Source organism: Schistocerca piceifrons, chromosome 8 (genome assembly GCF_021461385.2).
Source record: "Schistocerca piceifrons isolate TAMUIC-IGC-003096 chromosome 8, iqSchPice1.1, whole genome shotgun sequence".
Classification (NCBI taxonomy): Eukaryota; Metazoa; Arthropoda; class Insecta; order Orthoptera; family Acrididae; genus Schistocerca; species Schistocerca piceifrons.
Window position 1 is genome coordinate 335,415,076 of NC_060145.1, and position 72,089 is coordinate 335,487,164.

General features: G+C 43.3%; 1 protein-coding gene across 1 annotated transcript; it reads left to right on the forward strand.

Annotated features, from left to right (window-relative positions):
• The first annotated feature begins 2,266 nt into the window (after positions 1–2,266).
• Positions 2,267–36,618, forward strand: LOC124711938 (protein takeout-like). Its single transcript, XM_047242197.1, has 6 exons — positions 2,267–2,389; positions 12,793–12,885; positions 20,476–20,623; positions 24,470–24,606; positions 33,703–33,852; positions 36,252–36,618. Exons 1-6 carry the CDS (start codon positions 2,305–2,307, stop codon positions 36,401–36,403), a joined length of 765 nt encoding a protein of 254 aa, XP_047098153.1. The 5' UTR covers positions 2,267–2,304; the 3' UTR covers positions 36,404–36,618.
• The last annotated feature ends 35,471 nt before the right edge of the window (positions 36,619–72,089 follow it).

Here is a 72,089-nt window from a genome sequence, read left to right on the forward strand (position 1 = left end):
TGGAGCTTCTTTAGAGTTGCACAGTAGGCATCTGAGTTGACTGTCGTTCCTCGTGGCATAAAGTCCACTAGCAAATCGTAAACATTATGAAGTAGCACAGCTACAACTTGCATCAGTGTGAACGGGAAGGATGCCGGCAAGTGGCGCGGTGGCGTGTTGCGACGTCCGCACGAACTACGGGACTATACGCGCGAACGGCCTTTACTTAAAAAACAACCCTCGTATCTGTATGTGGACATATCGCTAACCCATAACTTCTGACTACCCATATTTTCGTGCGGATCCGACCGTTCGAAGTCACGCATTTCCCTTTCCGCGAAATTTTGAAGACAATTATGCTATCTCGGTTATGTCCGCACTTACACGACACTGTTTGAGTGTGGAAGTTGGATTTCCACCGATAATTTACATACACTCATAAACGCGGCTTGGAGGCGCAGCCTAAGCGTTGGTTCAACGTTTTACAATAGACCGTAGTGAGCCGTGCCGGCTCTTATCGATTGATCCACCGGGTCGGCATGGTGTGATCTTTGGGCTCGGCCGGTTGACGTGGCTTTTGGCCGCGACGGGTAGGGGGCTAGAGAGGGGACAGCCGGAGAACCGCGCGGGCTGGGGAACCAGGGGGAGCGTGGTTGAGCAGGCCGGGGCAAGACGCAAAGGTTGTGGTATGTTTGACACGTTTGCAAGACCGAACCTGGCTTGTAGTCTGGGAACTGAACTCGGCCACATTACCCGAATCGAGTCGTGCGGCCCTGATTTGGATCTGTAAAGGATCTCCTAAAAGATTTGGTGAGAATTGCTTGTCATGTTTTTGGTGCGCATATTATACTGATCCTTGCTTCCCAAGTATCGGCACCATGACTGGAAACTGTTGTCTTGCCAACCAAAAGGTCCCCTCTATTTAGTGCTGTTTAAGTAAACACATGTTATTGTGTTTGATTAAAGGTCTATCTGGATTTTGTGATGTGATACAGTCCGAGTGTATTAATTGGTACTATTGCTGTTCGGAGTGACGGACGGCATAAGCCAGTATGGTGAAACTACAATATTTTTGGTTCAAATGGCTCTGAGCACTATGCGACTTAACTTCTGAGGTCATCAGTCGCCTAGAACTTACAATTACTTAAACCTAACTAACCTAAGGACATCATACACATCCATTCCCGAGGCAGGATTCGAACCTGCAACCGTAGCGGCTGCTCGGCTCCAGACTGCAGCGCCTAGAACCGCACGGCCACTCCGGCCGGCTGTAATATTTTTCCTGGTACACTGAGCTGTGTGGACGTTGTTATAGTTGGTTCAAAGCACAGGATTAACATTGAATCTGTACGTTCTGTGTTATCTAATTGCGTTACTTGTTCACTCGTAAACAGTGAAATGGTAGTCTTACTTCACTGTTTAAGTTTATCAGCATCCTGTTAAGGGGTAATTTAAATGAGCTCCCCAGTTTCAGTGAGCATATGTTAACCTACTAGGCCGGCCGGTGTGACTGTGCGGTTCTAGGTTCTATAGTCTGGAGCCGAGCGACCGCTACGGTCGCAGGTTCGAATCCTGCCTCGGGCATGGATGTGTGTGATGCCCTTAGGTTAGTTAAGTTTAATTAGTTCTAAGTTCTAGGTGACTGATGACCTCAGAAGTTAAGTCGCATAGTGCTCAGAGCCATTTGAACCATAACCTACTAGTGTAGTTTAAATTTCTAAGCAGACTTGGTATTATGCTATTCGCCCTCGTCCTTTAAGGTTACGTCAAGGGCATTAGTTATTGATTCACCCTTGACTTTTATTTCAATGTTCGTGAATAGGCTATTATTTTGTACATGGTAGTTATTTTACGTTTGAGGAATTAATGTTTGCCGTCTCCCCCCCCCCCCCCCTCCTTTCTCTGAAATTGTGTAGTAGCACGGGCTGTAAGACCTTTTTTTTCAGTGTGTTATAGTGTACTGTGTGCGGCACCCTGGCAAGCCCATATGAGTTTTACGGAAACTGACTACGGTCGCGAAAGCCAGTGCACACGTGAGAGCTCCGTTGCCTCACGAAGTTTCCCAATGACCCCTGTTGATGCAGAAGGGAAGGCTGTTTACTCGGGAGTCGCCTTCCGTCCTCGCGGGCGGCCTCTGGCCGGCTGACGCTTGTGGCGACCGCGCCGCTAATGACGGCGAAGGAACCGGACCGCCGCGAAGGCCGTGGCCAGCGGCCGCGGGCGCCCTCGCCCTTCCTTCCGGCCTATAAGTGCGGCTGCGCGGGCCCGGGCGCCACAGTCCGCGGCAGCGCCTGCAGAGCCACCCATTACACCACAGCCGTCGACATGGCCTGCAGACTTCGCTCCGCCGCCGCTGCAATCCTCGCCGCCGTGGCGCTGCTGTCGCACCTCGCGACCGCAGCCAAGCTGCGTGAGTATAATGTCGCCAGTCGTTCTACATCTACATCCATACTCCGGAAGCCACCTGACGGTGTGTGGCGAAGGGTACCTTGTGTACCTCTATCGGTTTCCCTTCTATTCTAGTCCCGTATTCTTCGCGGAAAGGATTGTCGGTATGCCTCTGCGTGGGCTCTAATCTCTCTGATTTTATCCTCACGGTCTCTTCGCGAGATATACGTAGGAGGGACCAATATACCGCTTGACTCCTCGATGAAGGTATGTTCTCGAAACTTCAACAAAAGCCCGTACCGAGCTACTGAGCGTCTCTCCTGCAGAGTCTTCCACTGGAGTTTATCTATCATCTCCGTAACGCTTTCGCGGTTACTAAATGATCCTGTAACGAAGCGCGCTGCTCTCCGTTGGATCTTCTCTATCTCTTCTATCAACCCTACCCGGCACGGATCCCACACTGCTGAGCAGCACTCAAGCAGTGGGCGAACAAGCGTATTGTATCCTACTTCCTTTGTTTTCGGATTGCAATTCCTTAGGATTCTTCCAATGAATCTGTCTGGCATCTGCTTTACCGACGATCAACTTTATATGATCATTCCATTTTAAATCACTCCTAATGCGTACTCCCAGATAATTTATGGAATTAACTGCTTCCAGTTTCTGACCTGCTATATTGTAGCTAAATGATAAGGGATCTTTCTTTCTATGTATTCGCAGCACATTACACTTGTCTACATTGAGATTCAATTGCCATTCCCTGCAACATGCGTCAATTCGCTGCAGATCCTCCTGCATTTCAGTACAATTTTCCATTGTTACAAAGTCTGGATATACCACAGTATCATCCGCAAAAAGCCTCAGTGAACTTCCGATGTCATCCACAAGGTCATTTATGTATATTGTGAATAGCAACGGTCCTACGACACTCCCCTGCGGCACACCTGAAATCACTCTTACTTCGGAAGACTTCTCTCGATTGAGAATGACATGCTGCGTTCTGTTATCTAGGAACTCTTCAATCCAATCACATAATTGGTCTGATAATCCATATGCTCTTCCTTTGTTCATTAAACGACTGCGAAGAACTATATCAAACACCTTGCGGAAGTCAAGAAACATGGCATTTACCTGCGAACCCTTGTCTATGGCCGCTCTGCGAACAGAAAACCGCACCGTAGCGGTCTGTGTGCGTACAGGTCGTGCTCTTTCACACATACGATTACGTTAGACAGCTACTGTGGCTTCGCTCCTTTCAAAGATATACTTTGGCTGAAGAACTTGATAGACATCTTATTGCATTTAGTCGTTTTAGTTGAAACTGTAATTTGATGGATTTTATATACTATAGCTAAAGTCCTTCGAATATATGGTGTCTAAAAACCCCAGCAATTGAGAAACTCTAGAAAATGCGTCGATATTGATACAATAAGTTTCTTTAATTTACGTCTATGGTGACAATCTTTTTTGTTTAACAGATTACCGTTTTCGGTCTTTAATGACCATCAGATCCGCAGCAAAAATGGGAAAAAACATAAATACACTCGCAAATTGTATACAGCTTAAGAACAATACAGAGATCATATTGAAAAGTAGTACTGACGAAATTTACATTTGTGCGGTTTAAATATGAAGAGGCATACCTGTTTCATAAAAACACTGTCCTAATGTACTGCAGCGATAGTGGCATCGTCAAATGTTAAATGCGGAATCAGCACCAGCATCGTCAAATACATATAAATAACATCACATCACATGCACGAGTCGTGTTGTCAGTAAAACTACTGTTTAAAACAAGCTGCCGTACAGTAGCCACAAGATGTTTGTGTTTAAGTTGCCCAGATGTCGCTAATGTCGGCATACACTAGTTTTCAATAATTAATTGAAACAGCGAAAATAAAAAGGGATACAATAGATAAAGTCTGTAATAAGCTTATAAAGTAAAAAAGTTTTTACAGTAATAAAAAGCAATAAAAAGAACACGACAAAAGTAATATTGTTAAAAAGACGAAGAGTTAAAAACCAGTGGTTGACATATGCTCTAGTACCAACATTCTAGACAACGACATAAACATTAAACACCATTGATATTGCACCGGGTAATATTAAACAACATAAATCGCTAAAGGAGTCACAAATGAAATTTCCTTTTTATTACTGTAACACCTTTTGTACCTTATAAGCTTATTACGCCTTCTGTTTTAATGATTGCCACTCCAATTCACGTATCATGTCTGTGACACTATCTCCCCTATTTCGCGATAATACAAAACGAGCTGCCCTTCTTTGTACTTTTTCGATGTCATTCGTCAGTCCCACCTGATGCAGATCCCACACCGCCCAGCAATACTCCAGAATAGGGCGGACAAGCGTGATGTAAGCAGTCTCTTTAGAAGACCTGCTGCACCTTCTAAATGTTCTGACAATGAATCGCAGTCTTTGGTTTGCTCTACTCATAGTATCATCTACGTGATCGTTCCAATTCAGGTTATTTGTAATTGTAATCCCAAAGTATTTGGTTGAATTTACAGCCTCCAGATTTGTGTGACTTATCGAGTAATCGAAATTTAGCTGACTTCTTTTAGTAATCATGAAAATAACTTCACACTTTTCCTTATTCAGGGTCAATTGCCACTTTTCGCACCATACAAATATCTTATCTAAATCATTTTGCAAGTCGTTTTGATCATCTGATGACTTTACAAGGCGGTAAATGACAGCATCATCTGCAAACAGTCTAAGGCAGCTACCCAGATTGTCTCCTATGTCGTTAATATAGATCAGGAACAATAGAGGGCCTATAACACTTCTGTTTTACTCGATGACTTTCCGTCTATTACTATGAACTGTGACCTTTCTGACAGGAAACCACGAATCCAGTCGCACAACTGAGGCGATACTCCGTAGGCACGCAGTTTGGTTAGAAGACGCTTGTGAGGAACGGTGTCGAAAGCCTTCTGGAAATCTAAAAATATGGAATCAATTTGACATCCCTTCTCAATAGCACTTATTATTTCATGAGTATAAAGAGCTCTTCGAGGTACTTCATAATGTTCGAATACAGTATATGTTCCAAAACCCTACTGCAAATCGACGTACACTGCGAGCTGTGTGACATATGGGACTGTCCTGCTAGTAGGTGCCACCGTACCAAGCAAAAGCAAACTGCCTATATGGGTGAACATGGTCCCCAAGGATAGGTGCGTACTTGTATTTATCCACTGTGCTCTCCAGAATGAGGAGATCACCCAGGGAATGCCACGAAAATTTACCCAGCTCATAACGCTGCTGCTACGATCGGGTTTGGATATATGTGATGTCCTTAGATTAATTAGGTTTAAGTAGTTCTAAGTCTAGGGAGCTGATGACCTCAGATGTTAAGTCCCATAGTGCTCAGAGCCATTTCAACCAACACGCCTTATATACCCTCCACTGCTAGTGCTGCCACCTGACGTCTGTGAATAGTTATTGCACATTGACGTCGAACGTAGGCGGTGGTCACATTAATGTGGCTGGGCCGTGTATTTCCGATTAGGTGTCCAGATCTCTACTGTATACAAGACTGTACTCTCTAACATCGAGTTGAATATGATTCTTGCTGTACAGGGTGGTCCATGGATAGTGATCAAGCCAAATATCTCACGAAAAAAGCATCAAACGAAAAAACTACAAAGAACGAAACTGGTATAGCTTGAAGGGGGAAACCAGATGGCGGTATCGTTGGCCCGCTAGGTGCCGCTGCCATAGGTCAAACGGTATCAACTGCGTTTTTTTTAAAATAGGAACCCCCATTTTTATTACATATTCGTGTAGTACGTAAAGAAATATGAATGTTTTACTTGGACCACTTTTTTCGGTTTGATAGATGGCGCTGTAATAGTCACAAACATATGGCCCACAAAATACCAATGGTCCTCCGCTCTTTACTAATACTTTTATTGATTTCAACATTTGAATTTCCCTCTTAAAAAGTAGATCCCATGCTTAAAAAATTTTCGACTATTCTGATCCTTTCTCTTCTGTATAGGGTTCATTTTGATTCTAGATCATTAGTAAGGTATTCCACTTATTGATAATTAATCTTCATATCTGAAATCTATATTGTACTGATAATCTATATGCATATGTAATTCGTGCCTACCTCATCTTTTACTATGACTCACGTAGAAAAAAATAAAGTGCTAAAAAGCCTAGCAACTTGCCACGAAACAAGAAACAACTGTTGGAGTCTCGCTACAGTTTCCTCCATGCACTTCCACTACCAAACTGTCGATTCCTTGATGCCTCGGCAAGTATCCTATCAAGCGATCTTAAAATTTCTTTTCTCGTCTGTTCGAATCAGTGCTTCTTTATTTTATGCCCGATTGACACATATTCAGCATTCTCCTGTAGCAGACTTTCATTCCATAAGCGAAGATACCGAAAATTAGTAACAATAGGTTATTCGTAGACTATGAAAAGGACACAGAATTTCTCAAATCAGAAAATTTACGAGAGGTGTCGAAGGTAAGAACCCACTTACGCTTCTGAAAGAAGCCTTCTGGACACAATATTCACTTTCCGCTGCTTTTCACTTCGAAATGGTCTCGTCACAGCCACCTGGGCTCTGGACTTAAACAGTTAAAGGGCTGACGGGCATTCTGCGTCGAGGCAGTCCTTCGCAAGACGTCAAAGAGGCATCTCATTGTCGCCTCCCAGCCTTGGTGTGTAACAATTTACGTATTTTGGGTGGAAAACCTCTAATTTGAGAACTAGGAAAAATGAAATCGAAAACAAAAAGAATGAAGAAATTCCAGTGGGGAAAAGAGACTAGATATCACAGACCTTTGGTTCATGTCGTGCACTGTTTCTTCTTTTTCTCTGGTACACATACCATAATGACGAAATAATTTGCAGGTATTATCCTGCGGAGGTGAATCATAGGCTACGACGAAACCGGTAAAGAAAAAATTGAAGCATTTGAAATGCGATATTACAAAAGAATGCCGAAATTTCGTGGACTGATAAGCTAAGGAATGTCGGCAGAACTGCTGAGGAATATCTGTATCATTGGAAGAATCCTAAGGAAATGCAATCCGAAAACAAAGGAAGTAGGTTACAGTACGCTTGTTCGCCCACTGCTTGAATACTGCTCAGCAGTGTGGGATCCGTACCAGATAGGGTTGATAGAAGAGACAGAGAAAATCCAACGGAGAGCAACGCGCTTCGTTACAGGATCGTTTAGTAATTGCGAAAGCGTTACGGAGATGATAAACTCCAGTGGAAGACTCTGCAGGAGAGACGCTCAGTAGCTCGGTACGGGCTTTTGTTGAAGTTTCGAGAACTCACCTTCACCAAGGAGTGAAGCAGTATATTGCTCCCTCCTACGTATATCTCGCGAAGAGACCATGAGGATAAAATCAGAGAGATTAGAGCCCACACAGAGGCATACCTACAATCCTTCTTTCCACGAACAATACGAGAGTGGAATAGAAGGGAGAACCGATAGAGGTACTCAAGGTACCCTCCGCCACACACCGTCAGGTGGCTTGCGGAGTATGGATGTAGATGTAGATGAAGGAGAAAGATGACAGAACGTGTGTTAAGAGGTCAGAGAATAAGTTCAATGGTACCGGGGAAAGCTACAATGAGTAAAAGCTCTGAACAAGGATAGAGATTGGAATATTTGTTTAAAATAACTGAGGCCGCTGTGTGTAAGAGCTCTTCTTCGTTTTCTTTCTTTAATTTTTTTATTTGGGCCTCCATCTCCCCTTATGGCCCATCCTTTCACCCAAAGTGCCTTGATCTTCCAGGCTTCATTGCCTTTGTCGTGTGCGTGCGTATCCTGATAGTAAGATAATAATATGGAAATGAAGAAATAAAATAATAGAAATTGGAAATTTGTGGTAAGGTCTTATGGGACCAAACTGCTGAGGTTATCGGTCCCTAAGCTTACGCACTTCTTAAACTAACTTACGCTAAGGACAACACTCACACCTATGCCCGAGGGAGGACTCGAACCTCCGACGGGGAGGGCGGGAGGGGGGGGGGGGGGAGGGGGAGCCGCGCAGACCGTGACAAGGCGCTTCAGATCAAGCGGCTATTCCGCACGGCCTAAAATAATAGCATTTCATTGTTCTTCCGACTTCATAATGTAACAAAATTCCTTTATCAAAGATAAACTGCGAATAAATTTAAGCACGTGCTCCTCTTGGTTGAATAAAATATATTTCTTTGAAGGTGACAAGAAACGTGATCCTTTCTCCTGGGCATTACGGAGAAAATTAATTACGTCTGCATGAAAAGAATTTTTTTTGTAGTCCAAAAGAAGCAACCTTTTGTTGCTATAGATTCATCCTCCAAATGACTAAAAGTCAATCGTAGTACTTGGTCTTCATGTGTTGTCGACTTCTACTGGTAGTCTCACACCTTTATCACTTAGGTGAAGCAACTATAGCGTTGTAAGAGAGTCTTCTATAGCGTTAGCTTTCGTATTGCGTCGATTATCTATTAACTGCCGTAATGGGGAGCACTTGCGGGGTTTCCCTGATCGTGATAAGCAGCATGTTGCCAAATGTTTTCCAGTGATTGTCATCCTGCACAATCCGAAAATATTCCACTAAATGTAGGACAAAATTTAGGGAAATATTGCATCGCGGTTCTCAGTAATGTAGGTGGCTGTATGTCCGAGCATCCATAGTGCTGCATTTTGTTTGACAACTGGGTATCGAATGCGGTCAGTTCACATGAGTTCACGAACGTTCAGGTAGCTCCCGTTCGTCCTATCAATGGCTGCTAGGCGGTGGCGGGGAAAGTTCCACACTCAAGCGCTACTCCGCAAACAAACTTGTGCGCCAGCGAGTCGAAGCTCCCGCGTTTGTGGCAGGGCGCAGCTGCACTGACGTGGTTTCGGTGCAGTTTGTCGGTCTTGGGTATTTTGTCACTGACAATCAGATACCGCCGCGAGCGAATCCGTGAAGGCCGGAACGGTTGGGGAATGTTTCGCCACACTACTGTCCAGTTCATCTGTGCCTCCTTGGGGTTTCCACGTGCGGTCTTTATCATGATTATGTATATTGTCTTGTTTAGGAGCTGTGAGGTGCTTGGAACGCCGGCATGCACATAACTAAATTCTAGAAAGTATTTCCGGATTGTTGGAGGATTCCGGAGGAACAGTCGCGAGTTGTATCGGTGGCGCTACGCTTGTTGATCTTATGCTGGTTAAATGACTGCGGAGGAGACATTCGCCCTGACGCTCTATTTCTTTTCTCATTCAGTCGATGAGGACTGTCGCACATTTGTGTCGGACGCTGATTAGCCCAAGACAGTCCCGTGAGAGAGGCAGGCTGAGTGCCGCGAACTGTACTTTAAAGACGTTGCCAAGTAGAAGAAACCAGCTGAATGCCCGCTGCATTTTCGACGCCATAGCTACAGAGAGCGGTAGTACTTGGGTCACGTAGTACATTTTGCTTCCGTTGTATACATGAATTATCTGCACCTTTTGCAGGAGGTTCTGGTGTCTATCGAAGTGCAATTTCAGTGTGGTCCTGAAGCGGTTCAGGAGATCCGCCTCCCAGTAGATGCCCAGAGAACGATGCGAGGTTGTTGCTCGGACTGTGCCACTTCAGAAATTTCGTCAAAGCCTCCACTAAGGGGAAGTATCAGGTACTCATCTGTGCGCCACCCGCCTTCATATAGATATTAAGCACGTCTTCCGGGAGGCCTGGTCTTGTTGAAAAGACACAACAACAATACGTCGTATGCGTATGCTGTGTAGCAGATCCACGTGTTCTGAACCACTATTCTTCTAATTCTGTTTTCAGTGAGACTTAGGTTCAGCGGCTATAGCATATAGAGCCATCGACTGGGGCATGCTTGGTGAAGATCGATAAACGCGAAGAGATTTTGTGAGGTGACCGTCGATTAAAACGCGAGAGGAGGCATTTGATAAACGCGGAGAACGATTGTAGTACGAGTCTGAGATTACAAATGACGACAAGATATCCCAACCAGACTTTAAATCCCGCTTAATTGCCCTACTTTGGCACAAACATATGGACTGTCCACACACAAGTGCAGAAAATTTTGCCGTCTTACCGTCCATTTCTATTTGAATTGTCCCTCGTCCTTTTGCATCGCTTTCAGCAACCGCTGACAGAACCGCTTTATCCAATCAAATTCTTTGTTTAACCCATGGAAAAGTCTCTAAATTTCAATCCTCACTGTTCTGATAACACCAATTCCACGTACACATTGCTTATTTACGTCGAGTGCAAAGAAAAAAGAACAGCCAAAAGAACTGGGTTTCTTGCAGTGGTGGGTCCTGACATGACTGCTGAAAAGTAATGCCTCCTAATTTTTTATGCGAGAAGTCTTAAAGCTTTTTAAATAAAACAGACGTTACTAACATTCTACATCTTTATTCTTCGCGTCTGCTCACGAGTATTTATTTCTCGACAGTCACCCTGGCGACGAAAGCATTTCTCCTTCCGACAGACCAGTTTGTTGATACCGTCACTGTAGAATGTTTGACTTTTATGACCGAGCCACAACCTCACCTATGCTTGCACCGCTTCATCACTATCAAAGTGAAGTCCTTGAAGGAGATCTTTACGTTTCGAAAACAGATGAAAATCTAATTGGGGCAAGTCGGTAATATATTGAGAACGATTTGGGGGGGGGGGGGGGGGGGTGACCCCAAGGCGTCGGATTGTTGCAGATGTCACAACTCTGGTGTGCAGTCTGACAGTGTCATGGTGAAGGAGGAGGTGCCCCTGTGTGGACGAACTCTTTTAATTCGTAAGTCGATTACAGTATGCTGTCTCTCACATGCCGTTACACACCACCATGTTACACATTACAATCCGGACCCCATTGCCTCATTGTCAACTTGGGTCCACAGCTTCGTGAGGTCTGCGCCACATTCTATCCCTACAATCAGCGGCAAAGAGCTGCAAATATGTAGACAGGAAGAATAAAGATGTAGAATGTGAATTACGTTTTTTTGTTTGAAAAGCTTAAAGAGTTTTCACATAAAAATTCAGAGGCGTTACGTTTCAGTACGCCATCGTATATTCAAGCCACGGTCCGTCTCTACAATTTTCACACAATGTTCTTCCATTCATTAACCAAGTTGATGGTTCCCTGTTGCTTTTGATTGTGTCCTACCAACCATTCCCTTCTTTTAGTCAATTTGCGCCATAATTTCTTATTTTCCGAACTGTATTCAGTAGCTCCTCATTAGTTATTCGGTCTAACCACATAATCTTGAACATTCCTTTTGACGGTAATAGTAGTGGTATTTCCAAGTTTCGGGCTGCCATTTTTCACTATGTATTTCTCTCCAAGGATAACAGAGGGGGGGTAACACAGTGGTAAGACAATGGAATCACATTCGGGAGGGAAGAGGTTCAAATCGCCGTCTAGCCATCGGGATTTAGTTATTCATTGGTTGTCTAAATCTCACAAGGCAAATTGTGCAACCAGTTACGCAGGTTCCTATTCTTTATCTACCCCTACTATTTTTCCCTCTACTCCTCCTGGTCAACTACTCCTGGATGCCGTAGCAGATATCACACTATGCTGTTCCTTCTTATCGTAAGACTCTTTGAAAAGGAAAGGACAAAATTCCTTCCCCAGTCCGTGCATGTACATCAGCTGCAATGACGTCATCGGCTTCTTTCCTTCTTCCAATGTTCAAGCTTTACGTCGAAATGGTTTCCACGTACGTTAGCAACCAACAACCGCCATGAAAGAGAGATTAATACTACTTCAAGGGACATAATTGCTTACGAAAGATCATGTGCGGAGTGAGTGCTTCTGACATCGACGAGCTCACTTTCCTTTCTGCTAACCATTTGAAATTTTTCTTCTATTGAAAGGTCTGGAACGGAAGCCACTGTGTCTTACGAGGTCAAATGAAAGACTGCTTGCAGAAATAAGTTGGAAACTTTGATATGCAAGTCGCTAACGAGGTTTCAAATGTGAAGGGTTGCTCCATGTGATGAGCATCCAGTCACATACTAATTTACTTTCACTTTCTTTTAAGTAACCGGTCTTTCTGCTGTTTTAGTGCTGTACCCCGTCTTTTCCTATGGAGGTAATCTATTCATCTCTACGTAGCTCCTACAGCCAACATTCTCTGTAATCAGTTACGCAGATTCATATTCCTTTTCCACTCCTATTTTTCCCTCTATTTTTCCTGGATGTCTCACTAGCCTATTCCTTCTTCTCGTGAGGCTCTTCTATGAACTTTCCTCAGATGTTTCTTATAGTACTTCATTTCGTATTTTGCTGTGCAGTCTTATTTCTCTTCCAAAATTTTCTTTCACATGCTACGTTGTTTCTTTGATGTGCTTGTCTATGACGTTTTAAGACTAATTATCTTAACCTAAATTACGACGTCCAGTTTTATTTAGAATAATCTATCGAACTGTGTTTCAACAGCTGCCTCGTTCAAGCGGTGCAAGGCGGGAGACCCACAACTTGGGGGCTGCATGAAGGAAGCCATCAAGGTCGCAGTCGGAGAACTCGCTAAAGGTAAGCAAGCGCGCTGTGTGTCAAGGTTCGAGAAGCGGCGAAGAACGGTGGTTTGTTGCAAGGCTAGCGATTCACTTGTTAAATTTATGATAACGGCTAGGGTTTGTGCTGTCTTTCGACTTTGCCGGACCTGATTCGCACTGCCTCCACAGCAGGCTACAAATGCATTGTGTAAAACACAGGATGTAATAAACTGTACTGACGAAAAACAAAACCCGCGTCTGTGAAGGAAGGCATGGAATAAATGAACGTTTTGATGGAGAGGATTTTTTTAGCTATAGGTGACGGGAATGTAACCCCGGAAAGAACTTGTGAACCCATTACGGTGTGGGCTGCGTGTCGGATGAAACGCCGCCGTGAAACTGAGTTTCCTAATTTTCAAGCTACGAAGTGTGTCCAGAAAGTATCGAATGTTTTGTAGCAAGCGTAAATAAATGAAGTGCGACCCTTTGGTGGACATGTGACTGGGTACGTTCATGTCTAGTAGTGATTTTTTTCCCAGCCAGCAGAAAGCGTCAGTCGCTGGTAGGCAGCTTATGAGTGTGGACGTGTAGTGAGCGCTCGCTGGATTCCAGTAAGTTGCAAAATAACTGTTAAATACACTACTGGCCATTAAAATTGCTACACTACGAAGATGACGTGCTACAGACGCGAAATTTAACCGACAGGAAGAATATGCTGTGATACGCAAATCATTAGCTTTCCAGAGCATTCACACTAGGTTGGCGCCGGTGGCGACACAACGTGCTGACATGAAGAATGTTTCCAACCGATTTCTCATACACAAACAGTAGTTGACCGGCCTTGCTGGTGAAACGTTGTTTTGATGCCTCTTGTAAGGAGGAGAAATGCGTACCATCACGTTTCCGACTTTGATAAAGGTCCGATTGTAGCCTATCGCGATTGCGGTTTATCGTATCGCGACATTGATGCTCGCGTTGGTCGAGATCCAATGGTTGTTAGCAGAGTATGGAATCGGTGCGTTCAGGAGGGTAATACGGAACGCCGTGCTGGATCCCAACGGCCTCGTATCACTAGCAGTCGAGATGACAGGCATCTTATACGCATGACTGTAACGGATAGTGCAGCCACGTCTCTATCCCTGAGTCAACAGATGGGGACGTTTGCAAGACAACAACCATCTGCACGAACAGTTCGACGACGTTTGGAGCAGCATGGACTATCAACTCGGAGACCATGGCTGCGGTTACCCTTGACGCTGCATCACAGATAGGAGCGCCTGCGATGGTGTACTCAACGACGAACCTGGATGCACGAATGGCAAAACGTCATTTTTTCGTATGAATCCAAGTTCTGTTTACAGCATCATGATGGTTGCATCCGTATTTGGCGAAATCGCGCTGAACGCCCATTGGAAGCGTGTATTCGTCATCGCCTTACTGGCGTATCACCCGGCGTGATGGTATGGGGTGCCATTGGTTACACGTCTCGGTCACCTCTTGTTCGCATTGACGGCGCTTTGAATAGTGGACGTTACATTTCAGATGTGTTACGCCCCGTGGTTCCACTCTTCATTCGATCCCTGCGAAACCCTACGTTTCAGCAGGATAATGCACGACCGCATGTTGCAGGTCCTGTACGGGCCTTTCTGGATACAGAAAACGTTGGACTGCTGCCCTGGCCAGCACATTCTCCAGATCTCTCACCAACTGAAAACGTCTGGTCAATGGTGGCCGAGCAACTGGCCGTCACAATACGCCAGTCATTACTCTTGATGAAGTGTTGAAGCTGAATGGGCAGCTGTGCCTGTACAGACCATCCAAGCTCTGTTTGACTCAATGCCCAGGCGTATCAAGGCCGTTTTTACAGCCAGATGTGGTTGTTCTGGGTACTGATTTCTCAGGATCTATGCACTGAAATTGCGTGAAAACGTAATCACATGTCAGTTCTAGTATAATATATTTGTTCAATGAATACCCGTTTATCATCTGCATTTCTTCTTGGTGTAGCAATGTTAGTGGCCAGAAGTGTATTGAGCAGCGATACTGCATAAAATTTTGCCATAACGCTAGGCGATATCGCAATATTCGTCAGTCTTTCGGGGACGACGCCATGAGTGGTGCTATCGCTACGGACATGGGCGCACGTTAGCGAACCACGCTGGGGCAGAACCTCAACATGCCGGTATTACAATGTCTCTGAGGACGTGCGGAGTTCGGTCGTGGAAGAGGTTTGTATCACAGTACGGGACCTTGTGAAGGAGGTAGTGGTGGGTACTGGATTTCAATTTCGACCGACGGTTTATGCATGAGGAGTGTATCTGGAAAATACTGTAACTAACCGGTTACTACGGGTTATTCCTTATTATTGGGAATGGAAATACTTATTGCTTATGAAATCAACGTGAGAAGAATAGGGTCGCCACCGACTCAAACCATACAACTAATCGAAGATTTGGTCGAGTCGGAAAATAAATTAATTTGATCACAGACCAAAAACTCACAAAAATGCATACGTTGTGAGGTCGCTTACAGCGGATACGATGTAATTAATAGTATTGCCCATGCGCTGTTCACGACAATCAAACATTTAAAATAAAATAGAAAATGCATGAACACTGCATAAGATCAGCTCCCAGCAACACACCTGAAAATATGACTTAATCTAAAGCATTTGTTACAAAATACAAGAGGAGACTAATCACTGGACCTGTGCATAAGGAAACGCATTGGATGTGCTAATGAGAAAGCTACGAGGTGAGTGGCTTAGGCGCAAAAACGTAATCTCGGAACACAAGAGAAAATTGTAGATAAAATCATTTATTCCTAAACTAAGGATGTGAGGCATGTACACGATTCCTGATAACACGTGGTTTGTGGAGGCACAATTTCTAGGTATAGTGCCAAATTCCAACAATATCACATCATACAATCATGTTAACATTTTCTAAAACAAACATGCGATCGGACAGTTAGTGATGCCGGTAGCCCAACAACTATAATGTTCTACCACGTGGTTGGCTCCCCACGGACGAAAGACACGGAAAGTAAGGAAAATTTACGAGAAGGCAAGGCTCTAAATATTTAGAAAGGTGAAAGCTTATACAGGCACAGCCGAAGGCAAACAGACATTCATACAGAAGCGAGTGCTCACTTCTTATCGACACCTTTGTGTGGCGCTCTTCCGGCGGATCCAAGTCTGCTACAGAAATTTGCTAAAAGAAAAATCTGCCAAAGTTTTGCATTCCTTGCTGCGACAAGGCAAAGCAATCTTCCAGATTTGAAAAGCGAGACCAAAGGCTAACAGCTCTCCCCTCGCCAAGTAACAACGCGCCACGCGGTCAGTCTAACTCACTCTTCTTCGACTGGAGCACAGCTGTGGACGCTTCCCGTACCGGCGGCAGACTGCCTCCCGCTTCTCCAGCCTCTTCCACGCTCCGCGTGGACCGGAAAACCCCAAGATGCCATTTCCGCCACCAACCTAACGCAGGTGGATTTCTCACAAGTAGCGGAAACCTCTTTGCCGACTTGACCACTACGAGAGTTGGCTATTCTGTGCAACTGCTGCTGAATCTGTACGACTATCGCAGACTTTCTGCAGCAGACTACGCCTTCGTCTAGCAACGTGACACACAACCACATTCATTCAATCACACTACTATGAGAGTAAAGAGAATAGAGAAACAAGGAAAAGAAAGAGAAATGGTAATGAAAATGGGCTACCTGACTAATGAAAGGTGGCTACAGGACCCTTTCAATACGTTCTGGAACTATTGTCTATGAAGCAGAAGCAACGCCGTCTGGACATCGTCCAGGACATGCTGGACAATCTGAAAGTAGCCTCAACTTTCTGAATATCTTGATGACATGTGATGGGACGTGCGTCTCTGTATACGATCCAGAAACCAATATGCAATCGTCACAGCGGTAATATCCGAGATCAAAAAAAGTACAGCGGGTCTACAGCAACATCAAGGTTCTATTGACCGTTTCCTTTGACCCTCACAGGGTTACGCATTATGAGTACACAGGGCAAGGCCACAATATCAGGAAAGAAACCTATTAGCAGGCCCTTAGTCACCTTCGTGGTTCTATGTGGCGCTAACGGTGGGTCTGTGTCCAGAAAAAGCTAGGCAGCTCCATATCAATAAGGCACTCACCAATTCTGCGTATATGAATTTCTTTCCTCGCCAGTCACAACGTTTTTGTGGTTAGTCAGTCTCCCTACTTACCCGACATGGTTCCGTGTGATTCTTGGCCGTTTATCAACCTAAAAATGACTGTGAAAGGAACACAATTTGAGTCAAGAGAAGATATCGTACGTTGTGGCTGATCACCGTTTCAACAGTTGCGTAGACGCACTCCAGAAGCGTTTTCCACAATGGCGGGGGCGCTGGAGGAATCTGTGCATGAATAGGGAGACTGCTTTGAAGAGATTAGGGTTCTGTACCACCAAATCAATAAATTTATTTCCGCCAACGAAAGGTTCGATACTTTTTGAACAGACTTCGTGATCACTGAGCAGTCGTTCTGCGTTCTATCTACGGACTTCTTCTGTATATGCTAAACGTATTATTGCACCGAGATTGGGTAGTGGTAGCTACTCACACTCAGGTATGACTCGGAGAACAGTTTACCAGCCAAAGTGAAGAATGAAATGATTGTACATATGATCTGAATTGCGCAGCCAGAGCTGTTTGTAGTGTAGAGTATGTGTAATAGAGCACCGCAGCTGTTGTTAAGAGGGCTAGGACGTCAAACAGGCCGGCTTGGAGCAGGAATGATACCACAGGAAATTTTAATTTCCACTGTCTGTAGCTTTACAAATAAATTCATAAAACTTTGTCAACAGGTCCAGGAAGGATTCAGGATTCACTCTCATACCAGTGAAGTTCAAAAAATAACAAAATAATTTTTTTTACCTGTGAAATTTCATCATTTGTTTCACTTACAATTGGCTGCATTTGTTGCTATAGGTAGACTTTTCTCCATAAGTAAGAGAAATACTTCGATGAATTTTGCACAGCATACAAAACATACTTACAGATGTATGAGAGTCTAGAATTTATTTAATTTAGGAATGCAAATAATTAAAGCGATTAGAGGGCTCTTATGTAGGTTTTCTGTACCTGTTCATGCATTCTTTTTCTTAAAATTTAGAATTACAGAAGATTTTTTAATGTAAACAGTTTAACAGTATACCATTTGAGAAACATACCGATTTTTACGTAATGCGTGTTTTTATATTTTCGTAATATACTTTTAAAAAAATTGTACTCATCACATGCATTATAAGTCGGTTATCAGTATTTTATGTTATCGGGTATTACAGAATATATACGTTCAACACTCGGCGAGATCACCGCTTTTTTTCGTATTCGTCTTAATATCCTTATAATATATCGGGCGATTCAAAAAGAAAGAACAGATTTCAGTCGCTTATTACAGAAAACTATAGAAGAAGAAAACACATTGGGCATGTCACTGAATAGAGGGACGTTCAAAGTTTTGACACAATTGCGCTGTTGTTTGTTTGTCTGTAGCAAAATGGCGACTACACCACAAGACAAATCATTTTGTGTGTTGTACATCAAGATCTTACTCATTGCTTTTGGCCTCCCAGGTCAGCAGATATCCCATCTTTTCTTCTTCGTCCCACCTATGGGACCTACTCTTCAAGAGCCGAAAAATCGAACTGTTGAAGCAGCCGGCTCAATAAACAGGGACCTGTTGATGCGTGTGTGAAACGAAGTGATCTACCGTTTCAATGTTTCTCGGGCAACGCATGGCGTTTGTGTTGAGTGTATAGTATACTGTCTACGCGGACATAAAACTTAGAATCTTCCTCTATTCAGTTACACGCTCAATGTGTTTCTATCTTTCATGGTTTCTCTGTAATAAACAACATAAGCTGCTTAACACCATTACAAGGTACAGAACATGTGACATTAGTCCTGAAAGAGGGGATCAGTATCGGAGCTGCTGTTGGAGAGGGGATGGGGGGGGGGAGACAAAAAAGAATATATATAATTTCAGCACTATCTGTGAATATATTTTGCAATAAGAGATGGGGAATAATGGGTTGAAAGATACGGTGAGACAGGAGGAGAAGGGCGGTTTATAGCACGGACATCGTAACATAGTTAGAATGTACACTGAAGCACCAAAGAAACAGGTTTAAGCATGCGTATTCAAATACAGAGAAATATAAAGGCAGAATATGCCGCTGCGGTCGGCGACGCCTATATAAGATAACAAGCGTCTGGCGCAGTTGTTAGATCGGTTACTGTTGCTACAATGGTCAGTTATCAAAATTTAAGTGAGTTATAGTCGGCGCACGAGCGATAGAACACAGCATTTCCGAGGTAGCGACGGAGTGGGGATTTACGCATATGACCATTTCACAAGTGGACCTTGAATATCAGGAATCTGGTAAAACATCAAATCTGCGACATCACTGCGGTCGGGAAAAGATCTTGCAGGAACAGATGCAACGACGACTGAACGGAACCAACGACGACTGAACGGAACCAACGACGATTGAACGGAACCAACGACGACTGAACGGAACCAACGACGACTGAAGAGAATCGTTCAACTTGACAGTAGTGCAACCCTTCCGCAAATTGCTGCAGATTTCAGTGCTGGGCCATCAACAAGTGTCAGCTTGCGAACTATTCAACGAAACATCCTCGATATAGGCTTTGGGAGCCGGAGACTCCCTCGTGTACCCTTGATGACTGCATGACACAAAGCTTTACGCCTTACCTGGGCCCGTCAACACCGACGGTAACATGTTGCTTGGTCTGTCTAGTCTCGTTTCAAATTATATAGAGCGGATAGAGGTGTACGGGAACAAACACAACAACACAAATCCATGGACACTGCATGTCAGTAGTAGACAAGCTGGTGGAGGCTCTATAATGGCGTGGGGTATGTGCAGTTCGAGTGATATGGGACCCCTGACACGTCTAGATACGACTCTGACAGGTGACAAGTACGTAAGCATCCTGTATAATCACGTGCATCCATTCGTGTCCATTGTGCATTCGACGGACGACCACCATCAGGACAATGAGACACCCCTCACGTCCAGAATTGCTACGAATTGGCTCCAAGACTACTCCTCTGAGTTTAAACACTTCCGCTGGCCACCAAACTCGCCAAACATGAACATTATTGAACATATCTGAGATGCCTTGCAACGTACTGTTCAGATGAGATTTATGGACAGCCCTGCAGAATTCATGGTATCAGTTCCCTCCAGCACTACTTAAGACATTAGTCGAGTCCATGCCACGTCGTGTTGCGACACTTCTGCGTGCTCGCGAGGGTCCTACACTACATTAGGCAGGTATACCAGTTTCTTTGGCTCTTCAGTGTATATCATAAGGTTATCCAAAACTGGGAAGTGTATAACTACAACATAATGACATTGTTGGTCTGTGTATATGGAACCGTAATTTAGAATGGCATGGTACTGAACGCGATCTTGGCCATAAATATTTTTTTAAATAATTTTACGTAATTTTTGTACTTAAATATTCATTGAAATGTTGTGCACCCAAGCCAGTTGCGAGACGGTGGGAGTGGTCGGTAAAAGGCATGTGGTGGCGCTGTGTGTCCGCAGGCGCGCCCAGCCTCGGAGTGCTGCCCATCGACCCGCTGGCCATCTCCGCGCTGAGCATCGGCCGCGGCAGCGGGCCCGTCGACGTCAGTCTCGACTTCAAGGACCTCACCATCCACGGGCTCTCCTCCGCCGTCATCGAGACAGCCTCGTAAGTCACCACTGCAGTTCTACCTCCTTACCCCTCTGTCTGACCCATTTCGAAAGTCGTCACTCGCCTTCGTGGGTATTTATTGGAATTGTTCAATCCGCAGACTGCTTTTATGTAGTGATTCTTCAGTTTCTTCCGGCGTATTTGTTGCTCGAACAGTCAACGGGTATACTGCCGGTTCATAGTGTCCAACGGGGATAATATTTCGGCGATCAGACATGTCGCCATCGTCAGGTGCGCTGACGAACCGAGCTCCTGAGGGCGGGCGGCCGATTTAAATCCCCTCCCCCCGCGGGCCGCTCTCTTTGCCGTCCGGGTACTTCTGGTCAGATAATGTAGATGACTACACACATTTTGTGTAGATATTTTTAGCGCCTGGTGATGAGGCTTTGAGCTCTTCGAAATCGTTGCTATTAATGAACAACATTAAATACATCTATATTAAGTCACTGTTATAACAAAGAGAATAAATTACTATTCTCCGGAACAACTACGAAATAAGTTACTTTCTTGCAATATGGGCCCACAGCTTCTATAAATTTTTTAAATGATGTCATCTTGAAAATCGCTTACACCCAAACCTTCAGATGTCAGACACTTAGATCGGTACCAAACGTTGTATTTAGAGAATGTACCGACCAAAACACCGATTTAGTTCGTGCTATGTGCTGTCGTGCAGTAGAACATGAGTAAACGATAATTAAAGGTGTCACCAGAACTATGGAGCACAGGAAAAGCCTATCTGTGACTAATGGCTTTGTAGCTCTCACTTGGGTCAGCTAGTTTAGGGTGAGGTTCTCGTACCAAAAGTCTCGCGTTCAGAAGCCACTGATGACTACTTCAACTGTTTACACGTGAAATTGATATATGAGAGAAAATTTTCCTCACATATAAAACGACCTTTCGGAGTTTCTAGCAATGCCCTTTTCGCAGTCAGCTTTCGCTTCCTTAGCTGAAAGTAGCAAGCGTATAGAGTACATTTGTATAGATAGGTGCGGTGCTCTATCGGATATGTCCGGGAGAACAGACACCACTGGTGATGAAGCAGCTAGTGCACCTGTAGTTTCACAGAAAAATATACACTATGTGATCAAACGTTTCCGCGCAAAAGGCGAAAATGACTTAAAAGTTCGTGGTGCCCTCCATTGGTAATGCTGGAATTCAATATGGTGTTGACCCACCCTTAGCCTTGATGACAGCTTCCAACCTCGCAGGCATACGTTCAGTCAGGTGCTGGAAGGTTTCTTGAGGATTGGCTGCCCATTCTTCACGGAGTGCTGCACTGAAGAGAGATCGATCTCGATCGGTGAGGCCTGGTACGAAGTCGGCGTTCCAAAGGTGTTCTATAGGATTCGGGCCAGGACTCTGTGCACGCCAGTGCAGTACAGGGACGTTATTGTCGCGTAACCACTCCGCCATAAGCCGTGCATTATGAACAGGTGCTCGATCGTGTTGAAGGATGCAATCGCCATCCCCGAATTATTCTTCAACAGTGGGAAGCAAGAAGGTGCTTAAAACATCAGTGTAGGCCTGTGCTGTGATAGTGCCACGCAAAGCAACAAGGGGTGCAAGCCCCCTCCAATGAAAAACACGACCACACCATAAAACCACCGCCTTCGAATTTTACTGTTGGTACTACACACGCTGGCAGATGACGTCCACCGGGCATTCGCCATACCCACACCCTGCCATCGGATCGCCACATTGTCTACCGTGATTCGTTACTCCACACAATATTTTTCCACTGTTAAATCGTCCAATGTTTACGCTCCTCACATCAAGCGAAGCGTCGTTTGGCAGTTACCGACGTAATGTGTGGCTTTTGAGCAGCCGCTCGACCATAAAGTCAAAGTTTTCTCACCTCCCGCCTAATTGTCATAGTACTTGCAGTGGATCCTGATGCAGTTTGGAATTCCTGTGTGATGTTCTAGCCCTCTTCAATTGTCGATTATCCTTGTCGGTCAACAGCCGAGGTCGGCCTGTACGTTTTTGTGCTGTACGTGTTCCCTCACGTTTCCACTTCACTATCACAGTGAACCTAGGGATGTTTAGGAGTGTATAAATCTCGAGTACAGACGTACGACACAAGTGACCACTTTCGAAGTCCGTGAGTTCCGCGGAGCGCCCCTTCTGCTCTCTCACGATGTCTAATGGCTACTGAAAAGTCGGTGATGTGGAGTATCTCGCAGTAAGTGGCAGTACAATGCACCTAATACGAAAAAGTTTTTGGAGGTGTCCGGATACTTTTGATCACATACTATAAGCAATTGGAGCTGTAGAATAAGGAAAGAATTGCCTCACACGTGCTAATACTTTCACACATAATACAATAATAAATTGTCATAATTGGAGTATGAACTTACGACCATAGGTAAAACGATCTATCGCTCTGACAACTTCCACGCTGAGGCTATACATATTACTTACTCTCAGTTATGCTTTTCCTGCGCTCCGCAGTTCTGGTATCACCATTAATGAACGTTTATGCCCGTTCTGCTGGACGACACCACATAGTACGAACTAAATCGGAGTTTTGGTTGATACTCTATCGGCATACAACGTTTGGTACCGATCCGAGCGTCTGACAACTGAAGGGTTGGGTGTTAGTGTCTAAACTGCAGTTGTAAAATAAAACTGTAATAGCTGAAAGCAAGATGACATTATTTAAAAGATATGTAGGAGCATAACCTCGTGCTGGGCGAGAAATGACCAGCTGAACACTCGCAATACCAGGGAAGAAGGGGGAAGGGATAATTTATGCCCACCTTTTGGAAATACACGGAGTACATTAATAATACGGACGAACTGTAGAAAAGGATTTCTGACTGGAAATGGAGATATAAGGTCCCATGAACATGTCTCCTGACATGCATCGTAGCCACGGTAGATGGCACTGAGGGATGAAAGTTCCATTGTCCGCCGTATGTTCCTTGTATGTTGCTGACCATGTGACGTCGGAAACAAGCCTAGAGGGTATTTGTGTGCGGCCAAACACATGGAAACGGTCGTTACGCAGAACGCGATCCTTCAAATCTGATGTAGGCAGAGTCCGCCGCCTCCCTGCACGCCCGTCTCTCTGAAAGGACCCACGATCACACAAATGCCCCAGAAGGACTTGAAATGTTGTGTGATGTGGTTCGTGTCTGTAAGGCTACTTGTTTTGCCTCTCGACCGTTTCCATCTGCTTGGCCGTACTCTAAGACCGTCTCGACAGAACCTGCACCACCCTTGGAGCACACTATCTGTTCCTTTACACTACATTTTAAAATTTGGAAAAAAATTGTTATTTTTATTTAATTCCTCTACCAGATTCCATGTGTGCTTTAAATCACTCCAAAAATCTGTCTCAGTAGTAGATGCCACTTTCCCCATTGAACGTCGTAATCGATATTCCCAGGTTCGGTGCCTTACTTACACATTATTATCCATGTAAAAAGTATGTTGAGAGTGATAGTGAAGAACAATGAACGAAATTTGGATTTTTAAAATTATGTTGTGGTGGTCATAAAATCGGTATTACATGTTTGTGAAAGATTATTGATAGTGCTAAGAGTGTTCTAAAAGGCACTTTCAAGTTCTGGACCCTACTTACACATCAATACCTCTTTTAAAAAAATGTGTTCTCAATATAATCCAACGACAACAAACGATTTCTTTAAAAAAATTTTAGGATGGTCGTAAAATACTGCTCCACCCCAATAATGAGCGTTATGGAAAATGCCTTCGTATTGCCAGGGTTAAGCTGGGCATTCTGCTTTGAGAGAGGGCGTTTGGAATTCAGCCGAACGTGTAGGTATGTAAGCAACTGATGTGTTCTGGAGCTGCAGAGCGTGCCGTCTGGCGCAGGTTCGACACGAAGACGCTGTCGCTGGACATGCAGACGCGCTTCCCCGGCCCCGTCAGCCTGCTGGGCCAGTACCGCATCGACGGCAAGGTGCTCGTGCTGCCCATCACGGGGGAGGGCCGCTGCAACCTCACGTTCGGTGAGTCCTGCTGCCTTTCTGTATCTGTGTAGCGTGAAAACATTTTAGTCCTCTCACCAATACTCGAGAAGGCACACCGAGGTGGGCCACTTTGACCTGCTGCCCAGGTACAATGTATTCATAGTCATTTTTCTTTATTTTATTGTCATTTCCTTACTATTGTCATTTCCTTACTAATATCGTGTAGCGCCCGCAAGCATGCAGAAGTGCGGCAACACGACGTGCCATGGACTCGACTAATGTCTGAAGTAGTGCTGGAGCGAACTGAAACAGTGAATCCTACAGGGCTGTCCATAAATCCGTAAGAGTACGAGGGGGTGGAGATCTCTTCTGAACAGCATGTTGCAAGTCATCCCAGATATTCTCTATAACGTTCATGTCTGCGGAACTGGGTGGCCAGCGGTAGTGTTTAAACTCAGAAGAGTGTTCTTGGAGCCTCTCTGTAGCAATTCTGGACGTGTGGGGTGCCGCATTGTCCTGCTGGAATTATCCAAGTGCGTCGGAATGTACAATGGACATGAATGGATGCAGATGATCAGACGGAATCTTAGGTACGTGTCACCTGTCAGAGTCGTATCTCGACGTATCAGAGGTCCCATATCCCTCCAACTGTACTCGGTCCACACCATTACAGAGCCTCCACTAGCTTGAACAGTTCCCTGCTGACATGCAGTGTCCATGGATTCATGAGGTTGTCTCCATACCCGTACACGTCCATCCGGTTGATACAATTTGAAACGAGACTCGTCCGACTAGGTAACATGTTTGCAGTCATCAACAGTCCACTGTCGGTGTTGACAGGCCCAGGCGAGGCGCAAAGGTTTGTGTCGTGCAGTTATCAAAGGCACAGGAGTGGGTTTTCGGCTCTGAAAGCCCATATCGATGATGTTTCGTTGAATGGTTCGCACGCTGACACTTGTTGATGACCCAGCATTGAAATCTGAAGCAATTTTCGGAAGAGTTGCCTTTTGTCACGTTGAACTATTCTCTTCAGTCATCGTTGGTCCCGCTGTTGCAGGATCTTTTTCCTGCAGGAGCGGTGTCGGGGATTTGACTTTTTTACCGGATTCCTGACATTTCACGGTACACTTGTGAAATTGTCATACGGGAAAATCCTCACTTCATAGCTACCTCGCAGATGCTGTGTCCCATCGCTCGTGCGCCCACTATAACACCACTTTAAACTCACTTAAATGTTGATAACCTGCCATTGTAGCAGCAGTAACCGATCTAACAACTGCTCCAGAGATTTGTTGTCTTATATAGACGTTGCCGAACACAATGCCGTATTCTGCCCGTTCACATAACTCTGTACTCGAATACGCATCGCTACAGCAGTTTCTTTGGCGCTTCAGCGTAAAACAAACATTACTAATGCTCAATGTCTTTATCCTCCATGTCTACATATTTGCAGTCCTCTGCCGCTGGAGCGCTGTTAATTGTAGCATGTACCATGGCGGTTTGTAACGTAACCATGTCGATACGGGGGATAAGAACGTCTGTAACCGAGTTGAAAATTCGAAGAGTTCATCCACACACGGAGCACCCTTTTTCAGCATAACAACGCTGGACCGCACACAAGCGCTGCGTCATCAGCAACAATCTGACTCCTTGGGTTTACTGCCATGCATCATCCCTCATACAATCCCGACTTGCCTCGACCGATTTTCATCAGTTTCCAAAACAAAGAACACCTTCGATGACCTCACTTTGATAGTGATGAAGCGGTCCAAGCAGAGGTGAGGTTGTGGCTCCGTCAACAGAGTCAAACATTCTACAATGACGCTATCAACAAGTTGGTCTGTCGCTGGGAGATATATGTTCTACCCCAGGGTGGCTTAGTTGAGATATAAATATATAGACAAGAAGAATAAACACGTAGAACGAAAATAAAGTTTATTTTATTTAAAAAGCTTTAAAAGTCTTCATATAAAAGAATCAGAGGCATTACTTTTCAGCACGCCCCGGTAAATTTCAATAACTCAGCTCGAAGACGTTTTTCACTACGGATGCGAACTGTTTTACTCCTTGCATGAAGTACAGTGATTGAGTAAAAGTATGGAAAGATACCGAGAAATGCATGCTTCAGCAACAAATGCTGACCCTAGCCAAGCCTGCAGGTTACGCAATTGTATTTGACTTCGAATGGTAGCTGTGCAGTGCCCCTCCCCCCCCCCCCCCCCCCCCCAATACGTTGCAGGTGTCAGTGGTACTCAGAACAGCGATCTGTGTAGTTGTGAATGCACTACGTCGGAGTTCAGTACATCCGAAAGTGGGCAAATTGCTTTGTATGGTAGAAGCTTCCGTAACCAAGGGAGCTGAAGTGTTCGTTGTTTCTAGACGCACCGTATCGAAAAAACTTATACCGCATACAGGGAAAGCGGAAAAACATCATGCTCTAAGTACAACGCGGACTAAAATGTTTGTTGACTGACCATGGCAGATGGTCATTCTACATCTACATCTACATATATACTCCGCTATCCACCAAGCGGTGTGTGGCGGAGGGCACAATTCGCGCCTAAGTCATATTTCCCCCTCTCTGTTCCACTCGCGGAACGCGCGAGGGAAAAACGACTGTCTGAACGCCTCAGTACGAGATCTTATTTCCCTTATCTTTGAATGATGATCATTACGCGATTTGAAAGTTGGTGGTAATAATATATGCTCTACATCCTCGGTGAAGATTAGATTTCGGAATTTAGTGAGCAGCCCCTCCTGTTTAGCGCGTCGTGTATCTGCAAGTGTGTCCCACTTCAAACTTCCTATGATATTTGTAACGCTCTCGCGATGGCTAAATGTACCAGTCACGAATTGACTGGTAAGCTATTTCCTTTGTCGAAGGACTGCATCGCTTCAGGATTCTACCAATAAACCGCAATCTAGGGTTCGCCTTACCCGTTACTTGTGTAATCTGATCATTCCATTTGAGATCATTGAAGAAGATTGTCATGAAAAATAAAAGGGCGACAGCTGCAAAAGTTGATGTAAAAGTGAATGTCGCACTCGCGAGTCCTGTCAGCTCTGAGCACCATAAGCAGGGAATTACAGGACAAGGTAGAATTCCAAAATCACTCATCAGTGGCGCAAATGCTCGTAACAGAAAAACGTGGTGCCGAACCCATAAAATATAGGCTATAGAGCAATGGAATAATGTCATTTCGTCGGATGAGTCTTGCCTTAATCAGTTTCTAACCTCTGACCGAGCGAGTTTGTGTCCCAAGACTGAAACGTGGCGAGGGTTCGGTGATGATTTGGGCAGCCGTGTTGTGGAGTATCATGGGACATATGGTTACTTTTGAAGGCCGCATTACTGTCAAGGTTTATGTGACCATTTTGGGTGACCGGATCCGTCCCCAAGTACAATGTTTGTTCCCCAGTGGCGACACTGCGTTCCAAGAAAACGGGGACCCTTTCCACACAGCTCTCATCGTCTAGGTCTGGTTTTGTTAGCACGAAGATGAAATGTCGTATCTACGATGGACACCACAGTCGCCAGATTTCAATACTACTGGGCCTTTGTAATGTACTTTGGAGAGAAGTGCGTGCGATCGCTATCTACCCTGATCATCGTTGCTTGAACTTGCCAGTATATTGCAGAAAGAATGGTATAAAATACCCTTCACAATCATACAGGGCTTGTATTCATCCAATTCGAGACGGCTTGAAGCTGCTTTGAATGCCAACGGTTTCCTACATCGTATTAGGCATGGTAATGTGTTGTTTGTAGCGTCTGCATGTTTTTGTCCACCCGTAATATCTCTGATTAACGGTTTTCATCAAGAGTGCCCATACGAAAGATTGTAGGGAGGAGCGGGAAGAGGAAGGGGAGGGAGAGCTAGATTTGAGGGCGTCCAGTATTTTTAACATTTTGGAAGACGAATGGCGACCAGTAAATATCCATATAAAGGTTCCAGTTCCCAACCTGCTAAAAACCTACATAATACCGACTTTTAAATTATTTTCTTGAAAGAAAAACGCCTCACTACACTGTATTTTTTTCCCTTTCCCTGAGAGCTAGAGCGGGGGGGGGGGGGGGGGGGGGGACCGCGGTCACCTCTTCCCCGTATATGGTCGCCCTTGGCTTCCGTGTTGATGGCATGTTCTTGGACTTCATGAGAAATCAGCATGTCTTTCTTAACGGATCGAGATAGACAGATGCAATGGTAACCTCGGGAATATGCCAAGGACGTGTGATAGGACTGTTTCTACTAACGATGTATATAAGTTAGAGCAGGTAGCGGCGAAAGCTGTCCGAAGCTATTCGCAATCAGTGCTGTTGTCTATAGGGAGCCTGCAAAGCCAAGAGGTTGTAACTTGCTGTGGGAAGACTTGTGGAGCGTCGGTGTTAAGTGCAGCGAGTAGTAGTCAACCCTGGACGTAGATAAATGTAGCGAACTGCGCGTGAATAGGAGAGTAGATCTGTTACTGTTGGTTTTGTTAATGCACACAACTCACTGAATACAGTAAAACACCTTGGAGTAACCGTCCGGAACAACCTAAAATTGAAAGCTCAAATGAAACCAATTGTAGGAAAGAAACAGTACGACCCGGAGATTCGTTGGCAGAATCTTAAGGCTCCTAAGGAAATTAAATTCAATCACAATAGAAGTGGCTTACAAAACACTTATTCAACAGCGCGCCTGGTACACGTCCAACACGGCGCTCGGTGGCCACAGCACAGCTGCGACACCTGAGGATGGGCTTACGAGAGCCCGAAACCGGTCGTGGTAATAAAAGAAATTTACAACTGAAGCGGTATTTTCAACCTCTAGTACAATGCTCAGTTTCGGACGTTCTTCCAACAGAATTTTTTGTAGCTCTTTGAGTATTGTTCATCAGTATACGACTCTTACCGGGCTGGATTAATAGACGAGACAGAGAAGACCCAACGAAGGGCGGGGCTTTCCGTCGCGAGGGCGTTACGCTGATGCTAAATAAGCCTCAGTGGCAGACGTTACAAGAGAAACATTGTGAGTCACAGAAATGTTTACTGTTGAAATTCCGAGAGCGTACATTTGGGAAACAGTCGGGAAACGTATCACTTCCTCCAACACTCGTCTCGCGAATGACTCCGACCAGATAATCATAAAAATAAGAGTTCATTTGGAGTCGTAGTTTAATAGGGCATGGTTGCAAAAAACTAACAAAAATGCTTTACAGAATAATAGAAAAACAGGTAGATGCCGACCTCGGGGAAAATTGCTTTGAATTGCGAAGAAATGTCGGAACACAAGAGGCAATACAGATCGTACGATATATCTCAGAAGATAGCAAATGCAGATCTACGTTTCTAGCCTTTGTAGACTTACAGAAACCTTTTGTCAGTCTTCACTGAAATACCTTATTTAAAATTCTGAAGCCCGCAGGGAGCGAAAGGCTATCAGGGAAAGAAAGCAAAGAAACCTTTGGAGTAGGGAATAAAGTTCATGGAGTAGAAATAAAAGCTTTAACGTCTGACGATGATAATGTAATTCTATTGGAGACAGCAGAGGACTTGTAAGAGCAACTGAACGGAATGGAAAATGTCTTGAGAGGAGCATATAAGATGAACATCAACAAAATCAAAACAAGGATAACAGAATGTAGTGGAATTAAATCAGGTGATGGTGAGGGAATTAGGTTAGGAAACGAAATACTTGAAATAGTTTATGAATTTTGCCACTTGGGCAGCGAAATACACTCCCGGAAATTGAAATAAGAACACCGTGAATTCATTGTCCCAGGAAGGGGAAACTTTATTGACACATTCCTGGGGTCAGATACATCACATGATCACACTGACAGAGCCACAGGCACATAGACACAGGCAACAGAGCATGCACAATGTCGGCACTAGTACAGTGTATATCCACCTTTCGCAGCAATGCAAGCTGCTATTCTCCCATGGAGCCGATCGTAGAGATGCTGGATGAAGTCCTGTGGAACGGCTTGCCATGCCATTTCCACCTGGCGCCTCAGTTGGACCAGCGTTCGTGCTGGACGTGCAGACCGCGTGAGACGACGCTTCATCCAGTCCCAAACATGCTCAATGGGGGACAGATCCGGAGATCTTGCTGGCCAGGGTAGTTGACTTACACCTTCTAGAGCACGTTGGGTGGCACAGGATACATGCGGACGTGCATTGTCCTGTTGGAACAGCAAGTTCCCTTGCCGGTCTAGGAATGGTAGAACGATGGGTTCGATGACGGTTTGGATGTACCGTGCACTATTCAGTGTCCCCTCGACGATCACCAGTGGTGTACGGCCAGTGTAGGAGATCGCTCCCCACACCATGAGGCCGGGTGTTGGCCCTGTGTGCCTCGGTCGTATGCAGTCCTGATTGTGGTGCTCACCTGCACGGCGCCAAACACGCATACGACCATCATTGGCACCAAGGCAGAAGCGACTCTCATCGCTGAAGACGACACGTCTCCATTCGTCCCTCCATTCACGCCTGTCGCGACACCACTGGAGGCGGGCTGCACGATGTTGGTGCGTGAGCGGAAGACGGCCTAACGGTGTGTGGGACCGTAGCCCAGCTTCATGGAGACGGTTGCGAATGGTCCTCGCCGATACCCCAGGAGCAACAGTGTCCCTAATTAGCTGGGAAGTGGCGGTGCGGTCCCCTACGGCACTGCGTAGGATCCTACGGTCTTGGCGTGCATCCGTGCGTCGCTGCGGTCCGGTCCCAGGTCGACGGGCACGTGCACCTTCCGCCGACCACTGGCGACAACATCGATGTACTGTGGAGACCTCACGCCCCACGTGTTGAGCAATTCGGCGGTACGTCCACCCGGCCTCCCGCATGCCCACTATACGCCCTCGCTCAAAGTCCGTCAACTGCACATACGGTTCACGTCCACGCTGTCGCGGCATGCTACCAGTGTTAAAGACTGCGATGGAGCTCCGTATGCCACGGCAAACTGGCTGACACTGACGGCGGCGGTGCACAAATGCTGCGCAGCTAGCGCCATTCGACGGCCAACACCGCGGTTCCTGGTGTGTCCGCTGTGCCGTGCGTGTGATCATTGCTTGTACAGCCCTCTCGCAGTGTCCAGAGCAAGTATGGTGGGTCTGACACACCGGTGTCAATGTGTTCTTTTTTCCATTTCCAGGAGTGTACGTGATGATGACCGAAGTATAGAGGATATAAAATGTAGACTGTCAATAGGAAGAAAAGCGTTTCGGAAGAAGAGAAATTTGTTAACATCGAATATGGATTCAAATGTTAGGAAGCCTTTTCCGAAGGTGTATGCAAGGAGTGTGGCCATGTATGGAAGTGGAACATGACCGATAATAAACTGTTTAGGGAAGAAGACGAAAGAAGCTTTTCAAACGTGGTGCTACGGAAGAATACTGGAGATTAGATGGGTAGATTACGTAAGTAATGAGTAATGATGAGGTACTGAATAGCATCGGGGGGAGGAGGGAAGAAACATGTGGCGCAACCTGACTAGAATCCGGGATCGATTGGTGTGACACTTCCCGAGACAACAAGGAATCAGCAATTTAGAATTGGAGGAAACTGTTGGGGGGCGGGGGGAGGGTATAAAAATCGTAGAGGATGACGAAAAGATGAATACAGTAAGCAGATTCAGAACGATGTATGTTGCAGTAGTTATTTGGAGTTGAAGAGGCTCACTTGCACAGGATGGAGTAGCATGAAGAGCTGATTCAAATTAGTCTTCGGTCTGAAGACGACAATAGAGGCTTAACGACACTCGTCCCCATCGCATCATACGTGAATCAAAGACAAGAGAAAGCTATAACTGGCGCCAGAAATACTCTCTGCCACACATCTTAATACGGTTAGCGGGGTATAGATGTACATGTAGAAGATTTTACATAAAATTCCTTTTGGTGAACTACAGCTGTCGATTGTTATCATCTTAAAATTATTCAGACCGTTACTAATTGAACCAAATACGCTGTATTTTCATTAAAAGCTAAACGAAAAAAAATATTTTTAAAAATCTTAAAATACGCTTCCTGTGATGAGGAATAATGTTTTATTTAACTGCGCAGTTAACCGTGGAACAATCGACGTAAATTGTTGACAGTTGCAGTAAGAATGGTTCCATTTTTACTATTGCCTGACTCCCCTTCTTCGTTTTTAACTTGTCCCGTTTCTTTAAGGTCTCGGCCTTGTTATACTGGTTTTGGTATAGTCAATGGCCAGCTGACGGCCGAATGGCTTTCTTGACATCATGACACCACCACTTCCACCCTCGCACGCCCCCCCCCCCCCCCCCCCACACACACACGCACTCCTACGCAGACCCGACCGTAACGGGAACAATCTTGGTCACTGGACTGACAATCACGTTCCAAGGTAGCGAGTATTGTGCGAGGACGGAGAGTAATCGCAGAAAATGTTTTGGTGGGCAACTGCGCCAGCTTGCTGTTAACGCCATTAAATTTACTGTCGGCTATGTCATGTCAAGTGATTCCCTTTCCATTTGAAAATTACGAGTTGCATCCAAGATGGCCGCTTCCAAAATGGCTGCCATGTTGGTAACGTAGCCTCACAGATTTATCCCTCTTTCATCTCGTACTGCTTGACCTTAAATTTCTGTTTATCCACCAGTTTCGGTTTTTGAAGGGATATTCCACACCTGTGAACCATTCCCTAGATTTTTCGTAGTCAGAAGAGCGAAATATAAATTCCCTTTTGTTTTGATAGCCGTGCTGGAACGTCCCTGCCGCAGTGGCTACACCGATTCCCGTGAGATCACCGAAGTTAAGCGCTGTCGGGCGTGGTCGGGCCTTGCATGGGTGACCATCCGGGCCACCATGCGCTGTTGCCGTTTTTCGGGGTGCACTCAGCCTCTTGATGCCAATTGGGGAGCTACTCGACCGAATAGTAGTGGCTTCGGTCAAGAATACCATCATAACGACCGGGAGAGCGGTGTGACCCCACGCCCCTCCTATCCGCATCCTCCACTGAGGATGACACGGCGGTCGGATGGTCCCGGTAGGCCACTCGTGGCCTGAAGACGGAGTGCTTTTTGTAACCGTGTAGGCTGTAGAAATTTCTGCTTAGGAAAGTGAGGAGAGCTTTTTGTGGAGGGGAGAGAACGTAGGAATAAGTAGCGGTGTCGTGCTGTGTTGCAGCCGACCTGACGACGACGGCGAAGATCCGCGCTGAGAAGGTCGTGAAGGACGGGCAGACGTACGGCCGCGTCCTCAGCTTCGGATTCTCGCTGCAGCCGCAGCGCCTGCACATGGACTTCGAGAACCTCTTCAACGGCGACAAGGCCCTGGGTGAGTTCCGTCGTCCTCAGATGAACGTCCCGAGTATCTTGATAAACAAAACTTCGGAAAATTCTCTAAGCGAAAAGGTTGTAAGAAAACAATAACGAGCTCAGAGGCTTTTTTTCCGGAACTACCTTTCTTGCTGTTTCCTGTCCTCATTTTTATGTCCTCTCTGAGTTGGCCATCATTAGCGCTTTGCTGCTGAAACTGCAAAGCTCATCTACTACTAATGTTATTCCCTCAGCATCGCCTGATTTAACTCGACTACATCCCATTGCGATTGCTTTACTGTTGTTGATGTTCAACTTTTGACTTGTTTTGAAGACACTATTTGTTTCGGTCAACTACTGTTCCAAACTTTTTGCCGTCTTTGAGAGAATTACGGTGTCATCAGCAAAAAGCAAACCAGAAAGTATTTATTTATTCTGTCCGAACTGTAATTCCCTTTCTAAATTTCTCCTTGTTTTCCTTTACTGCTTGGTCAAAGTACGGACTGAACAACATGGAGCATATGCCACAAGCCTGTCATACTCATTTCTCAAGTACTGCTTCTCTTTTAGGTCCTTCGTTTGTTATGACTACAGTCTGATTTCTGGGCAATCTTATGCTCCTTGTAGTTTATCTTTGCTGTCTTCAGAATTTGAAAGAGTGTGTTCCAGTCAATATTGTCAAAAGCTTCCTGTAGATCTAGAAGTGCTGTGATGCTAGGTTTTCTTTTCTTTAACAGTATTCAAGTTAAGTTCTTTTTCTTTATTTGTTTTTGGTTGCACCCACACACACATTTCAAAAATGTAATTTCTTAAAAAGTGAAAAAACTACAATTGCTTGGTGAATGATACAGAAGTTCAAACACAGAACGTCATGGACAGTTAAAATAATACGACCTGATTTCAAACAGTCACATTCACCGCTCGCCCACTCTCCTTGGGTCGGAGATTTTCTCCTCTTAGGGACTGGGTGTTGTGTTGTCCTAATCATCATCATATCATCCCCCATCGACGTGCAAGTCGCCGAAGTGGCGTCAAATCGAAATACTTGCACCCGGCGAACGGTCTACCCGACGTGAGGCCATAGCCACACGACATTTACATGTATTTATTTTACCCGTCGCAGTAATCGATGCCTAAAGAGTATCAGTAATACTCAGTTTACTCTCTGCCTCTTCCCTCTATGGCGGCAACACAGTCGTAAATTTTCGCACGTAGACGATCATAAAGATGCCGAATAGCATCATGCGACAGATAGTTCCAAGAATCTTGCACCTCTTATTGCAATACGGCAATGATTCTTGCAGACACCGGAGAACAGCGCCGGCCGAAGTGGCCGTGCGGTTAAAGGCGCTGCAGTCTGGAACCGCAAGACCGCTACGGTCGCAGGTTCGAATCCTGCCTCGGGCATGGATGTTTGTGATGTCCTTAGGTTAGTTAGGTTTAACTAGTTCTAAGTTCTAGGGGATTAATGACCTCAGCAGTTGAGTACCATAGTGCTCAGAGCCATTTGAACCATTTGAACCGGAGAACATAAGGGTGACAATATACAGCCTTGGCGTACTCCTTTCTGAATTTTGACCCATTTAATCGCTCCACATAGGGTGTTCGCTGAGGCTTCATGATCAGACTATAAATTCCGTTAGAGGTAAACGAGACCATCTGGTTGTATATTTTCGAGTACTTCCCATTATTTATTGTAGCCGACACAGTAACTGACTTTAGCATAATCAATAGGGAAATTAACTGCAAATAAAAAGTAATTAATAATTTCAGAATAAAAACATTCTTGGTTGAGAAATTATTTAATATCAAAGTCGCGTATGACCCTTTTGGGGCATCATCAGAATGTGGAAAAGTTGCTGAATATAAAACACATCCGTCATAAAGCTACATAAAATGGGACATGGACGCAACAGTAGCTGGATATATAAGCCATCCGTCATAATGGCGTATAAAATACGAGGTATACCTTAAACATTCCAGCTGACGCCACCACAGTAGTACAATGTACGGTCACACTTACAAAATAAATGGGAGATGAGCTAAACGCAGCACGCAGCACAATGTCCCTTTGGCTTGCACACAAATACTCATTGTGTACGAGCCAAAGGGACATTGATCTGCGTGCGCCTCATACCGCCCTTATTTGGTAAGAGTGGCTCTCTCTTGTTCTACTGTGGTGAAGCCAGCTGGTATCTTCAACGCCAATCTTCATTTCATACGTTTTTATGACTATGGGTTTTATATCCAGCTACTTTTATAAATCTGATGAAACCCCAAAATGCTGAAGCTCGTTCTTGACATTAAGTAATTTCGCAGCCAAGAATGTTTTTTCTGAAATACTTCGAAACTGGATGCTGTAGCTCCCTGAATAATTTTTACAGTAATTGATAACGTGTCTGTCTTTCTCTCTGGCAGGGGACAACATGAACAAGTTCCTGAACGAGAACTGGCAGGAGATCCTGAAGGAGCTGCAGCCCGCTGTGGAGGAGGCCTTCGGCGCGACCTTCAAGGAAATCGTGAACAGGATCTACCAGAGGGTGCCGTACAAGGACCTGCTGCTGGAGTAGGCCTCCCACCTCCCGCCTCCCATCCCCCATCCCCCATCAGTCACCGCCACCAGCACGGCGTGGCCGGCAGCGTACAAACCGAGAGGGTCGGCTGGCCGACAGCTCCGGGCCGCGAGTCTTCGTCAAGAGCGCCGCCGCTGCCTCCACGCCCCCACACCAGCGCCGCTTCAGCCTGACATCCACTATTTATGATAATAAAACTTGTTGTACAACCAGTTGAGAGCGTGCATCTTCTTAATGTGATCTCTTGACAACGACAGTCCCATTTCCTCATCCACTTCTCCTTAACCAGCCTCCATAACGGAGGTCATTAGCGACAGTTATTGTGTAAGATTTGTTCTACTAATATATGAAGATGGTATCTGTTCTTTCGGACTGTCCGAAAGAACAGATATACATAGGTGACCATGCAGTGCTCTAGAATGAAAGGATAATTAAATCAAGACCCTACGCTGCCGACAGGCGTTGATATACATCAATAGGGTCAGTTGAAAACGTGTGCCCCGACCGGGACTTGAATCCGGGATCTCCTGCTTACACGGCAGACGCTCTATCCATCTTTTTCTATTATTATTTCTTTTTTAATATTAAAACGAAAGTGGGAAAGAAAAATACCTTCTGCATTGTTGATCTTCTGGATATTATCTTAAAATTCCGACAAGAACGAAAGTCCCAGGAAGGAATTAGTATTCATACATACAGATCACTGGCAACCTCTGCTATCCGAAATATTGTATTTGAAGTATTTAACCGTTAATTACGATTTTCAGCATGTTTCCAAATATCCTCCTGTAGTCACAATGTTGGCTCATTTTAAAGTGTTCAATTTCTATGTAAGAATAATAGTCTAGGAAAGTAGCATGCCTATTCTGCATAATAAACGATGCTGTGTGTCCTATGATCCACGTTGCAGCGTTGTTTTTTGCTCGTGGATACCTCAGTTTTTGTGGCTGAATGATCTCTAAAAGGTCTACACCACTGGGCGTCGTACGGTCTATCACCGACAATCGATGACGAAGAAATGTTGTAATTTCTTCTGCATGTCCGCACGTTGAAAGGTGGCTACACTGAGTCACAGCGCCAGAGATTGCGCCAAAGAGTATTATTCAGCCGCCACCACTGGCAGTGCTTGTTGAGAAGTCGCAGTGGAGAGTGCTTATTGAGAAGTGGGCAGTAGGAGTTCTGATGTAGCCGTGACTAGTTGTGAGCATGTTGAATGCAGTTGTTCTGATAAGCTAGACAGCCGATGCTGTTCGATTGCGGATGTTGTAATGATCAGAGTGTATGTTTCGTCAATATATATGAAGGTAAAGAAAATTTTTTTATTTTTTCATTTCAAATGTCCTAACTAACAATGTCTCTTGGTCACAGATTCAGTCAACAAAGCATCTGGCTTGTGTTCATGTATTAGAGTGTAATTCTGGTTTCTATGTGCAATTATAGTATTTCTGTTTTTTTAAATTATTTCAGTGTAAATGGTGCTTAAATTACCTTGTCTTATTGAGGAAGAACCGTGCCAGATGTGTACGTTGAATCACACTTCCACACACAGAACAGTTACACTTGTGTTTTGTTGTTTCGTAGGTTTTATAGTTGCTGGGGACTTAATTGATTGTGTTAACGGAAGTTTTCTTTCATTCTTTGTTGTTATTCTATGCAGTCAGATTGCGGAGTAATACTAGTCAGGGCCAACCGGTTACGAGACTGCGTAACCGGACAGTCAGCTACAAAACTTGAAAATATTTGCATAATATTTAATTAAGCCCCCATGCAACGTGAGTCTATGAGTAAGCGTATCGACTCTTCCGCATGCGTCACATTTGGGCGTTGGATGAAGGCCTATCTTATGTAGCTTTTCATCCGTTGCTACTTTATCGTTCTGTTAGATACCAGTCGGTTATGACGCTTGATGGTAACATGCCGCTGTGCACATTCCGCCATACTACAATGTGTATGTGGATGTTTTTCTTCGAGGCGATTCCTGTGGTTTGTTGTCATGAGAAGGTCATGAAGTTTCCTGTTCGTCAGGCTTCCGTTATCGACGATGTTGCGTCGTATGTAGCTCAGCTGAGCCACCGATAGCACACAGGATAGTGCGACTGCAGGGACTTATCCCTTGCACGCTCCCCGTGAGATCCACGTTCCCAACTTAACGTCCAAACACTACATTCGTAGAGCCCCTGCCCATTACACTCATTTCTCGTGGCAGACGATCTTGCCGAGTCCTGTAAGAGTTCGGGCAATACGTGTGCATCTGCACAGAAGAACCGGCTATTGACCTTATTCTTCTGTGCGGATGCACAAGTATTGCCCGAACTCTTACGGGATCTGGCGAGTAGCATTTCACAAGCAATCTTTCGATTTGCTTGCTGTCTTTCATTCAATTCATGTGGAACCCATTTTCCCACTTTCTGCATCTTTCCCATAGCTTTCAACCGAAGAGAAACGGCTTTCTGCGTCACATTCAATTGTTCCGCGAGTTCGACAGTTCGTTGTCTTCGAACTTTTTAGGTGGTTTCCCGTGCTCGTCATTTCTTACGTCAAAATTACCAGTTTTGAATTTTTTGGACCACTCGAAACACTGTGTTTTCCCGAAAGCGTGTTCGCCGAAAGCTTCGACGAATATTCGATGCGATTCTGCAGCAATTTTTATCAAATGATAACAAAACACCAATGCTGTCAGCAAATCGTAGTCCGTAGGCACAAAATTCGACGTATTTATGGGTTTGAAACATATACCGATGTATGGAACTTTGGTTACTGTGTGTTGACATTCGTCTTCAGCCGTTACAAGAAGCGGTCTCACGGGCCCTACACTGACGGCTAGCACCATTTACAGGGAAATTCCGGTTTCATACTTCTACACCTAGTAGATGAGAAGCTGACAAATTTCAGGCAATATCTGGAACAATAAACAGAAAACTTATGAACAAAAAGCGAAGAGATACAAAAATTAAATCTGATGAAGCTGTGGAGATACTATTGCTATTATATGGTCGTGAGAGCTGTATAAATAAAAAGAAAGAAGATGGCAAAATACTAGCAGCAACTATAAGATTCTTGAGGAAAGGGCTGCACAAGAAGAGGTTTAACAAAAAATGAAGACATTCGAAATCAGTTGTATGTACACTCTGTTAATGAGGAAATAACTAAATACAGAGAGAGGTGAAAACATGTGATTAGAATGAAGGATGAAAGACTTAACCAAGGAAATCTGGAACTATAACACAAAAGGAGTGAGACATAGGCCGACTAAGGAAACGATAGACATGCTGTGAGACAGAACAGAGACATGCCTTATCGTTATATGTACGACGACGACGACGACGAGTCTTTCTTCAATCTCCAGCGTGAAGAAATGTGATGCACATTAAAAACGAAACCGTGATAACGTCCAATATGATTCACTTAAAAGACGACCGAGAAGTGTAATCACACAAAAACCGTGGGAAAACTGCACCACATGATTTTAGAAGATTAGCTTGATAACATGCGTAAAATTTCCAAGAATGTAAGAATTTAAAAAGAATGTGTCGGCTACATACTACACGAAGAATTACACGGGAGAAGGCTTTTGCAGTATGGGTGCCGCGACTGCTCACATTGGATCTGCAACGAATGGATGAAACATGGGTTCACCACTACTCACCAGAGTCGAAAGAACAATCGAAACAGTGGAAAGAAGCTACGTCTTCAGTCCTTAAGCAGGCGAAGACGATGTCATCAGCGGGACAGGTCATGGCTTCAGTATTTTGCGATGCCGAAAGAATTTCGTTAATTAGCTATCTTGAGAAAAGTTAAACAATAACTGAGGAATGTTATTCTAACTCTGTAATGGATATAGGTGGAAAAATTTGAGTAACCGTATCTAGTTTATAGAAGAAAAAAACATTTTTCATCAAGATAATGTAGCTGCCCGAAAACTGAAGGGGCTGCTCTACAAAGTGTTAGAACAATCGCCCCCCCCCCCCCTCCATCCCACCCCTTTCACAGACCTGGCACCCTCAGACTTTCATCTTCTCTTCCAAAATCAAAAAGTCTGCCTTCTTGGTAAACGTTTTTCGTCCATCCAAGAAGCAATAGCAGCTGTAGATGAGTATTTTGCAGCACTTCCGGAGGAACAATACAAAAAAGGAATAACGTCACTGGAACATTTCTGAATCAGGTGTATTAATCTTAGAGTGGATTACAATGTGGTGAAGAAAGTCATGGGATGCTTCCTATTATCGTGTCGGACCTCCTTTTTCCCTGCCCACTTTTGCAACTCGACGTGCCATGGACTCACCAAGTCATTGGAAATTCCTTGCAGGAATACTGAGCCATGCTGCCTTTATGGCGGAAATGTTGCCGGTGAAGGATGTTGTACAAGAACTCACACCTCGATTATATCCCATAAATGTTCGACGCGATTCACATCGGGCGATCATTCTCTCGCATAGTCCAGAATGTTCTTTATATCAATGACGAAATATTGTGGCCGGGTGACACGGCATCGTTGTTTGGGAACCCGAAGATGACGAATGGCTGCAAATGGTCTCCAAGTAGCCGACCATAACCATTTCCATACAATGGTCGGTTGAGATGGACCAGAGGACTCATTTCATTCCATGCAACCACAGCTCCATCGTGGACAGCTTGCACAGTGCCTCGTTGACAATTTGGGTCAATAGCTTCGGTGGGTCTGTGCCACACTCGAACCCTATCCCGCGCTCTTACCAACTGTAATCAGCACTCATCTCATCAGGCCACTGTTTTCCAGTCGAGTCCAACCGATACGGTCACGAGCTTAGGAGAGACGCTGCAGGCGATGTCGCAGTGTTAGGAAAGACGCGTCAGTCGTCTGCTGCCATAGCCCATTAACGCCAAATTTCGCCGTACTGTCCTTAAGAATAAGTTCGTTGTAGTCCCACATTGGTTTCTGAGGTTATTTCACGCAGTGTTTCTTGTCTGTTAGCACTGACAACTCTACGCAATCGTTGTTGCTCTCGGTCGTTAAATGAACTTCGTCGGCCAATGGGATCTCCGTGGTGAGAGGTCACGCCTGAAATTTGGTGTTCTCTGCACCCTGTTGACACTGAGGATCTCAGAATATTCAATTCCCTAATGATTTCCGAAATGGAATGTCCTATGCTGTAGCTCCAACTACCCCCCGTACAAAGTCTGTTAATTTCCATCGTGCGGCGACAACCACGTCGGAAACCTTTTCACATAAATCACCTGAGTGCAAATAACAGCTACACCAATGCAGTGCCTTGTGTACACGATACTACCGTCCTCTGTATATGTGCATTTCACTACCCCATGACTTTTGTGAATAAGCCGGCCGCCGTGGCAGAGCGGTTCTAGGCGCTTCATCCAGAACTGCACTGTTGCTACGGTCGCAGGTTCGAATCCTGCCTCGGGCATGGATGTGTGTGATGTCCTTAGGTTGGTTAGATTTACGTAGTTCTAAGTTCTAGGGGACTGATGACCTCAGATATTAAGTCCCATAGTGATCAGAGCCATTTGAACCATTTTGTATTGTGAATACGAGGGAGAGTGAATAAATGAGTCGTAAATTGGGTAGACACATCAGAGTCACGTGCACTAACCTGAATTTTTTTTCCTTTTCCACATTCTCCCCTTGCAAACTTAAACACTTTTCAAAACATCGTTCGACAAGGCGTTAAAAGTTTGCAGCATAAAATTCTTGCGGCAGCGTTCACATCTAAGAATTGACCTCTAGGGATATAAAAAGTTTATTTGGTTCCTTAAACCGCTGCAACCCACAAGACCGATGTGTTCTGCGGGTAGCGAAATACGCCTAGACGGGGTAACAATCTGCATGACTGGATACTCAGGTCGGCCAGGACGCTCCTTGTTTGTGATTTTTCCTTGTCCTTTGCCGAATTCGTGAATCCAGTCGAACACAGATTTTCATGAAATATAGTTCTAACCATATACGGGACGAATTTTCATTACGAACGTGCCCTGCAGACAGTCCCTCGACTTACAAAAGTCGCGTTGTTCTAGTCGGGTACACATTTTTAACTCACCTATCATGTTAGTCTCATTGCAGATCGTCAACTGTTGGTGGCAGGTGTCGGTTATCTTCCACGCAACATGTGCTGTCACCTTCTACATGCGCACAGGCGCGTTAAATTTAAAACGATTTTCAGTATTCTGGTGTTTGCTACTTTCTTATTGGCTCGTTCTCGTATGACTGTAGTGAAGACTATGAATTTCTGGGCGTTTGTTCATCATACCTTACTTGTTCATTATCGTTGCAGAGTTTGACTTCCGCAGTTTGTTCTCATTTATCAAATTCATTTTATTTTTACTGGGAGAACCTGTTTAACTGGTGCAGTTAATATGCCGTGACGCGTTGTAATCCTCTCACTAGACATCCACATGTATGTAAGGAAAGATTATCTTTCAGAGCTCTGACTGACAGGGTTTGTGCATCATCACGTGATAGGGCGTACACACTAGCTCGTCGCTCGATCGGTATCTTTCTGCCGAAGGCATGGTAGATATTTCAGGCTGATGTTCCTGAGTCTGAAGACGCACCTCGTTACAACACTGTTATGGAACTGCACACATTTCTGGACAATTCGGACCTCACTTTGAGCGTGTGTTGCCATCGTTGGACTGTTCGAGGTGATACAATTCCAGGACCACCACAATCACTGTAATTACCGTGTTCGTTCCTGAGTCCAAATTAGTAACTTTGTCCTAAAACACATGGACACGTTGCGGCGGGGCAGTTGGGACACTATGTTTGCTAGTACTGAGTGAAGCAAGCTGCAAAATTAATGTCCACCTACTTCAGTATAGCGTTCGTTCACCATCCGTTGCTCTACTATGCAGTCGATGTTACAAGCAGCGTTGAAGAAAACCATCGTCCATACTTACGACTGCATAGTCGGCGTAACTCAGGTAACAAAATAAACCCGCAAATCTCTAGTAATAACGGGCATAAGGCGATGTTTCCTTCCTTCATTGAAAATGTCCGCTTATCGATACTAATGTTTTTTATTGTCTTTTAGCTGTGGTGTCAACAAGCCCACATTTACGTCAATAGCACATCCACTACTAGTTCATGCAGCTTATGTCACATGCAAGACAGCCAGAAATGTGCTGAGTCCAACCCGAAATACTACGAGATTAATACAGTCAATACTCTGCTACGAAATGAGTTTCTCACTCGTTCCTTTTCAGGGGTTTCTTCAAATGAAGATGCTCGCCAAAAATGTTCTGTAAATGCATACTGAACACGCCACGCAGAATTCTTTACAAAGGCTGATAGTTTCACATGCGGTTTTCTCTACAACAAACACTCCAAAATCTCCCAAACTTCACAGATCTGCCCGTAACTGCATCTGCTTGCACGCCGATAGAAACCGAATGCGATATATTAGTCTTGTCTTCATTTTACAAATAATTTTTTCGGTCACGTCTAACATGACCTTCTCGTTCGGCAGCTAGTCCGCGACTGACTATATGCCTTTGCTTTCAGGGCGTATGACTTATCCCAACGCGCGGGAAAGACTTTACTCTCATTGGTTGATCAAACGAGCAGCCAATCAGATTAATCTTTCATGATCATATTCGCTCTCAAACTGGTTTACTTCAATCAACATTCGCAGGTGCATCTACGTCATTTCGTACTGCAAGTATTAACAAAATGTCCCATCGTACCAAACAAAACGAAAAGTAAGAGAAACCTATGCTTGAAATATACTTTAGAACTGATTATCGTCTTACTACCTTTCTGGCTGCCTTATTACGTCTCATAGACGTCTCATAGACGTACGTCAACCGCCAGTTAGGGAGATTCACAGTTTATCATGACATCCTGGTGGCGTAACACTTGCTAGTTATGTAAGGTGTAATACAATATAGAATTGAAATTTGACGTATGTCCCACATATACACATTCACTTTCATTTACCTGCACCCTAACACAAAATATAAATATTAACTTTTAAACTGTTACTTCCATTATGAATGAAAATTTTCGAAAGTTTAGAATTGAAAATCTTTATAAAATAAATCAGCACACTAAGAGTGCTATTACTGTTTTCAAACAACAACAAAATATAAACTGTTATTATTACTATCTGAATTTATTTTCATAAGTGTCGGTTAAGTACTTTTTAATAGGTTTTATATATCTCTGAAACTATTGTAGGTAGTGGTATCAAATTTCGACACAAAGCTCATCTGAATAACAAAAGGTCATGTAACAAATTTGGAATAAGTCAGCTAATATTTAACGTAGTTATTTAGTTTCTTTGGTGAGGTGAATAAGTGATTTTAGTACGCGCCACAGTGAGCATTCTCAAGGTCTTCTTAGCAACAGGTGGGGCTATGAAGCATACGGCAGGCCACATGCTGGCCGCCACCGAACGATGCTATATTGCAAGATTCCAAAACAGCTTGCCATAACGTAATAAACTTACAGCAAAAATCTGCAGTCGCGTAATAGCTGCGACGCTACAATGCACAAGATCTCATAGTCAGTCTTACTGATGCAGCACCAGATCTTCATGACAGACTCGGACATCCATATGCCGACGACATGAAGCTTGTTTGCATGTTGCTAATAGCTTTTTTAACTGTCAACCATATATTTATAAAACCTATTTTTTACATTATATTTGGCCTGTCTTTTGTTTCACCTGTCCAGCCTGCTAAAACATTACTTCGTGATCCCCATTCTATGACAATACCTGAAAAGTGAAAATGTCAAACGTTCTAAATGCCAGTTTTCCACACAACGCGTTTTCAGTGGTATTGCGTTCTCGGCCCTCTGCTGCATGTCTCTAGACTTGGTCAAAGTGGCAAATCGAGGAGAAAATGTTTCAGACATTCATTAGTAAATGGCGCATGTCCTTTGTGCCGAATGATGTTTATGGTAAGCCTGACATGGTTTGAAGAGATAACACACAAGATTTTGGTGAGTGGGCACAGCTTTTTGAGGTGCGGCAGATATTTTGTAATTACAGAGTAGCGATGAAATCAAAGCAAGACCTTTATTCCACAACATCTGTACAACACTGTTAAGTCAGCTAAAGTTGCGAACCCATTCCATATAGAGCCGATGCACAGAACTGACTTCTTTGATTTTAAAGTTTCTGCCGAAACATTGCTGTCAATGCATGCTTGTAAGTTCTCCAAATGAAATATGATCAAAACGTCTCATCCATCTCAAATAGCTATTAATTCTTTCTCTGAAAAACAAGAATGAAAAATTTCAATGTATTGAAAAGAGGGAAGACCATGGATACTGTATGTCATGCTGTATTTTATGTAAAAAACAGGCATGTTCATCAATTGCAAAACAAGTAGATCTTTTGATGATGTTGCCATTTCTGTAGCACATTAAGTACAAAACACTAGGTTAATTTGCATACTTTTTATGTGAAACTCAGTACAATAGTTTAAGATCGTTGGTGACAAAGAAGAATGCGCTAGAAATGGCGTTCAGAAGCATGTGAAATTCGAAAAGTGTAACAGAAAATGGTGGGAGTACATAACTAATTACTTAATTCGGTATCAAAGGCGGTACAATAGTCTAAGGAAATGGGGGTGACATGGGAAACCCACTTAACAGAACAATAGGTTAAGTACCAACAAAGGGTCAAACATTAGGTTAAGACACACAGAGTACAGTGTCGAACATTAGGTCATGCAACATGTTTGTCCCATATAATTACTTCTTACAAGAACCCCCATGAACCATGGACCTTGCCGTTGGTGGGGAGGCTTGCGTGCCTCGGCGATACAGATGCCCGTACCGTAGGTGCAACCACAACGGAGGGGTATCTGTTGAGAGGCCAGACAAACGTGTGGTTCCTGAAGATGGGCAGCAGCCATTTCAGTAGTTGCAGGGGCAACAGTCTGGATAATTGACTGATCTGGCCTTGTAACATTAACCAAAACGGCCTTGCTGTGCTGGTACTGCTAACGGCTGAAAGCAAGGGGAAACTACAGCCGTAATTTTTCCCGAGGGCATGCAGCTTTACTGTATAATTAAATGTTGATGGCGTCCTCTTGGGTAAAATATTCCGGAGGTAAAATAGTCCCCCATTCGGATCTCCGGGCGGGGACTACTCAAGAGGACGTCGTAATCAGGAGAAAGAAAATTGGCATTCTACGGATCGGAGCGTGGAATGTCAGATCCCTTAATCGCGCAGGTAGGTTAGAAAATTTAAAATGGGAAATGGATAGGTTAAAGTTAGATATAGTGGGAATTAGTGAAGTTCGGTGGCAGGAGGAACAAGACTTTTAGTCAGGTGATTACAGGGTTATAAATACAAAATCAAATAGGGGTAATGCAGGAGTAGGTTTAATAATGAATAAAAAATAGGAGTGCGGGTAAGCTACTACAAACAGCATAGTGAACGCATTATTGTGGCCAAGATAGACACAAAGCCCATGCCTACTACAGTAGTACAAGTTTATATGCCAACTAGCTCTGCAGATGATGAAGAAATTGATGAAATGTATGACGAGATAAAATAAATTATTCAGGTAGTTAAGGGAGACGAAAATTTAATAGTCATGGGTGACTGGAATTCGTCAGTAGGAAAAGGTAGAGAAGGAAACATAGTAGGTGAATATGGATTGGGGGGAAGAAATGAAAGAGTAAGCCGCCTTGTAGAATTTTGCACAGAGCATAACTTAATCATAGCTAACACTTGGTTCAAGAATCATGAAAGAAGGTTGTATACCTGGAAGAATCCTGGAGATACTAAAAGGTATCAGATAGATTACATAATGGTAAGACAGAGATTTAGGAACCAGGTTTTAAATTGTAAGACATTTCCAGGGGCAGATGTGGATTCTGACCACAATCTATTGATTATGAACTGCAGATTGAAACTGAAGAAACTGCAAAAAGGCGGGAATTTAAGGAGATGGGACCTGGATAAACTGAAAGAACCAGAGGTTGTAGAGAGTTTCAGGAAGAGCATAAGGGAACAATTGACAGGAATGGGGGAAAGAAATACAGTAGAAGAAGAATGGGTAGCTTTGAGGGATGAAGTAGTGAAGGCAGCAGAGGATCAAGTAGGTAAAAAGACGAGGGCTAATAGAAATCCTTGGGTAACAGAAGAAATATTGAATTTAATTGACGAAAGGAGAAAATATAAAAATGCAGTAAATGAAGCAGGCAAAAACGAATACAAACGTTTCAAAAATGAGATCAACAGGAAGTGCAAAATGGCTAAGCAGGGATGGCTAGAGGACAAATGTAAAGATGTGGAGGCTTGTCTCACTAGGGGTAAGATAGATACTGCCTACAGGAAAATTAAAGAGACCTTTGGAGAGAAGAGAACCACTTATATGAATATCAAGAGCTCAGATGGCAACCCAGTTCTAAGCAAAGAAGGGAAGGCAGAAAGGTGGAAGGAGTATATAGAGGGTTTATACAAGGGCGATGTACTTGAGGACAATATTATGGAAATGGAAGAGGATGTAGATGAAGAAGAAATGGGAGATAAGATACTGCGTGAAGAGTTTGACAGAGCGCTGAAAGACCTGAGTCGAAAAAAGGCCCCGGGAGTAGACAACATTCCATTAGAACTACTGATGGCCTTGGGAGAGCCAGTCCTGACAAAACTCTACCATCTGGTGAGCAAGATGTATGAGACAAGCGAAATACCCACAGACTTCAAGAAGAATATAATTATTCCAATCCCAAAGAAAGCAGGTGTTGACAGATGTGAAAATTACCGAACTATCAGTTTAATAAGTCACAGCTGCAAAATACTAACGCGAATTTTTTACAGACGAATTGAAAAACTGGTAGAAGCGGACCTCGGGGAAGATCAGTTTGGATTCCGTAGAAATGTTGGAACACGTGAGGCAATATTAACCTTACGACTTATCTTAGAAGAAAGATTAAGAAAAGGCAAACCTACGTTTCTAGCATTTGTAGACTTAGAGAAAGCTTTTGACAACGTTAACTGGAATACTCTCTTTCAAATTCTGAAGGTGGCAGGGGTAAAATACAGGGAGCGAAAGACTATTTACAATTTGTACAGAAACCGGATGGCAGTTATAAGAGTCGAGGGGCACGAAAGGGAAGCAGTGGTTGGGAAAGGAGTGAGACAGGGTTGTAGCCTCTCCCCGATGTTATTCAATCTGTATATTGAGCAAGCAGTAAAGGAAACAAAAGAAAAATTCGGAGTAGGTATTAAAATTCATGGAGAAGAAGTAAAAACTTTGAGGTTCGCCGATGACATTGTAATTCTGTCAGAGACAGCAAGGGACTTGGAAGAGCAGTTGAACGGAATGGACAGTGTCTTGAAAGGAGGATATAAGATGAACATCAACAAAAGCAAAACAAGGATAATGGAATGTAGTCAAATTAAATCGGGTGATGCTGAGGGGATTAGATTAGGAAACGAGACACTTAAAGTAGTAAAGGAGTTTTGCTATTTAGGGAGTAAAATAACTGATGATGGTCGAAGTAGAGAGGATATAAAATGTAGACTGGCAATGACAAGGAAGTCGTTTCTGAAGAAGAGAAATTTGTTAACATCGAGTATAGATTTAAGTGTCAGGAAGTCGTTTCTTAAAGTATTTGTATGGAGTGTAGCCATGTATTTAAGTGAAGCATGGACGATAACCAGTTTGGACAAGAAGCGAATAGAAGCTTTCGAAATGTGGTGCTACAGAAGAATGCTGAAGATAAGGTGGGTAGATCACGTAACTAATGAGGAGGTATTAAATAGGATTGGGGAGAAGAGAAGTTTGTGGCACAACTTGACTAGAAGAAGGGATCGGTTGGTAGGACATGTTTAGAGGCATCAAGGGATCACAAATTTAGCATTGGAGGGCAGCGTGGAGGGTAAAAATCGTAGAGGGAGACCAAGAGATCAATACACTAAGCAGATTCAGAAGGATGTAGGTTGCAGTAGGTACTGGGAGATGAAGAAGCTTGCACAGGATAGGGTAGCATGGAGAGCTGCATCAAACCAGTCTCAGGACTGAAGACCACAACAACAAGAACTACATGTTTCCAAACAGCAGAGAATGATGAGCAAGTGAAATCCATCCCCCCAAAACTGAATTTTTTATAAATAAATAATATACCCTCGAATTTCCTGTTATGAGAACCTTCCTCTCCACCAAAGAGACACCAGTTTCCATATATACCATACACTGCCTTGAATCCCCTAAATTGTTCAAATAAACAATATTCCACGCATTGTCTAAATTGTTTAAACAATATTCCATACACAGCAATAAATTTCCTGACAAATTATTTAACTAAATAAATAAACTATATTTCATACATTGTCATAAATGATTAAATAATATTCTGTACATTGTCTAAAATTTTCAACGATATTCCATTCACTGCAACCGAATTCCCTCCAAATGACTGGTAAACTGAGTCTTTTCCCTGCCAATTTCTGGGAGGAAGGGTGAGAGGGGAGATGGTTTACCAGAGGGGGAAAGGTTAATTAATTGATCAATTTCATTAAGTAGTCAATCAAATAAGAGTGAGAGGGGCTATTCAAATAACTCAGACCTGAAAGTGTACCTGTAGCAGCGAGGGAAGAGGTTTCCTGAGTGGTGGGAGGGGGGTGGGGGAAGGGAGAGGGGGTGGGGAACAACAGGTTAAGGACCTGTCAATCAAAAGGAAGGATCCCTTTAACAGAGCAATAGGTTAAGTACCTGTCAATCGAAGGAGAACAATAGCTTAAGTATCTGTCAAACAAAGCAGAACAATAGGTTTGGCTCTGAGTGCATACCTGCCCCTGATGTAGGCTACCTGCACTAACAAAATGCCCTTGAACATACTTTGTTCCACTAGTGGTTGCCAGTCCAAAAATAATGGAATAAGAGAGAAGTTTCCTGATCTCCTCAAGTTGCTGCTGTGTAGTTGTAAAAGGCAAAAAGAGATCAAACCTTAATATCACGTTCACTACTAGGTCATTGAAATAGAACTTCAGTCTCCCTTTTGGGAAAAGTGGGAAAGGCAATCATTCTTCTGTTTTCAAAGATCCGCCCATACATATGCCTTAAGCGGCATAGAGTAACCTGGGAAATCCTAAATCAGAGAGATAGAGCAGTGGTTTGATCCACATCCTCCAGAATATGAGCTCTACCTCTTAACTTCGCTGTCCCCTCAATGCTTTGCAGCCACTTTGATTCTACAGAGTCCAAAGTTTTTAGAGGAAATGAGTCCCTTGTTCGTTTCGAAAACACCAGGTCATCACACCCATCAGAGCGAACATCTTACGCTCTGTGTAGGTACAGCAACTGTCACACTTGTAGACGAATATATAAGGGTGGTCTGGTAGTGACAATTAGAATTCGTCTCCAAAAAACTTTAATTTTACAAAATTATTTTTTATTTTTAATGCCCATCTTTCAGCTATGTTTCGGTAACGTTATTCCATCTGTGTAAAGTTCTTATGGTGGTGCAAAATACTCGTCTACACGTGGTTGGACGAACAGTAAAGCAAAGGAGCCAAATCTAGGGACTATGGCACATGTCCCACATGGGAGGTATAATTCAATTTAATCAGTCTGTGTGGTAGTGTGTATTCTAATTAACGCACTGATAGAGCAGACCAGAGCAAATAATTGAACAGTGGAGGTGTCACCTCTCACATTTGTAAGCAGAGTCAAAAAATGTATACAAGTTATTCTAATCCAGGGAACTGAGAAGGTATTCTAACAACTCAAAATTATGCTGTTCATCTTAACACTGTACCACCAAAGAAACAAATTGGAAAACAGGTAATTAATTAAAAACTCCCTTAGTAACACGAAAGGAACTGACTGGGTCGAAATGTCAATAAGAAAGTTTTTGTTTCAGGTCCCATTGATATTGAAGCACTACTTTTTATTTGTGATAATTCAAGTGCAGAAATACAGTAGTAATGTTTTAACTAGTAGAACTATAAATGATGAAAACGATTCCTCATATCTTAAAATTTTTTTCTAAAGAGAATAATGAATTTAATTTCAAGAAAATATCTCTCAGTATCGATTTGTCTCACTTACACAACTCCATTCTTGATCAAATGTTTCAAAGGTTACTGCAGAATTCCCTGTGATTTTGAGGAAAAATGGCATCATCATCACAGATCTACAGTTTTGCAATTAATAAACATTCCAGTTTATCACATAAAGTATGGCAGGACATACAGTAGGCATGATCTTCCCTCTTTTCAGTACACTGAAATTTTTCATTCTTCTGTTTCAGAGAAAGAGTTAATAGCTATTTGAGACAGATAAGACGTTTTGATCATACTTCAATTGAAGAACTTACAGGCACAAGCTTTACAATCAAAGAAGTCAGTTCTGTGCATTGGCTCTGTTTGGAATATGGAAATAAATAAACTATATTCTATACATTTCCATAAATAATTAAATAATATTCTGTACACTGTCTAAAGTGTTTAAAGAATGTTCCATACATTGCAACCGAATTCCCTCCAAATTACTGATCAACTGGGCCTTTCTTCTACCAATTTCTGGGAGGGAGGGGGTTTACCAGAGGGGGAGAGGTTAATTAATTGATCAATTTAATTAAGTAGTCAATCACATTGATAAGAGGGAGATGGGCTATCCCAATAACTCAGACCTGAAAGTGTACCTGTAGCAGCGAGGGGGTAGGTTTTCTGAGGGATGGGGCAGAGAACAATAGGTTAAGAACCTGCCAATTAAAAGGAAGGATCTTTTTAGCAGAATAATAGGTTAAATACCTGTCAATAAAAGGAGAACAATAGGTTTGCCCCTGAGTGCATACCCGCCCATGATGTAAGCAACCTGCACTAACAAAATGTGCTCAAACATAGTTTGTTCCACTAGTGCTACAGACGTTCATTGGAGAATTAGTAGCAGTATTTCTATAACAAACGAACCAGTAGTCATTAGCGATCTGTAGATGCCTAGATTCGTTCACTGTAAGATGACAAAAATATTATTTATGTGATACGTACTAAGTGCATCAATTAAGGAGAACTTCATTAGAATCAGACTACTCATCATTTGCATCTTTCATCTCATAGAAAGGTACAACTTAATTGAGATGACTTCTATTGACAGTAAATAGTAACTTTTATAAGTTAGCAACATGAGATTTACCTTTTGTAGATTCTGTAGCAAAGTTTTGGAAGATGTCGTTCAGTGGTAGATATTTCGTTTTTGGTTTGTATGATGGCTAGCTTTTAAAGAGCAGGGTAAAACTTTGCAAAGAAAAGTATTTTTTCTTATCTAACTACTAAATATTTTTTTAACCCCCCCCCCTTTTTTACAACAGTTCAGGTTATTATTTGGAAAAATTGTTTCGTACATGGACAAGTTTCATGGCAGACGTCTTCTGCAAAGAAAACAATAGAATTTGCCATCTTCACGGCGAATATTAGTTATTGTTAATAAAGTTTAATATTTTCTGTTTAGAAATTAGAATGCTCATCAGCAGAGCAAATCATTATCGGAAATAATAATATCGCGGTAATTGCGATGAATAAGACGTCATAAGACAAAAATAATAATTACAATATTAAGAAATAGAGCTCACTAGAGCTAAAATGTCTGACAAGATAGAATCTGATAGTTCTAGAGGCTAACAGAAAAGTGCTAGAACAATAGGGAGCCGAAAATCGGTCACGCATCGTAATTTATAGTAGTAACAGAGACGTTAATGCTGCGCCGATCACAGTAAGCTTGGCATTAACACTCAGGCCATCAGCGTTACGTGATCGCTGCAGTTAACGCAAAATATGTTTTTCCTTTGACATAAATTATTAATTATTTCTACGGAGTCACGGGAGGCATTATTTCACATTGCTCCCCGGTCTGTTACTTTAAAATTATATTTGTAACTGAAATTTTAAAATAACATGTCCTAATATAGACGACTACAAATATTTTCCGGATTTACATGTCTTTAGTCATTTACACATACGAGCCTTCATTGTCTGCTCATTATTACTATGCGTGTCCTCATATTAACTTGCCGATTTTGTTGTCAGGATGGGCTCACCCACTTGGCAGAGGGGGAACTGGGAAAAACAAAACCGGATATGAAAGAAAAAAAAGTGCCCGTCAGTCGAGGAACACACATCTCACAAAGGTCGTTTACATTTTTCATTATGGATTCCATTTTGGTTAACAAATTATATAATCCAATAATTTACTTAGTTATTGGAAAAAAATCAACATTTTCTCTAGTACGGTAATGCTAATAGGTACATAATATTTCGGAAGCATAGGTGTCATATACAACGATATGCTTTCTCAACAAATCTAAATGTTTTCCTATTGCTGTAGGATGCAACATTCTTAGTTTGTTTAAAGCTGTAAATGCGAGTGAGTTAAATAATTCAAGTATTTTGTATCTGATAGACGAATCATATACACTTCACATTTGGATAGCAAATTGTTATTGCAAAAAAGAAAATCTTTATACTAAATATTTCATTACGATAAAACTGTATAAGATGTTAAATACATTTTTGTACTCGCTAATATCTCAGTTAAATTTGAAAATAACTTAGGAAAATTGCTTAAGTATTTCAATTTAGTACTGTTAAATACGCTACTGGCCATTAAAATTGCTAGACCAAGAAGAAATGCAGATGATAAACGGGTATTCATTGGACAAATATATTATACTAGAACTACCATGTGATTACATTTTCACGCAATTTGGGTGCATAGATCCTGAGAAATCAGTACCCAGAACAAACACCTCTGGCCGTAATAACGGCCTTGACACGCCTGGGCATTGAGTCAAACAGAGCTTGGATGGCGTGTACAGGTACAGCTGCCCATGCAGCTTCAACACGATACCACATTTCATCAAGAGAAGTGACTGGCGTATTGTGACGAGCCAGTTGCCCGGCCACCATTCACCAGACGTATTCAGATGGTGAGAAATCTGGAGAATGTGCTGGCCAGGGCAGCAGTCGAACATTTTCTGTATCCAGAAAGGCCCGTACAGGACCTGCAACATGCGGTCGTGCATTATCCTGCTGAAACGTAGGGTTTCGCAGGGATCGAATGAAGGGTAGAGCCATGGGTCGTAACACATCTGACATGTAACGTCCATTGTTCAAAGTGCCGTCAATGCGAACAAGGGGTGACCGAGATGTGTAACCAATGGAACCCCATACCATCACGCCGGGTGATACGCCAGTATGGCAATGACGAATACACGCTTCCAATGTGCGTTCACAGCGATGTCGCCAAACACGGATGCGATCATGATGATGCTGTAAACAGAACCTGGATTCATCCGAAAAAATGACGTTTTGCCATTCGTGCACCCGGGTACACCATCGCAGGCGCTCCTGTCTGTGATGCAGCATCAAGGGTAACCGCAGCCATGGTCTCCGAGTTGATAGTCCATGCTGTTGCAAATGTCGTCGAACTGTTCGTGGAGATGGTTGTTGTCTTCCGAACGTCCCCATCTGTTGACTCAGGGATCGAGACGTGGCTGCACGATCCGTTACAGCCATGCGGATAAGATACCTGTCATCTCGACTGCTAGTGATACGAGGCCGTTGGAATCCAGCACGGCGTTCCGTATTACCCTGCTGAACCCACCGATTCCATATTCTGCTAACAGTCATTGGATCTCAACCAACGCGAGCTGCAATGTCGCGATACGATAAGCCGCAATCGCGATAGGCTACAATCCGACTTTTATCAAAGTCGGAAACGTGATGGTACGCATATCTCCTCCTTAAATGAGGCATCACAACAACGTTCACCAGGCAACGCCGGTCAACTGCTGATTGTGTATGAGAAATCGGCTCAAATCTTTCCTCATGTCAGCACGTTGTAAGTGTCGCCGCCGGCGCCAACCTTGTGTGAATGCTCTGGGAAGCTAATCATTTTCATATCACAGCATCTTCTTCCTGTCGGTTTAATTTCGCGTCTGTAGCACGTCATCTTCGTGGTGTATCAATTTTAATGGCCAGTAATGTAGTAATACATGAGACAGTTTATCACGGCTTAAAAAAGAAAATTTAAATATGTCAGGTATTTTATAAAATGCAAAAACATTATTTAATTAGTGTTAGTGTTATACAAGATACTTGTTACAGAAAGTATTTTTTGTCAGATAAATGCGTTCGTGAATTTTACTGCGTGTGTACTGCATAATTTGCATTAGGTGTTAGTTTACTTTATAGACAGCTTTTTAGTTAGATGTGGTTTGTTTTTTGGAAATTATTCTGTATAATGCAAAGCATACTCTATGTTTTCATGGCGTTGGTTAGTGCTGATAGATAGGTTATGAAGCGTAGAATCGTCGTCTGGGGGCCTACATATAAAGGTACTAAAGATGGATCTGTCCCCCGGGTGTTGGATAGGTGGTGATGAATCGGCTGCAATTCGTCCTCGGCTGCAACCTTCCTTCCTTCCTCCCTTCCTTCGGAATGGACCGGAACTCTTGCAGTTCTCTGCATCGCGGCCCAGTAAGGAGTGATTGCAGCTCGGTGGCGATGTACATGAAATAGGTCGGGTGCATATTAACTGTATTTTCAGATGTTAAGGCCGCTGTACACGGGGCCAGTAGTGGTAGCCAGTTCTGGCGGTCAGAAGTGGACGCCACCAGTTTTACCGGCCAGTAAGCCTATACACGAAGCAAATAATGGCTTCCAAAATTTTCGCATCTGTGGCCGCCAGTCTATTGTAAGAGAAAGGTAGAGTATACAGTGTTACGTGTTTCTTCGTGAAAAATATGGCATGTGACAGTGAGTTTGATGAGACTTTTGACGAAGTGGCGGGTGAAATTGTTGTAACTTTAAATGAGGAGCTGAGAACCATTGTAAATCGACATAGAGTATAAGACTGGGTTGGTCGACGAGAAACCCTTGAGGCATCATCCACTTTGTATTATTTTTTGTATTATATATATATATATATATATATATATATATAATTATTATTATATTATCTGTACCCCACTTCACGATCTTCGTAGTAGCAGTATCTGTTTGCACTTGAACAAGACATATCAAGTCAGTATACGGCAGCGCGGCACGACAAGCACTTGATATAAGCTCAGAAACAACGGCACAGTTCCTCACACGACGGCAGCCACTGCACGTAAGATCCGTCCAGTTATGGCGGCCAGTAGGTCACGTGATCTGCTACTGGTCGCCTCACCGGCCACAAAAATCAAACATGTTTGACTTTAGTGGCCACCACTCGCTACTTTCCACTGAAGGCGCCATTACCCCTACACACAAGGCCACTGGCGCGATAAATGGTGCCAGCCAATACTGGCCAGTTATAATGGACGATACTACTGGCCTCGTGTACAGCTGCGTTTAATGCCCTGTAAGGTAAAGTCAGGTGGTTAAACAAATCCAGAATCCTGAACTTTGTCATCCTCGCTGAGCATTTTAAGTTACGCAGGGGGCGACAGATAGCCGTTACGCACGGAGTTGCACTACAAGCGGTTCGGCGGATATTGGTTTGCTCCGAGTGCCGCTGAGGCAATTTGTCAATAATGGTTCTCTCGACGCAGACTGCGGCTGATATGTGAATGTTCATGCCGAAGCAAAAACGTCGACTCAATATTCCGATGCACTTACGAAACACAGTCTTTCACAAGTAGATCGAAATTGCTGTTCCGGTACGGATTCTGTCCTATGATTATACTTGTCTTCGGTTCGTCACACTAACGTACACGGTTCAGAGATCAATATCTGTTTTCACACAGTCTTTGCTCACTGAAACAAGCACTTCACACAATTTACACGTAGCAATGTATGGAGAAATGTCACCATACAAAACCAAGCGTGATTACACTGTTCACAAGTCTAAAACTCTTATAACACAATACACAGTTGGTTGTGATAAACTTTGCCTTGTAAAGTTCTCAGAGAATCACAACTTTTGTCCATAGGAAAATACGCCAACATGCTTTATGGTGGAAACCTCTATTGACGCATTCACCGTGAATTGTCCCATATAAGTTCCACTGAAAGTTTAGTTAACACAGTCCACGTGAAAGTTCTCTGCTGTGCACAAAATTTACACACACGATGGAGGTCTCATCGTTAAGTATCACAGCAACAAATGATGATCATTAGACCATAATTATTGTCCAAATTAACATGAATTTCACACAAGAGGTTTACAAAATTCAGTCATTTGGGGATTACACTCATTTACATATTTACGCGAGAAAGTATAACTTTACTCGCACAAATGAAATTTCTATTGCTCAGCCAAGAGAAGAAAAAATCTCACGGCTTTATACCTGCTGGCGGAAAGCAAAAATAAAGAAAGGAAAAGCCAACTGGCTATCACGTACACATGTGAAGCATGTATATTCCGACAAGTAAAAAGGAAGTCATTTCCCTAGATTCTCCGTAGGGACTTTCCTGCGCTAAGACAAATATAAAACATGCTTACAACTATACATCACCATAAATTGGGAATCTACTTTTAAATGGCTATAGAAAATGAAAACGTTCATCAGAATCATCAAAACTATTTAAGTACTAATAACTGATTTTGAAAGAAAAGAAAAAGATCTATGTATTCCTTTCTTTAACTTCTAAGTTTATCTTTATGAAAAACGGACAAGTAATGCCTATGTAAATCTTGTCAAGAACCTGAATAAAATGACTTGGTTTGTTAAATGATTTATCACTTCTCTAAGTAGTAAAAATTTCACTCTATTCGAAAAATACAAACTTAAAATCTAAGTAGTGAAAAACATAATGCATTATTAACATACAGTTCGTTAGCTATGTACATTATATACACATCACAAAACTGAGGTGAATATGAGGGTTCTATGATTCCCCACTCTAACATTTGACGAATTTCCGCCTTTACAACCTTCTTTTTAGTCCATGGTACGGCGTACGATGTTCTGCAAAATGTCTCATGTGGGGCAACTTCCGTGACATTAAAAAAGTTTTTTATTATTCCGGGTTTATCTGCAAAAACATTAGCGTACTCCTGAATGAGATTCGCCAGATCTTCCTTCTGTATGCTTTGCAGATAGGATGAGTTTGATACTTTAGCTTTGATACTGGCAAGATTACTGCATATAGCTGCTTCTGAATCATTTGAGTGCAGGAATTCTGTCTTTTCAAATTGTTCCGCAATATGTAGTATGCATGGACCTACTAATTTTACAACAACGTTACGACAGTATCTGTTGTGCACGCTCAGAGTTTTAATGAGCTGCAGTGCAATTCTTTTACCATCATTTGTCCCGCCTGTAGGTCGATCATTGCGTCCCTACTACTCAGAAAATCGCAGCCAAAAATGCAGGAAACTGATAAATTTTTTATGAGTAAGAAGTGGCATTGTATGTGCTCGTCTTCTACTATCAAATCGGCCTTCACCTGTTGTTCACACACTGTGTAGATGCACCTAATGCACCAGAAACGCGGCAGTTTTGCACAGGCAGAACAGGAAGTCTCCTTATGCGATTTACTTCGTTGTATAATGCGTAGTTCATGACACTGGTTGTTGCTTCTGTGTCTATTATAGCTTCCACGCTGACACCGTTTATCAAAACTTTCGTCGCAGCTTGCACAACATAATATTCCGTATGTTTGCATGTGCTCGGCTCTTGCAAAAGTTCTTCCCTGATATTCACACCGTCGTTGTACCTCCACTTTGGAATACGACTGCACTAGGGAGGCTGTTTAGAACTGTCGGTTCTGGTTTAATTGTTGAAGGTTGGTATCCTGCTCTACGACTTCGCATACGCGATTCGTCGTAGGGCAGCTGTTGACACTGTTATTGCAACTGTTTGGATTCGGAATAACAGGCATGTCTTGCATCATGTTTTGCGTTGGATTCCCAAACCATAAAATTGGTTGCTGTTTAGACCAACCATTTCCGTGATTAGGATTTCGGTGACTACTTTTTTTCCTGTCATTTGCACCTTGCTGGATCGGTACATTAGTGCTATTATTCCAGGAATTTCCCGATTGTTTTTCCCCTGGTGTTTTCCTATCGTGGTTGGAATCATTGTAACCATTTCCGTTACCATCCTTCCGTTTTCTATTGGAACCATTTGCCGGAGTACCTTTGTTATCATTCGACTCATTATTTCCGTAAGTCGAGTTTGGTTCATTTGCTGAGTGGTTATTTTGGCTATAGGCAGCCGCGTTCACATCTGCGTACTGGTTCTTTCCACTCTGGTGTTGTTTGTTACCGCCACTGACGTTAATGTTATCACTATTGTGATAGCTATTGCTGTTGATGGAATAAGCCTGATACGACTTAGCATCTTCTTGGATGAGATCGAATGAGTCGGTCACGGACAGGAACTGTTCCAAGTCCTCATCCGGTACATTAGTCAACTTTTCTCTTAGGTGGATAGGAAGTTTTGCCTTCAGTACACGGAGCACTTCTTTGTGAGAGATTGCCACCGACCAATACCTCGTCTTCGCAATATATCTTTCGAAGTATTTCCGCAAGCTTCCCTTACGCGGTTTGTACAATTCGGGCGAATACACCTCTTTGCGCAATCGTTCCTGAATACCCTCGGACTAGTATTTAGAAAGAAACGCTCTTTCAAAATCTGCTGATGTGTCACATACTTCTGATGTTTCGCTCGCCCACAAAACTGCCATCACCTGTGATGTGCGACATAACGAACTGTATCTTCAGATTCTCTGTCCAACATCGTGGTAAGATGTTCATGAACGCTCGTATGAAGACAATGGAGTGCACTGACTTCTTGTCTTCGGAAATAGTTTGGTAATGACGATGTCTTCGTGTTTAGCTTGAACGGGCGTTATAGCGGGTGGCTGAAATATTTTTTCATTCCCGTTAGTGAGTTTAATGTCAATGATAGGATTTTCACCATGTGATGGAAAATCATTTTCCGATCTGGCATCACTTGACATAACTCTTTTCCGGTTCCTTATGCGGGTGTTTATCTCTTGCTTCCACATAGGATTTCCTTTATCAGTGTCTTTTTTAATCGGCATGTACATTTCGTACTTCGTCGTAATTTGTTTCCGTGCCGGAACACATGTCTTCTGTGCGTACGCGCTGCACAGAATTGTTTATTGCTTCATTTATTTTTGAATCAGTTTCAGATTCCTTGTCCGCTGTCCAATTGGATATGCCTTTATTTAATTGTTTTCTGTGACTTTCTAATTGTTCGTCCAGGATTTTCTGGTCGTTGAGCTTAATGTTGACGACTGCAGAAGTTAAAGTTTCCACATTCGCCTTGCTTCATCGTGAGAGGTTTTCAACTCGCGCACATCAGTTTCAAGTTTCGTGACTTGATTTAAAATTGGAACGTAAGCTGCTTTCATGTAATTAGCTCGGATTTAATTGTGCCTTGTTCAGCTTTAATTTAGCGACCGCATTTTTCCTGCTTGCGGTCGCGCTCGCGATCACGCTTTTCAAAATGGCTCTGAGCACTATGGGACTTAACTTCTGAGGTCACCAATCCCCTAGAAATTAGAACTACTTAACCCTAACTAACCTAAGGACATCACACACATCCATGGCCGAGGCAAGATTCGAACCTGCGGCCGTAGCGGTCGCGCGGTTCCAGAGTGCAGCGCCTAGAACCGCACGGCCACTCCGGCCGGCTCATGCATTTTAAGTTTTTGTAAGAAAGCGGTAAGCGGGCCGAGCGAAATTCTTGCATCCGTTATTGCTGAGATTGCGTCTTTTTCTGTCTCTCGTCCGCTCCTCTGCTCGGCGCCTACATTATCGTCGGCATTTGGTTGCGCGTTTTCTAAATTCACTGCCATGTTCGGATCAAGTAGTGGATTTTGTAATGGGTCAAAGTTCAGATTCATTAAAGAATCATTATTATTTTCTGCTTCGCTATCAATATTAGCTGGTGGGGAAAACTATCTGTCTTTCCTACTTTTACCATAACCAAAAATTATTCAAAGTAAGAAAAATCTTCAGGCGCATATTTGCTTTTAAAATTAACTCAAAATAATTACAGAAATAAAAATTCACAAGAATGGATAAATTAGTATTCCTGGATGCGACGTTCATTTTTCAGTGCTCGGCCAAATCGGCCACTTCGTGTTCCCTTTTACACACGAAAAACCAATCTTGCGTCGCTTTTGAAAAATTTGATTTCCCGTAGCATTCCCTTCCAAAATTCACTGATTAATACTACTTATAACTACGATATGACTTTTACTGAGCATCAAAGGAAATTTTTTCTTAAGAAAAAACTAAAAACTTGAAATGGCAAAAATAAAAAATCATTTGTGTGATTTTACCTTATTCATTGCTTTTTGGCTTTGAATATATGGAACTGGTGATTACAACAGCTCGTAATGGAGTATATGAGATTGTAGTATGAAAAAGGATAAAATTTTTATGTTAGACATAGAGAAATTTGATTGTCACAAAATTATAATACACTCCTGGAAATGGAAAAAAGAACACATTGACACCGGTGTGTCAGACCCACCATACTTGCTCCGGACACTGCGAGAGGGCTGTACAAGCAATGATCACACGCACGGCACAGCGGACACACCAGGAACCGCGGTGTTGGCCGTCGAATGGCGCTAGCTGCGCAGCATTTGTGCACCGCCGCCGTCAGTGTCAGCCAGTTTGCCGTGGCATACGGAGCTCCATCGCAGTCTTTAACACTGGTAGCATGCCGCGACAGCGTGGACGTGAACCGTATGTGCAGTTGACGGACTTTGAGCGAGGGCGTATAGTGGGCATGCGGGAGGCCGGGTGGACGTACCGCCGAATTGCTCAACACGTGGGGCGTGAGGTCTCCACAGTACATCGATGTTGTCGCCAGTGGTCGGCGGAAGGTGCACGTGCCCGTCGACCTGGGACCGGACCGCAGCGACGCACGGATGCACGCCAAGACCGTAGGATCCTACGCAGTGCCGTAGGGGACCGCACCGCCACTTCCCAGCAAATTAGGGACACTGTTGCTCCTGGGGTATCGGCGAGGACCATTCGCAACCGTCTCCATGAAGCTGGGCTACGGTCCCGCACACCGTTAGGCCGTCTTCCGCTCACGCCCCAACATGGTGCAGCCCGCCTCCAGTGGTGTCGCGACAGGCGTGAATGGAGGGACGAATGGAGACGTGTCGTCTTCAGCGATGAGAGTCGCTTCTGCCTTGGTGCCAATGATGGTCGTATGCGTGTTTGGCGCCGTGCAGGTGAGCGCCACAATCAGGACTGCATACGACCGAGGCACACAGGGCCAACACCCGGCATCATGGTGTGGGGAGCGATCTCCTACACTGGCCGTACACCACTGGTGATCGTCGAGGGGACACTGAATAGTGCACGGTACATCCAAACCGTCATCGAACCCATCGTTCTACCATTCCTAGACCGGCAAGGGAACTTGCTGTTCCAACAGGACAATGCACGTCCGCATGTATCCCGTGCCACCCAACGTGCTCTAGAAGGTGTAAGTCAACTACCCTGGCCAGCAAGATCTCCGGATCTGTCCCCCATTGAGCATGTTTGGGACTGGATGAAGCGTCGTCTCACGCGGTCTGCACGTCCAGCTCGAACGCTGGTCCAACTGAGGCGCCAGGTGGAAATGGCATGGCAAGCCGTTCCACAGGACTACATCCAGCATCTCTACGATCGTCTCCATGGGAGAATAGCAGCCTGCATTGCTGCGAAAGGTGGATATACACTGTACTAGTGCCGACATTGTGCATGCTCTGTTGCCTGTGTCTATGTGCCTGTGGTTCTGTCAGTGTGATAATGTGATGTATCTGACCCCAGGAATGTGTCAATAAAGTTTCCCCTTCCTGGGACAATGAATTCACGGTGTTCTTATTTCAATTTCCAGGAGTGTATATACTATAGATCATGGCCCCACGTTGGGCGCCATTTAAATACAACTTTCTATTTATATTACTTGAAAGAATGTTCGGTCTTGTTGAATAGAGAGAATATTTTATAATTGAGAAGACTTCTATTGACAGTAAATAGTAACTTTTATAAGTTAAGTTAGCAACAAGAGATTTACCTTTCGTAGTTTCTGTAGCAAAGTTCTGGAAGAAGTCATTCAGCGGTAAATACATCGTTTTGGTTTGTATGATGGCTAGCTTTTAAAGAGCAGGGTAAAACTTTGCAAAGAAAAGTATTTTTTTCTTATTAGTGTCCAGAAGTGGTGTCGACTAATGATGAAATATAGACTATCTGAGACTCTGGAAATCTAACTACTAAATAATTTTGTAAACCCCCCTTTTTTTTACAATAGTTCAGGTTATTATTTGGAAAAACAGTTTTGTACATTGACAAGTTTCATGGTAGACATCTTCTGCAAAGAAAACACAATGGAATTTACCATCTTCTCGGCGAATATTAGTTATTGTTATAAAGTTTAATATTTCCTGTTTAGAAATTAGAATTCTCACCAGTAGAGCAAATCGTTGTCGGAAATAACAATATCGCGGTAATTGGGATGAATAATACGTTATAAGACAAAAATAATAATTACTATATTAAGAAATAGAGCTCACTAGAGCTAAAATGTCTGACAAGATAGAATCTAATAGTTCGAGAGGCTAACAGGAAAGCGCTAGAACAATAGGGAGCCCAAAACCGGCCACGCATCGTAATTTATAGTAGTAACAGAGACGTTAATGCTGCACCGATCACAGTAGGCTTGGCATTAACACTCAGACAATCAGCGTTACGTGATCGCTGCAGTTAACGCAAAGCATGTTTTTCCTTTGACATAAATTATTAATTATTTCTACGGAGTCACGGGAGGCGTTATTTCGCAATTAACGTACATATATTACACGATCAATAAGAGATTCCAGTTGACTCCAGGAGCCTCAAGATTATGAATGTGGGAAATTTAAGGCATAAGCTTGATGAGGACTATTCTTCTTCTTCTGCACATGAATTAATCAGTGTGATTGTACTGGAAGTTCCTCGTGTTCACAGGATGGAACTCAAACGTCTGTACTAGAATATTCTAAGGCTATGAACCTGAAGTGAAAGCGCACTCACTAAATGATAGTAAAGCTAGAGAGATCCTGGTAAATATAGCGAACGAGGTAATCGACATTCCACCTAAATATTCACAAGAAGTGGGGGCCGCTGCAGGAATATGGGAAGTCCCAAAACTTACTACCGGAGCTGCTGTGAACACACGTCACACCCACAGCAGGAGCAGAGACAAAGTGTGCTATCAAAGACAGAAGAGAGCGTCGTCCTCAGTATACACAGTGTAACCTTACATAAGGTGTCAACCGTGGTAAAAGTAAGAAATGCTCCGAAAGTAATTTAACAGCGAAGTTTCGATTCCGAGAAATGCGTAGTGTCATGTTGGGTTGGTAGAGTAGCAGCAAATGTTAATGCGTGACGTCACGCTAAAACGATTTTTTTTTTGATACATCGAAACGCATTGTATGTACCCCGATACTAATATTTGTGGTTTTTAATTTGATTATTAATTTGAAAAGCTATTGAAATAATTGTGTATGATATGAGCAAAAATCATATGACTATTATATAGTATTCACAATGATATAATAATAATTTGACATAGACTTGACAATGAAGAAGTATATTTTTTTCTTTGATAAAGAGAGAGGTGTTAGCACTCTATCAAGTTACTCTGGTGCGCGATAAGTGAATTTCGTGGTTTGGTCCTAATTGATTGCGTAGGGGGAAATTCTAATTAATTATTCAGCCCATTTGAGTTTTAAAAGGAAGAGAGAGAGGTAAACCAAAAGAAATACGCTAGCTGTCCAAATAAAGGTCACATCTTGCGGACTTTATCAGCGAGGGACGAGGCGCGATACATGTTACAAGGGATCGCGCTACAGCACAGGATCAATGTAGACTGCAGGAGACTCCACGAAGATTGCGTTCACCACACGAACAACAAGCAATCGGGCGTTCCCTGGAAACGACCTAGTAGGCCAATCCTGCAAACACAGGAGCACCAAAACCAAAGATGCCAAAACAGCTCTCCGAAGAGCCCCAAAAAAGGCCTTTATCAAGACCATCACTAGAGACAACTTCCTGCAATACTGAAGGCTTATCTGTAAATAAAGAAATTTTATTATCTGACATGTGCAAACGAAACAACTGTGATGTTTTAGTGTCACAAGAAACACACAGAGCACCAACTAGCCATAGACCAAAAATACAGGGCATGAAATTAGTTCTTGAGAGATCACATGAAAGGTACGGAAGTGCTATATTTGTGAAACCGAACTTAGACGTATGCTCCTGTGCTTTGACCTGCGAAGAAAATATAGAAATTTTAACTACTGAGCTACATTTTTGTACTGTAACATCCGTGTACAAACCACCAGTGCGAGGTTCAAATTTACGGAGCCTGGAAATTTCCATTCAAAAAACATTTAAGTTGTACTAGGAGATTGTAACTGTCACGGTCTCCCATGGGGCTATAAAGAGGCAAATGACGATGGCGAAATGCTGGAGATCTGGGCAGACCAGGCTAAACTGAAACTGATACATGACCCAAAGTTGCCTGCATTATTTAACAGCGGAAGATGGAAACGAGGATATAATCCAGATAACATCTTTGTCTCCGAGAAGGTATCCCTGCAAACTGTAAAGCAAATCGAGGACCCAATTCCAAGATCGCAACGCAGAGCAATAATTTGCTGCATTACGGCAGTAATCAAATCAGATGTAATGCCCTTGAAGGGACGCTTCAAGTTCAGAAAAAAAAAATGGTTCAAATGGCTCTGAGCACTATGGGACTTAACATCTATGGTCATCAGTCCCCTAGAACTTAGAACTACTTAAACCTAACTAACCTAAGGACATCACACAACACCCAGCCATCACGAGGCAGAGAAAATCCCTGACCCCGCCGGGAATCGAACCCGGGAACCCGCAAGTTCAGAAAAGCTCATTGGGAACTCTTTACAGAGGACCTTGATAAGGAGATCTTGAAAATTAAACCAGAAGTACAATCATGTGAAACTTTTATAGACCTCGTCAAGAAAATCTCTCGACGGCGCATAACTAGAGGGTGCCGCACTCAGTATATTGCTGGACTCAATGGTAGCAGCAAGGAAGCTCTGAAAAAGTATGAAGAACGTTACAATAAGGACCCCTTCTCAGAGGAAACGATCCAGGCAGGTGAGGTACTGATGTGTGGTATCTCCGAAGCGAGAAAGGAAAATTGGTGCAACCTCCTACAAGAACGGACATGAAGCACAGCAGTAGGAAGGCATGGAAACTGCTCAAAAGTCTCAGCAACGACCCAACAGAACCACAACCAAATTACTGTGAAGTTACACCTGATCAGAGAGCTCACCAACTGCTCATGAACGGAAAAACTAAAAGGAAGATCAGGAATGGTAAAATAAAAGAAAATTGAACTAGAAGATTAGCTTCCTAGCCCGCCCGTTCTTCATTCAGGAGCTACAAGACGCCATCGACGATTTGAAAAACCATAAGGCCGCTGGCCTCGACGATCAGAGATCTGAGCAAATTAAACATTTTGGACCGAGAGTACATGCATGAATCCTAGAGCTAATGAATAACTGTATCATAACAATGCAAATTCCTAAACTGTGGAGGAAAGCTCGGGTTGTTGCGTTACTAAAACCAGGGAAAGACCCAGCTGAAGCTAAAAATTTCCGGCCTGTCTCACTGCTTTGTCATCTATTTAAAGTGCTGGAGCGAATGATCCTCAAACGCAAAGTTGATTATGTGGACAAAGCCCTCATTAACGAACAAGCTGGATTTCGACCAGGAAAATCATACTGTGGCCAAATCCTTAATCTCACACAGTACATCGAAGACGGCTATCAGAGAGGAGAAGTAACTGGGGTCGCATTCCTGGATCTCAGTGCCGCATATGACACAGTTAACCATAAGTTGCTTACCCAGAAAGTGTATAATGTCACTAACGACTACACCCTTTCTATGTTCGTGCAATGCACGCTACAGAACAGACGCTACTATGTAACCTTACAATCTAAAAACAGCCGATGGAGGACACAGAAAAATTGACTTTCTAACAACCCTACCACAACAAAGGTAAAATTTAATTATGATTGTAGTGTTGCTCACGCTGCTAAATATTGCATTTTCGGGCAACAGCAAAGTTATATTATGTGGCAGGTGTCATTAGAGCACAGTTAATAAAGTCATTTCATGAAATAATGGATAAACTAGGCACTCATCTTTTCGTGTTTCCCACGCTGGTCTCGTTGTGAACTCATGGCTCAATCGTCGAAAATCTAGGTAGTGATGATTCGAAGCTCGGATGCAAAGAGGCCTAGGTGTTATTCTGCGATATTCAAAAGTTTTATAGATATGTTTCATAAACCATTCTTGAAGATTAAACTCTTGCAAGTTAACACAATGGTGATGTAAAAAAGTAATCAGCACTCCGAATTTAAGTTACACTTCTTTTTTATTACTTTTGTTGCAATATCACGTAACTCACAAAACATCACATTATAAAACATATTTGAAAATATCTTCTTCACTGTTAGAGTTCACATTTTATAAACTGACTACAATTTGCGTCTTTTCAACATGACGACCAAGACTTGACTCTCTAATAACCGCTTACGCGCCCAAAAATCAGAGTTACAAGTACGACAAAGATCATAGTGACAAAAGAAAGAATTCACATAAGAATAATATCATTGCAATATAAACATATCGATGTATCAAAGTACTTCTACATTAATGAAATCAAATATGAATGTTGTCTCAGAAATATGTTAACTACTTTACAGAAACACAGTAGAATATTGCTGGTATCGAGAGGTTGAGGTGAGGTGCCGTAATGGTTACGTAATTCAAGTACCATTACAACTTGCACAGGGTAGGGTCTTGGCTCCAATATTATTTAACATCTATACGAATGACCTTCCCATCAGCCACCAGACACGAATGTTCATTTATGCCGATTATGTAGCAGTGGCCACACAGGATACAACCTTTGAACAAGTGGAGGAGAATCTCACAGGAGCCTTAACAGAACTTGCTACCTATTACGAAGGCAATAATCTCAAACCAAACCCTAGTAAATCTCAAATATCCGCCTTCCATGTTAGGAACAAAGAAGCCAAACGGAAACTCCGAGTCATGTGGCAAGGGGAAGAGTTGAAGCATACAAACAGCCCAAAATACCTGGGAGTAACATTGGACAGAGCGCTTACTTTTAAGCATCACTGTCACAACACTAAAAAAAAGGTCTGTGCCAGGAACAACATACTGTGGAAGCTAACAGGTTCATCGTGGGGAGCTCAACCACACGTTTTGCGCACCACGGGTCTGGCGCTGAGTATCTCAACAGCGGAATACGCGGCGCCAGTTTGGAGGAACTCTGCTCACACTAAGCAAGTTGACGTCACCGTAAACGAAACTGTACGTATTGCCACAGGATGCCTCAAACCAACTCGCAAAGACAAAATTTATCCCATCATAGGCATAGCATCACCCATTATCCGCAGACAAGTAGCCGCCGAGATCGAAAGATCAAAACAAAAGAATTATCCTCGACATCCGATGCATATGCACCGAAAACAACGTGTTCGGTTGAAATCCCGCAGGAGTTTCATTGAAACTACTGAAGAGCTCGCCACCAAGCCCGTCGCAAGGCGGCTGTCTCTTTGGGAAGAAATGGTGCCACACTCCACAATGGAACTACTTGAGGAGGGATCTGCAGGAGTTCAACTACCTTTTACAACTTGGAGGTCATTAAACCGGCTGCGCACTGGAGTAACTGGGTGCAAATCAAACCTATCTAAATGGGGTTACAGTGATAGCGATAGGTGTGAATGCGGAGCAATACAGGACTTGGACCACCTGTTGATTTGCCCAGATATGTCTATAACATGCACTAAAGACGGTATTTTGGAAGTCAATGACAAAGCAACCTACGTTGCTAATTACTGGGAAGGGAAGATATAATTGGTGCATCTGGATACGAAAGAAGAAGAAATGTAGACTTCGCTTAAAACGAAGAATTTTGACCGATAATAATTAGATCAGAAGTTGTTTTGAGAAAGCATATGATTTTGAACTGACTTTTAATTAACTATTACGAAAGATAACTCGCGAGAGAAAAGAAATTTCTGGAATTAGATTTGATTGTGTGGTTGCATAGCAACGTATCAACACTCTTTGGTTACGTGTAGCTGGAACGGAGTTATAAGTTGAAAATCCCATACACACACAGGCGAACAGTATAAAAATTGGCATTAATTATTATTGAATTCCGGATGAATGTGTTTTTTTTAGCCAAATCGGGACCTCAATAAACTACAGTTACATGAAAAGAAAATTCATGTGTTACGTCTCGTTTCAGTAGACGACCAACTGTAGAAACTACAACCTGATATCGATGTTATCACTTTTGTCAAAATAGTGACACTTATTTTTTTCGTTTCCTGCCTTACTCGAACGAAGGTTATAAATTGGAATTTCTTAATGTTTTGTTGTATATCATGATTTCGAAAAGATAATAAGATGTTCCCCTTCCCCACTTCCTCGAACGTACGACCCTGAGGATTTACCGTGCGTGCAAAGAAGAAAGAAGAGAGAACTAAACAAACCACAACCACTACCGACGACGACGACGACGACGAAGGAGACAATGGGAGGAGAGGATACAACAGCAACGAATCAGTCAGATAGCTCCCATCTCCTTCTGTGTTTCAGTGTTCCTGTTACATGCATGTTTTTACAGTCAACGCATCATAAGTCTACATGTAGTACGCAGAATGTCTTATCATATTCCTATTGAAACGCCGTATTAATCCAACGTGAAAAAAATGTCGAAAAATCTAGCTTCCTATTTTTCCAGAGTCGTCGTCTGCTTTTATAAAAGTATAAACTTGACCCCTTGACAGCGGATGCTCCAGAGTGGCCGATAGAGTACCTTGTGTTTGCTTACCACACCTTTGTCCCAAATTCTGTCGTTACTACATAATGGATATCTTGTCGCCGTTTTAATCGTATAACTCCATGCCACAAAACAATCCTACGATGATTTACAGGCTCCAGAACAACAGAAGACTTTCTGAAGAATTAAGAAGAGGTGAGCTCGAATTATGAACGCCTGTTGGCCCACGAGGAGTGGGCTACTTGGATGGCATAATTTTTCATAGGTGGCCATGTAAATCAAATAGAACATAATAGCCTTCAACTTTATATGACGAAGCTTTTTTCTTTAAAATCAGCAAACTAGATACTTAGGTATTTCAGAAATTACGCATGTGGTCCCACGCTAATACCACTGCACAACAACAGTGGTGCATAGAAGAGAGTACACGTTAGGCTTTCCCGCAGACGTAACTCTGCCGTGGTGCTAAGAATAGATGCATCATAATGCCCAATTGAAAAGAATCCTCGGTGCTTTCCAGCTGTTGCTTCCACAAAGTCCAAACACCTATAATGGCAGATGTTTCTAGAGCAAAGGAGACTCCTGTTCCTCTCAAAAACAGCAGGTGCATCATACCTGTAAGAGCAAACGCGTTACACTCCGTATAGAAGTAACAAATGTCAGCTTGTAGGCGGTTATATGAGGGTGGTCTGAAGAGTTTCATCCTGATACTGACAATGAGAATTTATGTTCCCAAAGACCTTTACTTTTCCAAAGCTATTTTTTTACCGTTGATGTACTTCTTTCGGCAACGTTTCAATAATTAATGTCCTTCTTAAAGAGTAGCAACTGGAAACTTAGCCCGAAGTCAAAGAACGCGTAATAGTATCATTCTTTTCGGAAATGTCTAAAATGCACACAGATCCATTATTAAATTCTGCCTGTATATGGATCAAATTGCAATGTCGCTTTCAGCCGAAGTGAAATGGTGCCAAAAATTTGACGAAGACAGCAAAGACGTGGCTCCTGCTGATCGGGAAGTCCAAATCTAGCCCTATGCTGTTTCCATCTTTTCTTTAGTGCTGGACGAAGCATACATTTGAGACAATAGCGACGGCACTGTTGTCGGTTCTAGAAAGCACGATTCAAAGAGATATCTGAAAGGGAGAAAATGGGCAAATGACCCTAAATAATGAAAGTGTGAGGTCATCCACTTGAGTGCCAAAACCAATCCGTTAAACTTCGGTTACACGATAAATCAGTCCGATCTAAAGGTCGTAAATTGTACTAAATACCTGGTAACTACAATGACGAACAATTTAAATTGGAAAGAACACATAGAAGATGTTGTGGGGAAGACAAACCAAAGACTGCGTTCTATTGACAGAACACTTAGAAAATGCAACGGATCTACTAAAGAGACAGTCTACAGTACACTTGTTTGTTCTCTTTTAGAGTACTGCTGCGGGCGAGTTCAAAGAAGAGCCACACTTTTGTATTATTGCTAAATGGGGGAGATAGAGTTACGGACATTATGCAAGATTTGGAATTGACACCATTAAAACAAAGGCAATTTTCGTTGCTGCGGAATCTTCTCACGAAATTTAAATCACCAACTTTCGCGCCGGCCGGTGTGGCCGTGCGGTTCTAGGCACTTCAGTCTGGAACCGCGTGACCGCTACGGTCGCACGTTCGAATCCTGCCTCGGGCATGGATGTGTGTGATGTCCTTAGGTTAGTTAGGTTTAAGTAGTTCTAAGTTCTAGGGGACTGATGACCTCAAATGTTAAGTCCCATAGTGCTCAGAGCCATTTACCATTTTTTGAACCAACTTTCGACTCCGAATGCGAAAATATTTTGTTGACGCCGACCTACATAGGGAGAAACCATAACAAAATAAGGGAAATTAGAGTTTCGTGTC

What these genes read in the sequence shown, in the direction of transcription:
- LOC124711938 (XM_047242197.1), top strand. Translation starts at nt 2,305, where the DNA reads ATGGCCTGCAGACTTCGCTCCGCCGCCGCTGCAATCCTCGCCGCCGTG. An exon ending in GCCGTCATCGAGACAGCCTC is followed by an intron (nt 20,624 to 24,469) that starts GTAAGTCACCAC and finishes CGTCTGGCGCAG; the next exon opens with GTTCGACACGAAGACGCTGT. An exon ending in CAACGGCGACAAGGCCCTGG is followed by an intron (nt 33,853 to 36,251) that starts GTGAGTTCCGTC and finishes TCTCTCTGGCAG; the next exon opens with GGGACAACATGAACAAGTTC.